The sequence below is a fragment of the Strongylocentrotus purpuratus genome, unplaced genomic scaffold (genome assembly GCF_000002235.5).
Source record: "Strongylocentrotus purpuratus isolate Spur 01 unplaced genomic scaffold, Spur_5.0 spur5_scaffold_20, whole genome shotgun sequence".
NCBI lineage: Eukaryota > Metazoa > Echinodermata > Echinoidea > Camarodonta > Strongylocentrotidae > Strongylocentrotus > Strongylocentrotus purpuratus.
In genome coordinates, this window is record NW_022145606.1 from 23,100,887 (window position 1) to 23,172,975 (window position 72,089).

The 72,089-nt window shown below is 36.7% G+C and overlaps 4 protein-coding genes across 4 annotated transcripts in view; 1 reads left to right on the forward strand and 3 right to left on the reverse strand.

Moving 5' to 3' along the window:
• Nucleotides 1-4,129, reverse strand: part of LOC105436535 — a 5,717-nt gene extending 1,588 nt beyond the window's left edge. Inside the window, exons 1-2 of the mRNA XM_011662160.2 lie at nt 3,998-4,129; nt 1-35 (exon numbers count right to left, since the gene is read on the reverse strand). The exon at nt 1-35 is cut by the window's left edge and continues 1,588 nt beyond it. Of these exons, the coding sequence (XP_011660462.2) occupies nt 1-17 (17 nt within the window). The 5' untranslated portion in view covers nt 18-35; nt 3,998-4,129. The remainder of the gene's footprint in view (nt 36-3,997) is intronic.
• Nucleotides 4,130-10,670: 6,541 nt separating this feature from the next.
• On the forward strand, nt 10,671-25,268 carry LOC105436536 (UDP-D-xylose:L-fucose alpha-1,3-D-xylosyltransferase 1-like). The gene is made up of 2 exons (XM_030993762.1): nt 10,671-11,049; nt 24,370-25,268. Exons 1-2 carry the CDS (start codon nt 10,671-10,673, stop codon nt 25,266-25,268), a joined length of 1,278 nt encoding a protein of 425 aa, XP_030849622.1.
• A 2,762-nt stretch (nt 25,269-28,030) lies between these two features.
• Nucleotides 28,031-54,734, reverse strand: LOC579315 (arylsulfatase J). The gene is made up of 7 exons (XM_030993056.1): nt 54,234-54,734; nt 37,169-37,355; nt 35,615-35,817; nt 34,067-34,274; nt 32,007-32,259; nt 30,764-30,909; nt 28,031-30,262 (listed from the first exon to the last, which is right to left on the reverse strand). The coding sequence occupies exons 1-7, from the start codon at nt 54,507-54,509 to the stop codon at nt 29,991-29,993; spliced, it is 1,545 nt and encodes a 514-aa protein (XP_030848916.1). The 5' UTR covers nt 54,510-54,734; the 3' UTR covers nt 28,031-29,990.
• Nucleotides 54,735-62,505: 7,771 nt separating this feature from the next.
• LOC589185 (arylsulfatase J) overlaps nt 62,506-72,089 on the reverse strand; it is a 19,475-nt gene continuing 9,891 nt past the window's right edge. The window contains exons 2-7 of the mRNA XM_011669156.2: nt 71,172-71,358; nt 69,630-69,832; nt 68,249-68,456; nt 66,158-66,410; nt 65,282-65,427; nt 62,506-64,729 (exon numbers count right to left, since the gene is read on the reverse strand). Coding sequence (XP_011667458.2) covers nt 64,458-64,729; nt 65,282-65,427; nt 66,158-66,410; nt 68,249-68,456; nt 69,630-69,832; nt 71,172-71,358 — 1,269 coding nt within the window. The 3' untranslated portion in view covers nt 62,506-64,457. The remainder of the gene's footprint in view (nt 64,730-65,281; nt 65,428-66,157; nt 66,411-68,248; nt 68,457-69,629; nt 69,833-71,171; nt 71,359-72,089) is intronic.

A 72,089-nucleotide genomic window follows, 5' to 3' on the forward strand; every position in this document is an offset into this window, starting at 1 on the left:
CTGAAGTTAGCCGCCATCTTTATCAGAAAATCGACCTGTAGAACGCAGCCCAAGTAAAATAATGATAATATCAATAATGATAATAATAATGGTGATAATAATAATAAAAGTAATAATAATAATGACAAAAAAAAATAACAATGATAATTATAATAATAATGATTAAAAAGAATAACAATGATAATTACAGTGGTAATGTTAATAACAGTACAACTACTATAGGTTTTCCCGCCCAACTTCTTAAACTTCGCATCCAAATTAACGTAACGTTCATTCAAGTTCGTGCAAAATTGAATGACTATGTAGATCAACATTCAAGAAGCTAATAGCGTCATTCAATTTGATTTAGTAGCAGTGGCGTACGCAGGATTTTTTCAAGGGGGGGGGGGGGGTTAAAATCGGGCCACAAATTTCGCAACGACTCAGCCAGACGCTGAATAAGCGGGGGGTAAGAGGACACTTTTTTTTTTTTTTTGTCTCGTAATTTAAGAAAATTGACATTTTGTTCCGTTGGGGGGGGGGGGGTCATCTTTTTTAGGTCAGCCATTGGCAATTTTTTTTATATATTTTTTTTTTAATTATAAAAAAATACCAAAACAAAAATGAAAGGGGGGGGGGGGGGGTTCCCAAAAAACATGCACAAAACATATATATAAAACAAACTCAAGGGGGTGAGGGTTTAACCCCAAACCGGCTGCCTGCCTTAGTAACACACGGAGTTTAGAAAACAACTCCGTTTCGTTGACAATCGGCCGTAGACGAAAGACTTCATGCATGGCTGATTGTCAACGAAACGGAGTTAAGTCTTTTGGTAATTCTGTGTTTTTGCTACGGCAGGCAGCCAGTGAAAACGAATTCGTTTGATAAAATTATGGATATGCAAGCACTACTTTAAACATACAGAACTTTGTCATTCCTTGCTCATTGTTCGTGATTGAGGTGTCATATGAAAGGGCAGAAACTCAACTTTCTGGAAATGTGATTTTCTCTTTGAAATTCAGATACCGTCCGCCAAATGAATTTCTGGTTTCCTCTTTTCAAATTCATCTCAATCACTCATGCGTGAAATATACATTATATGAGTTACATCAGATGAAAGAAGAGGATCTCAGCTTTCCAAATATGTGTCATTTATCAATTATAAATGTGACTAATTAATGATAAAACATCGACAATTCTCGGTTTTGTTTTTTCTGGGACGCACTGTATATAAACAGATCCTGGACAGAGGAAGAGTTCAGCTTTAATAGACATGGACATGATGGAAACAAAATACGATGATGAATAATGAAAACGATGTTAAATGAAAAGATGGAAAGATCACCTACTCAATCAAGATTGATCAAAACAAACCATTTTAAAAATAACCTCAAAGACATGTATAATGAAAAATATGAAGATATGAATAAAGAGATGTTTCAACAAAAATAAAGAATGTCGAAAGAAAGAGAAAACATAAAATGCAATATAACTATATCAGACAAAATAATAAGAAGATGGAATAATGCGAAATCACGTCAGAAAAGATCATAGAGAAAAGGAATAAATAAATGAACATGAAATACTCAATATCCGAATAAACATCGAACATCATACTGTGATTATGAGGTCTAGTTTTAATTTGAATGACCCGATTGCGAAAGAGGTTGCCCATAGACGAAAATGAAACCGCAATTCGCCAAAGAATTCTCCTCCCACTCAACTTTGGCGAAATTGAATAACCCTTACGTATTTCCAAATTGACTGAACTGCATGTTTAGAAAATTCGGTGGCTAGAAACGTAATTGAATGCATCAAGTTTAAAAATGAACCAGGGCAGCAACGAGTGGAGAAAATTTGCTCGAACATGAATACACGTTAATGAAATTGATCGCTGCTTTGACGAAATTGGCCGGAAAAACCTATAATAACTATAATACTATTACTACTACCACTACTACTATTACTACCAATACTACTGATAATAGTTGGTTCTGTTGTAGACCACATGTCTGTCAGATTTGACAATTCTGGTTCATTGTGTACTCCACAATATAAACATGGATACAGAGCTATAATATGGAGAGACACGTATAGAGAGAGAGAGAGAGAGAGAGGGGGGTGGGTTACTGAGAAAGATGGAAAGAGAGTGGGGAAAGGAAGACAGTAAACGGGGCTCAGACAGAATAAAAGATTGGCGGGGGTAAGAAGGTAGAGAAGGAGAGAGATAGGGAGAGAGAAATAGAGAGCGGGGGGGGGGGGGGTTATCGATATAATTGACATTTGGCCTTATCCATCAAAGAGAGACACTGTAATAAAAAACTTTCACAGTAGCAAAACTGATTTTGTTTTCTTAATTTGTATCTCTCATGAAAATGCCCCAGCTCATTGTTTTTCTCTCGATCCATACCAAGTAGACCATTTCGTAGTACGCGAGTACCATAGTCTAACCAGGTTCACTGGGAGGTTTGTATCAAGATATTGATAACACTATGAGATAATATCAATGGCTTGTGTAGAAGCTTCCAGTTGGGCCATGATTTTGCAAATGAGTGACAAATATCTCTTTTTTCAAAGGATTCAAAGCGACATACCATCATAGCTGGTGTAACTCAGTCGATAACTAGTCTTGCATATACGTTCATTTTCTGAGCCAGTTTTATTCCTTTGTGCTGTTTTTTTTTAATTTCCGAGGATCATAAACGAGCTGCTTGTCTATTATCGATGGAAAAGGAATGCTTTTGTGTCGGCAACAGAAAGGTAATGGAATTTCAGATTTCAGCTAGAGCATGACAAGTTCTTTGTCACTCACTTCACGGTTTAACTCAAGTGAGCATCCAATCTTTCGTTCACTTAAAGGACCACTCTAACCAAAACAGTCTAAAAAATGAAAAAAAAAGACATGTAGAAAAAGATTTTGACGGAGATTCCGAACATGACAATGATTTTTCTTAGAAATCATCAATAATTCTGGAATATAGCTTTAAAAATGACGACTCAGAACGTTCAGGAAAAAAAAACAGTTTGGGAGTTGTATTGCGCAACTGTTTATGACGTCACTGCAGGAGCCTCTCTGGTAAAAAGGAGGGTGATTTAGGCATTAAATGTCTTTAAAAGGGCACACTATGATATTAATTGGAAAAAAAAAAGACATTTATCGGAAAAAATAATTGATAAACCCAGTACGTTTCATTTATGAGTTACAATAAGATTGTAAGATCCTTAGTTGTATGACAAATCTGACATGCTCGCAATGACGTCAGATGCGTCATCAAGGCCACGTGACCGTATTACTTTTTTTCGAGGGGCGTATCATTTTTGGGTCAATACAGAGATATGCTGAAAAATCAGAGGGTGGAATATTAATAAGTAGAGGTGTATTCTTAAAAGGCTGTGTTAGTTGGGTTAGAGAAGCCCTTTTAAAGAAAATTATTTTGGTGGTTTTGCTATTCATAAGAGTTACACGACAGGCAAGTAGTCTAGTAGTTTAACAACAAAAAACGAGCTGAAGCACACGTTTTGCTAGATTGAGCAGGTATAAAATCAACCAAGGCCATCTGGAATTCTGGACAATAGGTTTGCCAAGTTTAATGTTGACATTGTAGCGCTATTATCCACAGACGAGACGGCTAGACATTAGGGATTTTTAGATTTGCCGAAAGACAACGTGGATTGCTACGATCGACGTCCTTTTAATGCACTGCCTTGAATGGACGTCACACGTATCAGTCCACGCAAATCTAAAAGTCCCTATTGATTCCATAACATGAGCATGTATTCCTGTTGGTGGGTTTTACAATTTTATCAGAAATGACCTTTATATGCCCATTCGCAGATAGTATTTACGAAAAGGCTTATACTCACACTTGTTGCATAATCATTTCATTCTCATTTCAAACTCGTTCGTTTCATAACCGTTTTATAATTTTTTTCCCATTTCCGTGTTTACGTCATATTCTCCACACCCCCATCAAAACAACTCAACTCACTTCCTACACATCGATGTTGCTGTTCTTACCTTCGTATTTTGAAATCCTAAAGATAGTTTACCTCCTCGATTGGCTGTCTTTTGATGTTTTAACTTCGCCCAAAGAAGAAAAATTCGATAATGTAGTGGTGATTTGCACGCACTTTGTGCAAATCAAGATGGCGTCTAATGTCTAAATGTAAATATCATGTGTAAACTAAACCGAACCAGACACGTACTGCGATTGCCTTTACAAATTAAGCCAATACTCTTGTCATGCATGCTTACATGTCGTGCAGAAATAGGCAAGTAGAGTGAACAAATATGTACCATTGTCACATGATGCAGATTTATTGACAGAAGAAAACTCCAGCTGCCCTTAGTAAATATTGATCGACATGAAATATGTGAATAATATTTTAGCGTTACACATAAGGAATGAATTGAAGGCCAGTCAAAGCGGAGAAGTGTGTGTGTGTGTATGGGTGTGTGTCTTTTCTTTTGTTTACATTGGAAGTGCTATAAATATGGTACGTTTTACTGTGTAACGTCTCTCTCTCTCTCTGGTTCTCTCTCTCTAAGTGCCATATCGTTCGAATTTGTCGATCATGCGCTGTTCCACAATCGTGGAAATATTGTGAGAGGATGGGAAAGCGTGTTTTTTTAATTATTAAATAGGTGAGAAGACATGAGCCCCTGAACACTGGCGTACTGATGGGGATGGGGGTATATTGAATTCGTTATCAGTGATTTACGAATGTGGCTGAAATGACATGGTTTTCAGGTATTAATTTTTCTCCATTTTTTTTAAATCGTAACTTTGTATGCGTTTGTTGGAAAATTACAAATTCCCAAATGTACAGACGGGCGACAACATATGCTTATTTAGAAGCCTTCATGTCAGGGCCTGTAGAACGTCGGGGCTAGGGAGCTCGAACCCCCCCCCTCACTTTTTGAAAAAGTATATTCAAGAAAAAAAGAAAAAAGAGAGAGAAAAGAAATGAGTGACATGCCAATGTCCCAAAATGAGGTATCAAAATATGCTCATCTGGTCGTAAATACCTAAAAACCCATGAGCTTTTAGGGGCTCTGCCCCCTTGACCCCACCAAGGGCCCTAACGCGGCCCCTGGATGCTCATCTGACCTTAATTAATTACCTGAACCACCTGAGCTTCCGGGGGCTCTGCCCCCTGGAAGACATCCAGAGCTCTAAGGCGGCCCCCTGGATGCTCATCTGACCGTAATTAACAATGAGGTAGATCGTAGCGAGCGTAAATTGGAATAGGGTCCACGGGCTGAGCCCCAGGAAGCTCATGCTGTTAGGCATTAAATTACGGTCAGAAAAACATATTTAGATACTTTATTTGTGACACTGGCAGGTCGCTAATTGGCGGGGGAGGGGGTCCAGGGGGCACAGCCCCGGAAGCTTAGGGTTTTAGGTATTTAATACTCCACTTTAAAAAACGTTCTGTTGGGGGGCCTGCATGTTACATGTAAGAGTGGTGGTGATGCAGATTTTCTTCTGCCCCCCCCCCCCAAAAAAAGAAAAAAGTTGTTCACCTCCTGCATAAATAAATCTGCACTCATCTATCACAAACTCGCCGTTATTCAGCCATCTTGTTTCATTTATTCCCAATATGTTGACATTCAGCCTCATCATCTCTTGTTTAACGTTTTCCAGCTTGCCGCTCTGATACAGTGTTCTCACATTCCATGTTCCAACTCTGATGATCATGGTATTTCTATTGCGAACAGTAGCTGGCTGACGGTCGGGGTCCCCCTGTCGCCCACGGGAAACCCTACCGGGCGAGGTGCCTTGAGGTAGACGAGCCACCTTCACGCCATTGTCTATTGCTTTAGAGTTGTGGTTCATCACGATTGTTCTTTGAATGATAGTGAAGTGGATTTCCATTGCCTTCTTCACCGCAGTATGTAGCCGTATCTGGGATTATCCAGCACACCAGATTATGAGAGGTTCACCGTTGTCCTAAAAGATTCCAGGATCTTCCGGCGAAACACTCCTACTGCATCGCTGCTGCCCAATGCAGAGCAAGCTGGGCTTATTTAAAGGCGGTCTAAACTCGCCTTCCCAATTCAACGATTTAGGAGATATTCATTTTTGTGTTGGTCCTACTGGTGCCACCCAGTAATACCACCAGCCCCCTGATGCTGAATGGTCCCCCTCTTATTCGCCTTTTACGACATGCAGAGGATACGTGGTGGTATTTTTGACAGGCCCCAGTCCCAGCCCCAGCGTATTATTATGATTATTATTATGATTATGATTATGATTATTATTATTATTATTATTATTATTATTATTATTATTATTATTATTATTATTATTATTATTATTATTATTATTATTATTATTGAAACCCGCACATCAGACGTACATCAGAAAATGATTTCTAAAGTAAGTTCAATTATGACAATAGGGGGTTCTGAAATCATCCTTGAGTTTATTCTTGAAAGTCTTTGCGATCTTATTAACCCGTCGACTACTGAATTATCTAATTCCTATAGACTTATCACAGGGACTACCAGGTTCCAGTAAGCAATGGGTTAATTGACTCCTAGTAGATTTTTACAACAGACTACAGATATTTTGCTTAGGCGCCATCTCTATTTATACCGTTAAATAAGGAAAATTGATACAACACGATTCGAAAAATCAACCTATTAAATGTATTTCAAATAGTCAGGCGTCACCTATAGTTAATGTGCAAACGTGACAATGACTTATTACGTAATCTAAACATGTTGTCTATGGGATTAGGATATACAACAGAAATTGGTATTGGGCCGCTTTTGGAAAGTTTTTACGATCGAGTAAATTGATTAGTTCCAGAGGACTTTTACAACAGACTTTATATATTTTCAGAGGCGCATCTTTAAATTCACCGTTAAAGAAAACAAAAAACTTAGCAAATAATGAAAGTTATTTAAAATTCGTTATATCAAAATCATTTTTTGCACATCTGATATTTTCATGCGAATGTAACAAGATACAATGTTGTTCAAAATATTTATAGAATAAGAAATTAAAAAAATCTTTTCCGTAAAAACATTCATTTAATCGTATGATTAATTTTTTGTAAAATCGAAACAAAAAAAAGTTGTAAATAATTCAATCAAACAAGGAATATTAACTGAAAAATACTTTTGTTAAATAATGGAGCTTACTTTGCCTACCTGATATTTTCATGTTAATGATTTTTTTTTTTATCTACAATGTATATTTTAATTCTTGTTATCCTGAATAAATACATATCAATAAATAGATAAAATAAAATATGATATAATAACTTTCAAATATTTAGTTGAATAAGAAACTTAAAGAATCCTAGAAACCGTAGAAAATTTCATGGAATCTTATGATTTGTAGAATCAATAAAAAATATTTGTAAATTTTTCGAATGAAATAATTACGAAAATGGCCTTTTGTACTCTTGCCGTAATGATTCCATCCTTGCTCCCTCAGTGGTGTCTATGCTGGCTAAAATGAATACTCAATGACGTCATTTGTTTCTATTCGTTTCCGCCCTCGAGTTTTAATATATATTTTGCCCACCTTCTGGGAAAAGGAAATTGGGAGAAATGGCCTTGTGAAAACAATTTGTTATTACTCCTTGAAGGGATTGGGCATCTTTGACTCAGATTATAAACAAAATCGTACGTGGATTTATCCCATGCTGCAATGATAATTATAAACATTTAGGTCAGTGAGGAATCCCATGACGTTTACAAGCTGATCGCCCGTCTGGTTATCAAGATATTCATGATTGGAATTAGAAATTAAAACAAAAAAGTTTATGACACTATAGTCTATTGGGGCAAATGAGTATGTTGAAACCGGTCACTCAATTTTTTAAAACTTTTTTGAAGCACTTCATGATCATTTTGAAGCGCATTTTTTTAGGGCTTCAATATTACACCATATTACAGACACTGATAACACGTACATGGCCATGCATACATCTCAATTTTGTAAAACTAGAAACATTGTTAAACAATGCTTTTAAGACTACTAAAAGGGGTATTATGAAAATTGTATCACATATCCACAGAATTATGTAAATTGTGTTCGAGCAGAAGGTGAAGATATATAGAACTGACCTTACCACTGGCGACATCGCTAAACGAACTCACATCGCGATAATTGTCAGCAATCAAGAGATATATTTTTCAGCTGTGGTATGGGAATCGTTTTTTGAGAGAAAATTGCTATGATTTATTCTGGATTGTTTATCCTGCAGTAGATTGGTTGTTTGAACCAGTGAAATAAAAACAAACGCACCCAAACTCACTGGGCATCATATTAGATAAAAAAAAAACACAACTGGCATTTCCCTCACAGCCTAGCTAGTGACCCTAACCCTAACCTATACCCGAATCTCTTGCTCTTTGCTCATTACTCAGCTTCTATACATGTTATAATCTTATTTTGTAATCTTGAACATTCAGTGTGAATTTCGTTGGATTCTGAGAGAATTTTGTTTCTATATTGACCAGAATTCGAGTTTATCTTTAGGCATCACTTCACACACCAAATCGGGATGTTGAGTTCTTCATTGAAATCGACACCATGCACAGAAGTAGAAAAGCGTTTTTGTCTTCTTTTTCTTCCTCGGCGATTTGAAAGGTAGGTCTGCGTTGTTTATAATATTGTTGCTTCGTTTTTATTTCGTTTGATATTTTATTCAATGAACATTTATTCGTTATTATTACTACAGCCTAGTGTGCCCGAGGACAGTCTGGAAGAAATTCCTATCCGGCAGGTTTTCTTAAATAGTCATTGATTTACAAAATATATATATACGGTACATGTATACAAAATACATGAATACAAACAGTCTCAGAATTTTAAGTTACATTTCAAGTAATTTTAAGTTACACCCGTAGAGTATAAAACACGCTTGCTCGGAAGCTCAGGGGTTATGGGTAATAAATTACGGTCAGATGAGCATATTTTTATACCTTATTTGTGACACTGGCAGGTCACGATTTGGCGTGGGGTCCAGGAGGCGGAGGCTCAGGGGTGTTAGGCAATATATTACGGTCACATGAGCATCCAGGGGCCCGCCTTAGGGCCATTGGTTGGGTTCGGGGGGCCGAGCCCCGGAAGCTCAGGGCTTTATGCAATTAATAACGTCAGATGAGCGTAATTATACCTTATTTGTGACACTTGCAGGTCACTTATTGGCGGGGGTTCCAGGGGGCGGAGCCCCAGAAGCTCACATGTTTTAGGAATTTTATAACGGTCAGACAAGCATGCAGGGCCCCCCTTAGGGCCCTAGGTGGGGTCCAGGGGGCAGAGCCACCGGAAGTCAAGGGGTTTTAGGCATTTAATTACGGTCAGATGAGCATATTTCGATACCTTATTTATGGCACTGGTAGGTGACTAATTGGTGTGGGGTCCAGGGGGCAGAGCCCCCAGGAGATCAGGGGTTTTAGGCATAAAATAACCATCAGATGAGCATCCATGTGCCTGAGTTTGGGCCCTAGGTGAAAACCCCGGAAGCTCAGGGGTTTTCCCCTTTTTCCCTTTTCCCCCTTTTTTCCTTCTCTTTTTTTGCCAGGTGGGGGGGGGGGGGTGGCCCCCCGCCCCCTGGATCCGCCACTGGTATGCAGTAAACATTCCTTTGTTTGTCCCACAGGCACAAACTGAATATAGAAAACGTAGCTTTGCCTACTATGATCCGCTGTTGTATATCAAACTCCCACTCTCTGTTCAGTCGTGCACAACATTACATTTGTTCAAAAAGCAATGCCGTCTTTCTTGGAATTTACTGTAACTCTTTCACCTTCTTTGTTATATCTTAAAAGTGCAATAGGCCTTCTGTACTCTATTCATTCTATAATTATTTTAGTATTTCTATTTACTTTATCGTGGATTTTAGGTTTTCGTGTTTTCTGTTTGTTTAGGTGTTTTGTTTTAGGCACGCTTTTGTTATTGTATTACTTTTTATTTGTCATAATTAATAATACATAATCTATGATTTCAATAGTCTTATGTTTTAAAAATATATGTTTCATTTGATATTTCACATGTATGTACAATTTTTAATTGTTGTATTATATTATATTTTTTTTTTTAAACTTTCATTTTTATGCAGGGCATTCTTGGAAAGCAGATCCACTGGCTTCCAGTGGATCTGAATGAAACTATCCTGTTGAAAGAAATCATGAATAAATAAATAAATAAAACAACAGCAACAAAAATGATAATAAAAATAACAATACTTATTATGATAATTATCATTGTATTCTGTCTCTTTCATTCAGGGCCTGGTCCAACAAAATGGAAACTACTTTAGCGATCAACACAGACGATCTATCGACAGAACTGGTCTACCTGCGAGTATCTTCCTACCTGATCACCGTGTTTCCGATCACAATATTTAACCCCTTCGTGGCACACATTATGAATTTACCGAATACGGATTTCGATCCATCGGAGAAGTTATTATATTCAGTAATTACAATCAACGATATTTTTGGTGGGTGTCTAAGCGCAATTGTAATGTCGCTTATGGATTTATCTTCAATAGTATCGATTCAAAATGAACCTTGTCAATGTGCGATATCGGGGGTTGTAATGTCTTTTATTTTCTCATCGTGGCTCTTGCTCGGATTAAGTTTAAATAAATACATCCAGGTAACCCACCCTCTTCAGTTCAGACGACTCTTAACAACCACACGTGTGGGTTTATACATCATCATGGTCGCGGCCATTTCTCTCCTCGTCGCATCGCTAAGTTTGCCTCTCACAGGATTACCCTTTGCCGATGAGGGCGCTGCTACACTTTGCAGGGGATCTGTAACAAGTCTTACTACGCCCCAAATAAAGATTTTCGCCTCGCTCATAGCCACTCTGGCTTTATCCGCCATCTTCATCGCTATTGTCAATGTCCGTCTGATTTGCATCGCGTTCAGGTCATCGCTAAAGATCACCCCAAACTTGATCCGAGAGGGCGCCCTACAGAGGCGCGTAGATATTAGAGGGTTAAAGAGCATCACCATCACCGTCCTAACGTCCTTCATAGCCACTGCCATCCCGACTCTTGTCGGATACGTTGGGCCAAGACTTGGGATGTCGCGTGGCGTTAACTATCTAACATGGTTTTTAAAAACACTTCAACTCTGCACGTGGTGGTGGAAGATATTTGTTTTTAACGCAACTGATGTCCGCTTTCGGCAATGCTCGAAGAAGGCGCTCCGAAAGCTACGGGAGAATTGGACTTGTAGAGGTATCGTGGTCTAGCGGATACGTCACCAGACTGTGGGTCACATGGTTCGTGGTTCGAGTCCCGCTGCGACACTAATGTCCATTGGCAAAACAATACTCTACATTTGCCACTCTTCACCCAGGTGAAGAAAATGGATATTCGGTAGGAAGAAATTCCTTGAATGCTTCAGCGCCTTATTATGGCAGTTAAGCTACAGCCGGGGTAATGATTTGAAACCTTGTATTAAGCGCAGCAGAGTATAATCATATGTAGTAGCTGCGCTATAAAAATGAAACTATTATTATAATTCTTGCTTGTATCAATAAAGTAGGGTAACAGACTACAGCACCAAAAATTTGAATTTGTGACAAGACACAACAAAACCATTCAAAGGTCGCATGGTGTGATTTTCACTTTGAGGTCGATAATAATATATGGCGACATTTTCAATGGTGTTGTGGTGCCTGCACCCATTTCTGACTTAACCTTTGCGCTTTAAATTTGAGTTTTAATTCAGCTTATATAAAATGAACCGAGGTATTTTTTTACCTTGAAATTTATATTTGCATATTTTGTTTGAAAAACAAATCTGATGTGGTGAATATCACCACTTTATACCCCACATCCGGAACGTGTAACAAGTAGGTAGATACAGCGGACAAATGAGGATAATTGAACAAGTAGCTTCTGCACACATTAAGATATTGTTAAATGTATGGAGGAAAAGAAATCTTATTTTAATAGGAAAAATACAAATTCTAAAAACTTTGCATTGTCAAAATTCAGTTTTTTTTTGTGCGTCAGTTTGACCTGTTCCTGAATATGTGGTGGAAGAATTAGAAAAACTATACATGTATTTTTATGAAACGGAAAAAGGAATTAATACCAAAAAAAAAAAATCGTCATTGATTGCTCCGTATTCAAAAGGGGGCCTGAATTTGATGGAAATTTGTTCAATGTTTAAAGCGCTTTGAATAAACTGGATAGTAAGACTTTTTGAAGAAGAATTTTTTTTAATCACTTTTCGAGAAAATATGGTGGACAATTTTTTACTTTATTGAACCTTTGACAACAAAAATTATTTAAAATTAAGACATCTACCTTTATTTCATAAAGAGTTTTTATATGCTTATTTTGATATTAGAGTTAAGTTCAACTTAGGGTCTTTGTGAAACACCCCCTCGTCCTCATTTGAATACACCTGTGTAAGCATGTACTTGTCTATACGTGTCTATATAATTTATATTCATGTGAAACCATGAAACGCTTACTTTACATGATGCGAATAAATCGAAACCATGCTCCTAGTATAATTCATGTAACGTTGTGAATTAATATAGACATTGTTCTTCTAATCACTTTTAAATTTACATATACACGTATAAAATTATGAATGTATATCTAATAAAAATGTATAGTAATATTATTATGATATCATTATACTTGATTAAAATTCTTGCGATAAAAACATTAAGATAAACGAAAGTTATGAAATATAACATAGCAAATGCAAATCAAGACACAAAATGTCCTTTTACCGTGGACTTGTGATCAGGAAAAACTTTTACTTTCTATTCCAATTTGTTAAGATTGATCTCAATCATTCAAACGCAGAAAGGGTTATTTATAACTTGTCCATGTCTCAATGCTCATGATTCAATTCAATTCATTCATATATTAGTCCAATGTACTACATATCCAAACGTGGAAACAATTATTACGTTACTACAGAGGCTCAAGTAATTACATTGTATTTGTATTACCGATAAAAAACATTAACCAATCATGGATGTAGTATAATAATGTGATATACATAGTATAAATAATAATTTTGTCATTCTACATGTACCTTTTACTGAATTGGCCCAAATTCAAAATGTTCTGCATTTTACCTACGATGTATAATTTGTTTAATCATTGTAGCATTTATTTGATTTCATAATTCCTGGATTTGGTTTCTGTTGTTGTCTCTGTATCTGTTATTGAAGAAAACACCATAACCATACCATACCCATCTGACTATGCATTTTACAACCAAAACATTTAATTCTTTTGAATATAAAAAAATGTATTAATATTCACATATTGTATAAGTTCAATATATAAGATTATTGCAAATATGGTAATAAAATTCAGATTTCTGTATATGTACCAAGCAATTTGCCATAATGTACAAAGATGGTTCAACCCGACACATGCTCTGGCGGCGCTGCTTTAGTTCATCAGGGATGTGGGGTTGGGGTTGTATTTGTTGTTGGGTTTTGAGCTGGGTTTGTGCTTGGTGTTGGGTTGGGTGCGGTGTAGGTTTCTTAACAGGGCTAGGGATCGGGAGTTTGATTAATGTACTGAATTGCCGCTGAGTAATTGTAGCCGGAGCAGGTGGCGTAGAAGCACAATTATATATGATATTTACAAAAGAATTGCAATTTTACTACTATAATGTTACCATGCATAATGTTTATGGGTAATTTTACCTTGTCACTGATGTATACTTTGTAAAAACAAATGCAATTCGGCCCTCGGGCCGCGAATGTTTTTTAATGAAATAAACCATTAATGGTTTAATTCAATCGTCAGAATGACTATATAACTCAGTTATTTGTATGTTATGTATGTATTTTGTCTCATTGTGAGTATTTTTATACTGCATGACTTGTACCAACCAGTAGAAATCGAATTTCCTGATATGGGTAATAAATTATAAACCTATACTTATATATTTTGTCCATATACTTGCTTTCTTGCTAGGTGCCTGCGCTGCATTGTATCTATCAGGCATTGGTGATCAGGGCTGTTCATCTACTTGTATCTCTGGTTCTTTGTAATTTGAAGTTGTTTTTGTTACTAGTCAGCCAAATGAACTTAAAAATCATGTTATGATTATGTAATACCTCATGGTCATGTTCGCACCTTTCAGTTTGTTATTGGAAATGTCTTAGGTTGATTTTTAGAAAAGTAGATGTGGTCGTGTTCACATTATATAATTGTTTTTAAATGTTCTTGATCTTTCGCTCTTTGAATTGTCCTCATGAAAAGAAACTAGAAATGCAATCGTGTCACAACGATGTGCGTGCAATGACGCCGTGTTTCTACGTGTCAAACGAAAGAGCTTCTCTCGGACTATCCAGAGCAATTTGCACGAAGTCTGTAGCTTCTGTGATACTGGAGATAGGTAGGGCGAAAGAAAGGCCTCGACAGTGACCTTGATGGGATGGTAGTGACTATGCCTACGAAGTTTGAAAGAAATTGGGATAGGGGAAAGAACCTAGAAAGGGCTCGCAAGCACTGCGTGCAAAAACCAAGGGGATTTGGTGCATGTTCGTCATTGCAATAAAGATCGTTCTGGGGGCCAAAAGCGTGAACCCGATATGCCCCATAGACAATGCGTGTAATGCATAGGCGGAAAACGTACAGGATCTGTATTTTGACCGGAGTTAAATTGTTTTTTCTCTCTCTCTTTACGTCTCTTTATGGGCCGTATTTGGTATCATTAGAAAGAGAATTTCATGGTTGTTATTGTAAACCACTCTCTGTTTTTCTATGATAATCCTATCGAAACACGTGATGTAAAATAGATTTATAGGACAAAATGGCGTCTTAAATGGCCCCCTTGACCAATTTCGAAAATCCGGCCACGAGGTGCCCTGCGTATTGGAACTCGGCATGTCACTGCAAATTTTCAAGGAAAAAAAAGGACGTTTAAGGGGCGAAAAGCAGTCTGAAAACTCGGCGGAAACTCGGCGGAATTCGTATAGTGACCTATATTCAAATGCGATTTACTCACAATTTTCTGTGTGAACATATACTATACTAATTGTATCATGCAAAAGAGCACTTCATTGCGGTCAGTTTGACACCATTGTTATCTCTGCGCAATGTATTGCACGCATTAAACGCGCTATTACGTAATGCATAGTAAATTCATCATTTTTGGCGATAACTTTGCGACGAGGGCATTACAATTTTTTTAACTTGGCAGACAGTTGTCACGTATATGGATACATATGTCTGCCAAGTTTCATTGATGTAGGTATAAAGATCGCCATTTTAGAGCAAGTTTAAGTTATTTTGGAATTTTCTTGAAAATGGCGAATTTGGAGGGCATTTTTCGCAAAGTCGGTCAGTGTTAGGGTATATAATTTTGTATATGGCTGGAAAGGGCATATCTTCAAGTATCTAAATCCAAAAAAGGGTACGGATTTGCCAAGCCATAATGGAGATACGGCCACAGAAAGAAAGCCAATTCCCAGAACTTTAGAGGGCGCTATTTATGTTTTGCAAAGTTATTGGAGTGTGAAATTTGGCATGGCTATGTGCAATTATGAGATAAAGATACTGTAAGACTTAAATACAAAACGAAATTTATATGAGAAAGTTATGGCAGTTTTAGATTATTTAGGGGTCAATTTTTCAAGAATTTGAGAGATTTTTGACGGAGTCGGTTTCAGATTTGAATTTTGAGTACGAAGATGGCATTTTGAAGGGCAGGTTATACGTCGCAGATTAAAGAACATCTCTTAGACTATCTAGAGGAATTTGTTAGAAGTTTGTAGGATCTAGGATAGTGGAGATAGGAAGGAAGATAGAAAGGCCTTAAAATGGACCAAAAACGGACAAAATGGCGCCTGGACGGTTATGCATGAGTGATTTCGAAAATCAAAGAATGTAGTGACCTTGATGAGATGTTAGAGACCATGCCTATAAAATTTGAAAGGAAAAGGACATGAGGAAAGCACCGAACCAGGAATAACAAACACTACGTGCAAAACGAATGCGATTTCCTGACGATAAGGAAAAGGAGGAAAAGGAGAATATTAATGGGGCAGAATGTGAACGAAAACAAGGCAATGACGAAGGTCGTCATTGCAATTAATTAATTTATGAATTTCATTGAGGGGAACATGATCCCCCCTCCCCTCCCCTCCCCTCCTCCGCTCGCCTACGCCCGGAAATCATTTGAGAAAGTGTCGCAACAAGTTCAAGCTATTTTAGCGGTCAATCGCAGCGCGCGAAAATCATTGACCCGCTTTGCCACTGATCGTCTGATTTGAAAACGGAACTGGTTCGGCCTGAGATCACGTCAGATTTATTGCCCGGTGTGGAAGGTAAGTCCTTGTTTTCCCCTACGTTTTTTGACATGATTGAATTATAAAGTTCGATTTATTTATTGTGACTTCCTGTGAACATTCATTACCGATATTCGTGTTTCATAGATACAACGAATCCATCTATGTGCCAAATCTTGGACGCCTTTTTTTTTTTTTTGGGGGGGGGGGGGGGGGGTAATGAAATGGACCTTGAATTAAGATACATGTTCTCTATTACTTGTTGTCTTCAGCTGTTCAAATCAGCTGCTCAAATGAAAATAAATGAATGAAACAAATACAAAAATTGAAAGAAACTGTTATGCAGTCCATTGACCCCATTGCTGCGTATTGTTCTTGGAGTTTTCAGCAAGATTTAGCCAATTTTTCTTCCTTTATTTTCATTACCAAAAAAAAAAATCATAGATACATCATTTTTCACTAAGCGATCATTTTAAATTTCTTCAAGTCATATTCAAAATATTAACAGAAAGCAAATTTATTGGTAAGCGGCGATAAATATTTGTTGAATTTTTATAGGGGGGGGGGGGAGGGGAAGAAATCATATTGAAGGAAGCTCTTACAAATTCTAAGTGCTAAAATCACATATTGCAACCGTTTGTAATGCCTTGAAAATGTAAGACAGTGCCATGACTTTTGCATGATGATTCTGAAAAACGAGCAATGCTTGGGTCATATAAACCAGAGGATATGGGTATGAGAGAGCGAACCACTCCCTCTAAAAAGTGTAAAAATTTGTTGTGCATCCATTATTTGAAGTAGAAACGCGACCCCCCATGCATGAAAAGGGAGGAAAACGATGAGGACCGACTCCCTCTTGATTTAGGTTGACAGAGATTTATGGTGATCCACAAACTACAAGCACTGTTTTTTAGTGGACACCCCCCCCCCCCCATTTCTTCAGAAATTAAGAATTTCTTGTAAAAATTTTATTAGGCCTATGTGTAAAGTATATTTGTATAGTTACCAAGAAAAATTGATTATGTACATACATTTTTGTCATACCTTCTGTAATAATGTATGTATTTACTTTGTGTATCTTTCTGTTGGAAATGAACTAATATGAATTAAATTAAGGAGTGACGTAACACTCAATTATTGTGTGGACATTTATTTATATTTTACTTGTTTACACACAATTTCGGAATGAAAATTGGAGAATACCTCACCACAGCAAGAGTAAAGGCATTCCAAAATTCTCATCTGTGAAATATTAATATGCCAGTATCCTTCTCAAGGAGTATCAATTTCGCTGCGCTGCGCCATGAACTTTTTAAAAGAAAAAATGGAAAAGTGAAATAAATGCAGGCATGCCCGCATTTTTTGTATACAAGCTGGTCATATGATATTTGAGTGTTAGGTTTTGCATAGTCACTAGCTATGCTAGCTTGTCCAGAAAGGGGAGGAGGGGGGGGGGGGGGGGGTTGAGGCTAAAGCTCCCCTCTAGCGCACACAACACCCCAAAAGAAAGAACCAAAGAAAGAACCCCCAAAATGTTCCTTTAAGAGAGACCAACGATTAAACAAAACAAATGAGAGTCGCACATTGTCCTTCCATACGTGATAGGTCGTGTCGTCAAAGAATATGGTCTAAAGACCCTACTTTTAAAAACCCGCGCCGCATATTTGCTTGGATACCTAATAGTCAATGATAGCAAACAATAATTTAAAGCCCCTCCCCCCCCCTCGTCAAGGGGGGGGGGCGATATTTGTATGTTATTTCATACGAAATAAGACAGTATTACTCCATATGAATCTGTGCAGTAGAGAAATATTTGTAAGGAGAACAACAACACTTCATTTCGCGTTTCAAATGACATTAAGTGTAAGCCTGGCCATTTAATTTCCTGTAACATCCATTAGCTCTATACTATTAACGCCGTTTAGTCATACTCGCTTGATCTCTTCTTGACCTGATTTTAATTAGGTGGTCTGTCTTTGACAGAATTCCTATTGTTTTCGTCACAATTTTCATTCTTTATTTTAATTTCATGTTAATATATTTAAAATCTTGTATATACAATGAAGATAATACAAAACGGAAATGAACTCAAACCAATCTCTGTTAGCTAACCTTTTCTTTTAGGTAACCCTTTACTAGCTCAAGAAAAATAGTTCAATCATTTCACTGTTCATTTCTTCCTCGTTCTCTCTCTCACTCTCTCTCCTAGACCCTCATCCCATCTCATTCTCTTTGTCTTGTTCTCCCCTCTCCCTTTGTCTGAACTCTCACTCACCCTCTCTCTCTCCGTCCCTCTCTTTCAAACTCTCTTTCTATTTATCTTTATCTCCCTTCTCCCAACTTCATTTCCCCTTTCTCTCTCTCTCTCTCTCTCTCTCTCTCTCTTTCTCTCTCTCTCCCTCTCTCTCTCTCTCTCTCTCTCTTTCTTTCTCTCTCTCTACGTCTGTCTTTTCTCGCCAATAGTTGATGATTTACAGCTAATAAGTGACATCGGCGATGGCCCGACAGATCAGCTGCAGGGTAATTATTACACCCCTTATCAATATGTGTTTCGTGTTCAGAATGTGAATTAATGTGGGAAATGTTATTTCTCTCATTTTACTTCTTCTATTATAGCCAACTGAATATCAGGCTTAATTTCCCCTTTAACAGAAATATTGAGAATAATTATACAGTTTTAATTTTAAAGGGTTAATTGAGTTCTGTTTTCAGACCGCAAGTGCCTAATTCAAATAACATGGTTATTGCTTTTATCCTTATGATATTGCTAGTGCCCTTTTAGAACCTAAGATTGATATGAAGCTAATTTTAGACCCCAAAATATGTGAAATTTAGGCAACACGATTATACCAATTCAGCTCCACTTTCAAAATAATATGGTGACCGTTATTAATTATTTAATTAAAAAAAACAATACATAGGCCAGCTGGTTGTGCGTAATTTTTTTTTCTTTGCCTCATCTGAGGATTTATTGATTATATATACATGGTTACATTCAAATGGTTGTGCGTAATATAACCAACACGAAAATGCCAACAAAAAGCCAACATCGGCATTGGCTGAAATACGACCTAAAAGGCGCTATTTCTTTTTTTCAACGGCTTTTTCAAATAATCTAATATATGTGGTGGTACACAAGTATTAGAAATCGTTATATTTATGGATAAGATCAGCCGTCTTTAAACCGATTTTGATCAAACAAAGATGATTTTGTCATTTAAATTGTATGTTCTTTCAAATTATCTCACAAACAAATTATTTTGTGTAGCGCCCTCTGCAACAGAACTCAGCTATCCCTTTAAACAATAAAATTGACCTTGATTTTAAATAAAGGCCTATATATCTTTTAGTAATCTTTTAATTTGGTGTGATAGATGGACTTGGAAGGGTCTGCTCGCTATTCTTAAGGTGACTAGGTAACATTGTTGAAGGTTGATGAAAAACCTGCGTAATTGTTGTGTGAAATGTTACTTATCATGTTCCTTCTACTGTACTTACCCTCTAACATGCAGAAAATCTGGAACAAATTCTCAAACCACAAATATATTTATGGTATTCTACCAGTAAATTCTGCCAACCATTTTTTGAATTTACCCAACCGTTTGTCAATGAAAATAAGACATAAGCGGGTTCTTAATCTTTCAACACTAAAAGTAAACTCATTGCTTTGTGACGATTTACATTCACCTAAAATGTGATTAAATAGTCAATATATAGTTGGGAGAATTAAATCGATCAGATCAGTTTTCCCAATTGTTATAATTAATTATGGTCTGTTTTCACGCAATCTTTCAGATTAGCTTTAACTCTACATCTAGCATTGAAGTCAATACCTTAGCATTATTTTCTCTCATCTGAACAATGTTAAAGGTAAAGAACAGTATTGGAAACGCTTCAATTTCAAAAAATGAAATGGAAGCTCTCATTACCAATCATGTGAAAGAATATGTTTTACATACATGGTGATAAAAAATTTGCAGGGAAACCGCCTACTAATTTATATATTTGGTAAATTTGTTTCTCTCATGGACTGTGAGGGTAGTCCCATATACATCTTTTTGCGTATAGTGCTTGTAACTTTACGAAGGATGGGCCAAATTTCTTATCATTTTGATGATTCCAGAACCTTGCAGATGCTAGATGCTAGATGATCAACCTTTTCTTATCGATTCCACATTTTTTCTTTCACAATGCAATCGCATGACCATAACTTGTCTTTACCTTTAAAGGTACTATGTCCCATTTGCAGGCCAAAACAATACAAAGGTTCCATTCCAACGGCATTTGAAAGATAATAGTAATTTAGAACTTCCCTACAAAAAAGGGGGCTTGAAAATGTCTTTAAGTAGGAAAATAACGACTATTAATTGTCGAATAGACTTAAGAGCTATAGAGCCAGTAAGTAATAGTCTGATTTTCAGACCGTTGTACCGAATGGTTGTACGTTTTATGCTGCGCAAAGATTCAATCAGTTTAATTTTGGCCATTACAAGAAGTGAGTTATTGATGTAGACAAATGCTCATGTACCCTTTACAGCTCATGTTATGTATGTAGTCAATCAATAGTGTCTGACAGTCAAGTCTAGCAAGTAAACGGGTTTCCTTGCATAATAGATTCATAGATAGGACATACATGACATATTCATAATTCCTGCAAAGTTCTACAGAATTCGATGTTGGCTGAAAAAGGGACATAGTATCTTTAACCAGTCACTTGAAGGACCGCTATTCATAAGGACAGCTATTCATATGGACCATTATTCATGAGGACCGCTATTCTTAATTTCAGCAAAGGGTCATTTTTCATAAGGGTCATTATTCGTAAGGACCGCAATGCATAATCGAAGATGAGGGTCGCTATTCATAATATGAAAATAGGGTCGTTGTTCATAATACAAAATCAGGGTCGTTATTCATAGGGTTCCCTATTCACAATACAAGAAGTATTATACGCATACGTATCATCCGTATTGTGAATACCGAGTCTTCATTTGGTATTATTAAAAAGCGTTCCTTATGAGTAGTGACCCCAATATGAATTATGAATAGCGTCCATTTTTCGTATTTATGAGTAATGATCCCGATTTCGTATTATGAATAGTGGTCCTTACGAGTAATGACCCTCATTATGAATTATAGAGAGCGACCCTCATGCCACGTTATGAATAGTGATACTTATGAATAACGGTCCTTATGCTTTTATGAATAGTGACCCCCTTTCCGTTTTATGAATAGCGACCCTCATGCCATGTTATGAATAGCGGTCCTTATGAATGACGGTCCTTATGCTTTTAAAAATAGTGACCCTCTTTCCGTTTTATGAATAGCGACCCTCATGCCACGTTATGAATAGCTTTCCTTATGAATAACGGTCCTTATGCTTTTATGAATAGTGACCCCCTTTCCGTTTAATGAATAGCGACCCTCATGCCATGTTATGAATAGCGGTCCTTATGAATGACGGTCCTTATGCTTTTAAAAATAGTGACCATCTTTCCGTTTTATGAATAGCGACCCTCATGCCACGTTATGAATAGCGGTACTTATGAATAACGTCCTTATGCTTTTAAGAATAGTGACCCTCTTTCCGTTTCATGAATAGCGGTCATTCACGTATAGGAAGTTCCACATTATGAATAGCGGTCCTTACGGATAGTTGTTCTTAAAAATAGCGGTCCTTATGGATAGTTGTTCTTATGATTAGCGGTCATCTGTTGTTCTAATGAATAGCGGTCCTTACGGATAGTTGTTCTTATGAATAGCGGTCGTTATGGATAGTTGTTCTTATGAATAGTGGTCCTTATGGAAAGTTGTTCTAATGAATAGCGGTCCTTACGGATAGTTGTTCTTATGAATAGCGGTCCTTATGGATAGTTGTTCTTATGAATAGCGGTCCTTATGGATAGTTGTTCTAATGAATAGCGGTCCTTATGGATAGTTGTTCTTATGAATAGCGGTCCTTATGGATAGTTGTTCTAATGAATAGCGGTCCTTATGGATAGTTGTTCTTATGAATAGCGGTCCTTATGGATAGTTGTTCTAATGAATAGCGGTCCTTATGGATAGTTGTTCTTATGAATAGCGGTCATCTGTTGTTCTAATGAATAGCGGTCCTTACGGATAGTTGTTCTTATGAATAGCGGTCCTTATGGATAGTTGTTCTTATGAATAGCGGTCCCTATGGATAGTTGTTCTTATGAATAGCCGTCCTTATGGATAGTTGTTCTTATGAATAGCGGTCCTTATGGATAGTTGTTCTAATGAATAGCGGTCCCTATGGATAGTTGTTCTTATGAATAGCCGTCCTTATGAATAGCGAGGGTACCCGGAATTGGGGGCTCATGCACGGGATGACTATATCATTGCTAGTTGCGATATATATATATATATATATATATATATATATACATATATATATATATATATAAATGCTAAATCACTTTTGTTTTCACTCTCCAAAATTTGAAATTTGAAAAATTATTATTGAGAAAAGTAATTTAGTTTTATCTTTGTGTTATATTATTTTAGAAGAGGCAAGTAACAGTACGTATAATTTTTGTTATTTCTGATCATTCTCATTCTAGGATGTGTACTCAATTATCTATGTGAACTGTATCTTGGCACTATAATTTTGTTTTTTGTTATCATTTGTTCTGAAAATGATGAGAATTTCCACCTTGCTTGGATTCCACCTTTAAGTCCCACTGTACTACTTGTAGCTACTTGCGCCCTCTGTATAGTAAACAATGCCTAATCGGTGACCATTGGTCCCTATGATCCTCTTTTTCTTATGTTAATTGAGAGCTTATTCGATGAGATAGCCACCTGTCAGTGACCTTGCTGTGTGGTCTAATCCATTCTGGCCCAGTAGTATTGACGGTCTTTAAAACACTTGGCACCTCCTCTTTCTCCAATGATTCAAGTAACTCTTGGAGATTGCGTTCTCAGATACGCCGCTCCAAAGCTGTGGAATTACCTCCCACTAGACATAAGAAGATCCTCGTATTTGCTGTCTTCAAAGTTTTATTGAAGACGCACTTTTTGAGGTGATATTGTATTGTTTTGTATGTGTGTGTGAGAATGTAAAGTAGCACTGTTAATATAGGAGTTTTTGTTTTCATCATAGCGCATTCAAGTATATTCACATAGCATCTACGCCATATAAGTTGATTCAATTATACATTTTTTTAATAAAAGACAATACTTAAGTTAACATTGGTGTTGTTGTTTAAGTTTGCTTGCTTATTTGTTTGTTTGTTTACCACAGCTTATTTTGCTGCTCCTTTTCTCAATTGCCCTTCTAGGGGTTACGATCAAGGACTTCGTTGCTCTGCCTGTGTGTAAGAAAATTTATCATGGTATAACTATGGTATTTGTAGAGGTGTCGTGGTACAATGGTTCATTCCTCTGAATCCATGTATTGAATAATAAATTATGTATATATATATATATAGAGAGAGAGAGAGAGAGAGAGGGAGAGAGAGAGAGAGATAGATAGAGAGAGAGAGAGAGAGCAAAGACCAGTATTGGAAACGCCCCAATTTCAAAAAATGAAATGGAAGCTCTTATTACCAAACATGTGAAAGAATATCTTTTGACTAATACATGATGATACAAATTTTGCCGGGAAACCGCCTGCTAATTGATATATTTGGTAAATTAGTTTATCTACATGGTCTGTGAGAGATAAACAAACGTGTCGCGCACGTGTGCGTATAGTCCCATATACATCTTTCTGCGTACAGTGCTTGTTACATTACCAAGACTGGGCCAATTTTTAAAAATCATTTTGATGATTCCAGAACCTTGTAGTACACACCAATACTTATATGCTAGATGATCAACCTTTTCTGATCGATTCCACAACGTTTCTTTCACAATGCAATCGCATGACCATAACTGATCTTTACCTTTAATAACACTATAAACAATAACAACAGAAACAACACCAAGAAAACGATGATGATAATAATGATTAAAATATACACGAAACCAACAATTTGGCCAGGTTAGAAAAATTGAAAATATTGAGGTCTAACTGAAAATCCACCTCGTAGATATTGTCGCGTTTGATTTTGTTTCCTTTGTGTATTTTAAATTCTTATTTCGTTTTGTTACTGACCAGCTTATTTTGCTCTTTCTCTTTTCAAAGTTGATATTCTTTCTGTTTGGAACGAGCGATCCGTCATCCGAGTCCCATACAAGCCGAACGCATCCCGATGGACCAGCGAGACCATCCGGAAAGACACGAAGAAGAACGGTACGGAGATCTTCGACCGAGCTCGGCCCTGGACCATTCTCTCCTCTACCAATGCTGCTTATCTTGACTTCTGCGATAACTGGTTGGAGAGTGTGAAGCGATGTGGCATTACACATCATATCACCATATTCACCGAAGACCTTGCGTCATATAATTACCTCAACAAACGAACAGACATCGATATATCGGTACAGCGCCCTCCCGAGACGAAAACCTCAACCAAGTTCCTCGAGTTCGGAACGGACGAATACATCAAGATGATTAACCGAAGGCCGAGGTATATTCGATCTTTTCTCGAACAAGGCATCGATGTTTTATTTTCGGATTTGGATACAGTCTGGTTGGAGAACCCACTCCTGTTTTGTCCAGAGGGTTATGATTTACACGTCGTGGAAGATATGCACAAAGAATACGTTTACATCATCGCTCCTGATTGGTTAGAAATCAACATGGGGTTCGTATACTTTAGCGCCACCAACGCCACACTCGAGGTTATCCGGAAATGGGACGATATGCTTACCCAATACCCGAAAACACCCGACCAGGATCTCCTTAATGCACTTCTAGAGAGGAAGAACGTTCGGGACAAGCTGGAGATCAACGTCATGGATTACCAAAGATTCCCGAATGGCTGGCAGTATTTCAATGACAAATGGCGGAGAAGACATCGGGATGTTCAAACTGTTGTTGTGCATAATGATTATTTACACGGGCATGATCCTAAAATCAAACGATTTAAGCGAATTGGTCTGTGGTATGTTTAAAATGTACCCACTTAAATGGAAATTCTACCCTGATAATAAGTTGGAAGCAGAAATATTATTGAAACATATCTTTGACATTATGAGCAAATCTGATTACAAACAATAAAAGATATACTCTTAGAGGTGCAATCGATCGCATATAAAATGGTAACTCTGTAACGTATATCGCGAGGCATCTTCTCGTTTGCTCTATTCTTAGAACAAAACATGAATTGTATTATAGTCTTATGGAATTTTAGTTATACACGAACTCTAGATAAAAATCATTGTCATGATTGTCACGTTTTACATAACCCCTGTAAGACAAATTTGGTTCTTTCACTAATAAATAAGGAATTTAGCATTTATGAACTTGTACGTAGTCTACATAGCAAATGGTAAAGAATTTTGGGAGATACGTCACAAAGTTGCCATTGTGTGTTTCATTGGTTATAATTTGTCAGTGATAGTGGTTTTTTCCCATTAAATACGAAAGAGTGGAAATCATCTGTTTGACGAGGCATATTAACGACCATTACACAACTCAAGCTTACAAAGCAATCATAAGTGCATAAAGAATTGTTTGTTTATTCATTTGTTGAATTCTATTTTAGTAGGGTAGTTCCTTTAAGGACCAAAAATAGATTTAAAAAATGATAGCCGGCTTTCCAAGGATGCCCTTCAACATTATGAAAAAACATGAAATACATATCAATTAACAAAGAACAAACTCAGTTCAGAATAACGGAATAGTAATATAAAGCGTGTCCCACCAAAACAAAATCATGCGTATATATTCTATTATAATGAATTATTTACTTAATAAGATATACAAGTATGAAAAGCCCCTTTTCTCAGCTATCATTTGTTATCTATAATTTACACATTATTGAATTGAATCAATGGAAAGTTGTGCAACCAATATTTTGTTTGTAAGCGTATACGTGTCCTTGTCCTAAGCTTGATGTTCGTTGTCTCATATGACGTCATCGTGTTCAATTTTCCACTTATCATAAACAACTACTAAATTTATATATTATATTATAGGTAGTGCATGTATTCATGTTTATTTTCTTTATATTTCTTCCATTTCTTCCTTTCTTTTTCTTTCAATTGTGAGTAATACATATACAAGCTTTACTTTTTATTGGATTTCTCAATTTCCTTTAAAATTCGACTTCATGTATAATATTATGCTTATATATTTGTATTCCTAAAATGCTTTGATTTCTTATCGACATTCAATATCGTAAAATTAAAAATAGGTTTAATTTTCTTTGTTTATTGGAAAATTCCATTTGATATTAAATTCATGTGAGCATTTTTTCATGGCTTGATTCAGTTATTAAATTAAAACTATTTGAATTGATTTGGTTTCAATATATCATTCATTTTCTGAAGTGTCATATGAAAGAAAAAATTGTGCATTTTTAAGTGATATGTTTTTCTGTTTCAAAATAATTTCGTTAAGTACCTAGGTATGCTTATTCGATACTACGTAACAAAGATAAATCATTACAGGCCAAGATTGGTAATAAGTAGGAAGAGTGGCTTGGTTTGGACAGAGATGAAATTGAGATGAAATTGAATGGTCTGTTATACACAGTTATACAGTTATACACAGTTAACTCTTATCCTGCCACGGGGCTAATCCCCATTGTGCCCAGCCACAAATCCCCCTAGTGCCAAGTTTATTTTTGAGACTATCGGATCAACGCTATTGTACTATAAATAGCGCGTGTGAAATACTAGACACCGTACAATGGGCATAAACAATAGCTGCTATTACGAATGCTTGCAAACATACAAGAAGCAGCAAAGTAGGTTGTTCGCGTGTACAAAGCATTATAACGGTAAGGTGGATGCAAGCTTATGGCAGGATATGAGTTTAGGTATTTTTGTTTTAGCCCTAAACTCATTTTTATATAAAATTAGAAGAAGGAATAGTCCTTTGTGTTACTTCTGCCAGGAGCTTCCTGAAACCTCAACTCATATATTTTGTAAATGAACATTACTTGCTCCAATATGGAGAAAGCTTGCAGATTATATTGATAATATGACGAAGGAGACAACACTGTACTTTGAGTTCACTCATATATTTGGTATTGATATAGGTGGCAGGCATGATGTATATATTATTATTTTGTTATTCCTGTGCCTCAAATTTTATATTATTCGATGTAAATTTCAAGAGGCAGAATTACATTTCCAGGGTTTACTTTCTTTTGTAAAAATGAAACAGAAAATTGAATACGAATAGCAAAGAAGAAAGCTAAACTGAGCTCCCATTTTAGTAAATGGTCACTTTATTTCGTGTAGAATTTTGTTCCCCTAGCAGTTAATACATTTTCTACTTCCTTATTGTCAATTATGTTATTCTATTGTTAACGTTACTATATTTCAGCGGAGCCTTTCCTTGACGGGTCCAGTCTCGGTTTTCTTTCATGATATATAACCTTCATGCATGTCAGGGTGAGCCTTACATGTAACCGAATACAGTGAGGCATTTGTGTTATGCTGTTTTGTGTTGTGTTCCTGTGTTGTACCGTGTTGTGTATACATAAATTTACTTTATTGATATGTTATTATTGTAAATGTGCTATGTCGTTAAGTTTTATGTTCAATAACAACAAATATATCATTTTGAAAAAGAAAAAACAAATAATGAAGGCATTAACAAATTTTGTATTTTTGACTGGTTGAATGTCATGTATATTGATGCATGTTTTCATCCTTTCTTCATTTAATCTGTTTTTTTGTGGGAGAAACTCACAAAACACATATTTTTTTTTCAAGAGGATTTAAAATTAGAATTTAATTCAACATTTTAATACATGATTAATCTAAGTGAAATATCTTTTGAAGATGAACAAGATTTCACAATCTGCAAATATAACATAAATGGGACCCATATTGTAAATGTGCTATGTCGAAGAAACAAAGTTCTTTCAATTCAATTCAATTCAATTAATTTTGTTTCGCAATATATAAAATCAAAGTATACAAGGTAACAGTAAATTTTAACTACATTTACAGAGGTTATATGCTGGGCTTTCGGCGAAGTTTGCAAAAACCTGTAAAGTTAGATCATCCATAACAGAAATACACACAACAATACATTAAGTAAAATAAGCAAAGTACAAACACTTCAACTATCTATAATACGAGAGAAAGTGAAGTAAAAACAAATATATATATATATATATATATATATATACAAAGAGGGCAAAAGAAAACAATGAAAGGGGGTTCAGATATATAGAATATATGAATAACTGATGATTAATAACTATTTAGTAATAAGATAGTATATTGTTTTCTAAAGGAAGATATGTATTGGGATTTCGTTATTACTTGGGGAATCATATTTTACTGTTTAGGACCTAGATAACGTATTGATTTAGCTTTATAACTAGACTTAACAGACCATAAATGGAAATTGTTGGAAAATCGGGTATTATAATTATGAATTTGACTATATTTTGAGAGGGGTCTGAAATAAACACTTTATGACATAATATTAAATTCAAGAGGAGCCATATTTGTCCAATCACCGTGTCTAAAAAAGAAATGTATAAATCATAGGTTATTTTTTGTTTGCTACGTAAGACATTAATATACTTTACACCTATTTTTTTCTACAAATAATTATGCATCAATTTGTATTATGGATATAACTGTCTTATAGTTTGTAAGGCAAGACCTCCATTCATCTTATTTCTTGTGAATTAGAACAACTTCAGATTAAAAAAAAAATAACCAGGGAATACACGTTCTACCAAATACAAGAGTATTGTAAATTTCATATCAGTATGAGGCACAGTCATTGCATATGTTCATATAAACCTGTCGTAGATTCAAATAATTCTGTCATTAGAAAGAAAGAACAAGTTTCTCATGATTCAAATTCTCTGGTGGAACGCAAATGAACTCAAGAAACATTATTTGAACAGGACACAATCGAGCAATACTTAGATATCTCCAATAATTAAATTTCCCCTCTTATTTCTAGTTTAAACTGAGTGTAGAAGGTACTCATAGTATGTTTTAATCAAACCTTACAATAATTTTGAAAATGAAATAATAGTTACAAATAAAATTCTATTTTACCTCTTCTTTTTAACAGACTCCTCTGTGATGTCTAGGTCAATTAGATTAATTTGGCGCTGTTAATTACATCAAAACTTTGTTATTGATGGTAGACAGGAATAATACTTGTTGTAATATTACTTGTTCTCAGTCCTGTAAGTCGTTGTGTATAAATAGGGGACAGTTACCGCAAGATGCATTAGTTGACCCAGGATTTTTTGGCTCGGGGTGGAGGGAAATTTCGAAAATTCTATGACGAACAAACAAAAAAGTCATGCGGAGTTTGGTGTGCCGTTGTGCTACGAAATTCTAACAAATTAAATAAGCCAATGCTTCATATGTGTCTTCTTCCTGTTTACTTTCCCATTTTATCATTCCCTTTCTCCATCCCTTTTTTCTTCTTCTTCTCATTGTCTGCTTCCCATATTTCCCAATTGTTTGATGGAGTGTGTGTGTGTGTGTGTGTGTGGGGGGGGGGCACGTGTGCTCTTTGCCCTTTGGATCTGGCATTTTCATGCACTGCAGTTTTCAAACAGTTTTCAAGAATGTTATGTATATAATATATATTTATATATATGTCATGGGAGGGGGTCCTAGAAGAACCACTACTATTAGTATCGATCGAAGCAGTTTCAGCTTAAATTTGCTATGGATTTACTTCCATGGCCCCCATGAACCGCCATGCAAAGCCGGATCCGCTTCCAAATCCTCATCCGGATACCGCATTGGAACCGAACCTTTGTAATACTCCTCTAATTTATGTACAAGCTCATCGACCACACCCGGGTACTTTTCTGCAAGATCGGTTTGCTCCAGAGGATCGGCGGTTATGTTGAAGAGCCAGACCTTTTGGTTCGGTTTCTCTGTCGGATATATCGTGTCGAGTCCGGATTCGGGTGGCGGCATCCACTCGTTGAATACGGTTACTATTGTCACAAAGAGAGGTTTGGATAGAGAAAGAATGCCTTTAATGTCGACAACGACGACAACAATTATAAAAACAATGATATAAATAATAATGAAAATTCTGAAAAAGGTACAGATACAAATAATAATACAAAAGTAATGGTGATGATGATAATGTTTACAAAACTAGTAGTAGTACCAGTAGCATAAGTAGTATTAGTAGTGGTAGTAGTAGTAGTGGTAGAAATAGTAGCACAATATTGTAATAGTAAATGTAAAGCAGTATAAGTAGGTGTTGTAGTAGTAATAGTGGTTCCATAGTAGAAGTAGTAGAAGTAGTGGTGTTAGAAGTAGTAGTAGAATTAGTAGTAGTAGTAGTAGTAGTAGTAGTAGTAGTAGTAGTAGACGTAGTAGACGTAGTACTGCTCCTAGTAGTAGTCGTAGGCGCAGTCTGACGAGAGCTCAAGTTTACCTTTGATATTATGAAAATTAGCGAATAACTAAAGGTAATTTTGACTCACCGTCATAGTCTGCGCCCGTCTTTATTTTCCAGTCTCCAACGCGTAGCGCAGCTCTCATTGATGTATCGAATTTCTCGTTCTCAGGTCGCTTCTTTTTCGGGTCGATATTGTGCAAGAGTTCCGTTCGAGGGGACGAAGCTGTACCACTGACAAATTACAAATGCAAAGGTAACAGGTTTTATTAACATATAAGAATTCTCTTGTTTTAAACCATTTGCCCCCCCCCCCCCCTTAATTTTTTAAAAAAATCATACATTTTGTATGTAAGCATAATGCAGCCATTTCCCCGGCCTGTTGTAGGGAAATAAACTAAGCTGTTCAAAGGACACTGGTACAAAAAGGAGGCAATCGCGCTATTCAAAGATTCGTAATTCCGAAAATAAATGAAATTGGGTATATCATTCCTAACATAAAATAAGAGTTTGTTGTTCCGAAAATTAAATCAGGGATATTCGCATTTTCGGACTTATGAACCCGATTTGATTTGTCGGACTAACGATCACCTTACCTCCTTTTGAGAAATAAATGTGGTGAATCTTAACAACAAGGTCAACGGCCAAAGGTCACGGTGATTAGCACCCTTTTCTTAAAGAGACCGTGAATGCATTCATTAAAAATGATGACGATGACAATAAAACAAATAGTAACAAAAGTATAATGAGAAGAAGAATTAAAAGACGCATTTGGAAATAGTTTAAAAGACGTAACTTTGGGCAATTTCACTAGTCTTGTCTGTCGCCTAATGAAATCGGCAAATATGTCTTCGCGTATTGAGTTCATGTTTGTTACATGACCGAACTGCGTGTGACGGCAGGCTTTTCTAAAGGCAAAATAAGCTTTAAAATCCTTGAATTATCAACAGATTGAGAGGTTTCACAACTGCATTGTTTTTCGATCCGAGTTGGCCATTTGTTCAACTTTTCAACACAAAATCTTACCTAGGTACTTTGCTTGCAGAGAGAATGTATTTCATTAAAACAATTTAACATCAACAAAATATCATTGTTAGAAGAACAATATTTGATCAATTTAGTCACAAAGAAACATTTGTCATTGAAGAAAAGAATTGAACAAAATACATGAGTTTTTATTTTTTAAGCTGGAGCTTTTATCGAAAGGGTACATGATAACAGATTCATATAGACCATCCGAAATCCAGTAACTGCTATGAGTTAAAGTAAAATGATTCGCTAGATTTATAAAAAGTTAGAGGGGAAAAAAGAGTGCCTGGTGGCTATGGTACCTGATAGAGCTCCAGACATTGTAGCCGTCTAAGGGTTTGGTTCCATTCAACGCTCCACCTGCAATACCTGCTACAATAGTCGGTAGCCAGTCGCTCACATGCATCAATTCATGATTGACTGTTCCTTTGACTGCATCGGGTAGAAGAGGGCTGTGTACGAACCCTACTCCATGAATCCCTCCTTCCCACATGGATCCTTTGCTTCCCCGTAGTGGCCAATTGTTGCCACCCCTATCAATATGTCCACCGTTATCTGATCAAGAACATAACAGGAAAACTAAATTAAATAGGTGATATGTATAACTAGGTACGTCCACTCCAAATTTTGTTAAGTTTAACCGAAATGGAAATTCTGTTTGCCCAATTGATCGTGAGCCCGGCAGCCACTGAGCAGCGCCAGATGGACGTTGCTATATCCCTTATTGTTGAACGCCAAAACAAGGTAGCAGCAACTCCCGTCTTTTAACGTCTTTTGGTGTGACGCGGCCGGGTTTCGAACCCACGACCTCCCGGTTTTGAGGCGGACGCTCTACTGACTGGGCCAACACACGTACTTAGTGATCAAATTTGCATTCACACACTGCAAAACAATAATAGTAATTTCTACATTATCCGTACCATCCTGCTGAAATTCTCTCTGCCGCAGAGGGCAGTACCGGCCATGGGTATATTTGGCAAAGGCACTTCCGGTTCCCATGCAAATACAATGCCTTGGCTCAAGGACTGGTAACTCCGTTGTAGAAATAATAGTTACAGAACCAACAAAATATAAATAACAAGTTATAATGGTGCCTACGTAGATCTCATCAAACCATCGGGGGAGTTTATGAAACCTGAACGATAAATTAGTAATTTAAAGAATTAGTTGACACCGCTATGGAAGCCGAAAAAACATTGTCTTAGCGTCTTCCCGGGTATATCTGCGCATGTGTTAACTAACCTCTCTATTTTGTGGGAGAAAGGTCGCCATCTTCTGTCGAACATGATATTTGCGGTAGGGTCAATTATTGTTCAGTGATTTTTAAAATCGTTTACTTGTATCATTGATATTTGATGTTTAAGTGTTGACATAAGTTGTAATGTGTATAAATAAAGTTCTGTCAATCTCCGGGAATGGAATTTGAAAATACCTAAACTAATCACTTGATTATCTAAACATATTTGTGGCTTTCACCCAGTAAATGAGATCGATTGATCGATCTCTAATTGAAAAAAAAAGTAAGACAAAATCTTGGAAACGGCGGGACTTGAACCTCCATCTACTGCTAGCCGGGCAGCGACTCTACCACCAGGCCATCACTGGTCCATGGCACAGTTACGATGAACTAGAAACAAATACCCAATCACTTTATGTTCTCAACATTATTTTTTCTTTGTTGTTAAATTGCTGTAATAAATTTTATTGTCTCTTAAAGCAATAGATAGCTACGAAACTACTGGAAAAACTAAACAAATAACAATTTTTGTTTGAGAAACAATTATTTTGAACTTCTAAATTTGTTGCCAATTTAATAGTTTTAAAGCATATTTTACCTTTGTTCTTCTTCTTAAAATGGAATTATGGTCACGCAGCATAGGTAGACACAGTGTACATCTTTGCATGAAAAATGCCCTTTCTACTCATCAGGGAGGTGTTTCACAAGGATCCTAAGTCAAACTTAACTCTAAATTATGGAAAGTCATTTGTAGCCTTAAAATCAAATATATTCAGAAGCAGAAATTCAATTATTTTATACTTTTTATAATTTTCACATCAAGAACATGAAGTGTCCTTGATAATAAAAACTATGAATGATTAGAATCAACATTAAATGCCTTTTGAAAAAACTTTTACAAAATATTTTCATAGATGCTTACGGCTGTCGATGATTGTTAAGTCCAACTAGAGATAATTTCAACTTAGGATCTTTGTGAAACACCCCCTGGTAGTTATTTATGCCTTCGTTTTTAGTTTTTAGTTTTTGGCTCTGAAAAAAAACACGATATTAAGCCAAATCACAAAATACGAAATAAGTATCTGGATAGGGTCAAAAAGTAAATGGAAACGTGCTTTTCTTTACCTGTTGAGAATATTATGATGGTATTATCGTAAAGACCAGCGTCCTTGAGAGCTTGTGTGACATTTCCTATACCTTCATCCATACAAGATACCATACCAGCATAGGTACGTCTGGTTTTGTCGGCTATGTTCTTGTATGGGTCCATGTAGCTGTCAGGTACTTGCAAAGGTGCGTGAACGGCTTGATATGCCAGGTATATGAAGAGTGGCTTTAAGGTACAAATGCAAAAGGAAAAAAAATGAAAATTATGCTCAAATAATCCATACAAATATTTTTCTTGAAAGGTGCCTAAGTTTTGAGATGGGGAGATTTTTCAATCCACCTACAGTAATTACTGTACATGAACAATGGCTTTAAGGTACAAACACTAAACGAAAACAAAAATGAAAAAGAACGAATCAAATTAATGCTCAAATAATCTGTAGAAACATGTTTTCCTGCAAACTAGCTTAGCTCGAAGACATAAAGATGTTCTTATCCTACTAAAGTAAGTCAGATACAGGAAGAGTGCCTTTAAAGATGAAGTTGAGTTGTGGTCATGCGATTGCATTGTGGAAGAAACGGTGTGGAATCGACCAGAAAAGGTTGATCATCTAGCATATAAGAATTTGTGTGTATTGCAAGGATTACACCAAAATCAGAATCACCAAAATGATAAGAAATTTGGCCAAGTCTTGGTAAAGTTACAAACACTGTACACAGAAAGATGTATATAGAACTACACGAACACGTGGTGTATGTTACGATGTTACATGACATATTTAGAATATGAAGGCATTTGAAGAGCCATGCTTTTCAGGGAATATGTCTTATCTGATGTTCTTCCACACTTGCAATAAGAATGATAACGCTCACAAATTATTTTTATCTCTTCCCAGAACTCAACCTTCTCTTTAAGATTTACTTTTAAACAAAGTGTGCCAAACACCTTTCAAAAAGTTTGTGTTAGAAAGCATGTATAAAACCAACTTTTCAAAAAAATCACTTTTAATTTATGGGCTAGGTGAATGAAGAAAATTCAGAAAAACTGCCCATTTCAATACCAGTAAATAAAAAAAATACTGATGCCGACGATGTAAGCTTAAATTTTGAAGAAGAAAAATATGGAAAAAGATAGTTTTTAGGAAACGAGTTCTTGAAATACTGTCCCAGTCCAAATTCAGTCCGTTCTTTGTTTTTATTCTTCAATCACACGCCTTGATCCCACACTCAGCGCGGTCTCTTCACTGACCGCGCGACCCCCCCCCCCCCCCCCCCCCCCCCAATTTCCGTCCATGTACAGAATTGAGAGGAATGGCTAGGTCTACTTACAACGTTGACGGTGTGTTAATGAGGGCGCTTGGCACGGAAACGGTACAGAGGCTGGACTATTAGGGACTTTTAGATTGGCACGACGAGAACGTGGACCGCCACGTGTGACATCCTTTTAAGGTAATGTGACGTCTTTTTTAAGGCACTGCCGGGCACGACCCAGTGCCTGTCACACGCGGCAGTCCACGCTCTCGGCGTGTACATCTAAAAGTCCCTATTATGTCCACGTAAACGTACCTTTGTCTTGTCATGCCTCTCTATGACATCAACTGTTTTATTCGTGAAGAGATGGGTAGAATACTGTCCTTCGTAATCGAAGACCGGTGTCTTGTTCGCGTGTAGGTCGTGTCCTGATAGGGTCTTGGTACTGCCATCGTTGGCATTGTATGCCTCGCAAGAGAGCATGCGCGTGTAATGGTCTTCAGCTCCTATTAGGAACCCTGATCAAAAAGAAAGACGAAAAAAAGGTCGGTGGTGGTGGTTATTAACTGACTGTTTAGAAAGTAATAATGCTTGTAAGTAAGCAACCAGACGGCCGACTGCTTTTGGTCCTCTCCGAGGGACCTGGTAATGAGGATTAATACCTTACCAAAGGGCACTAGCGCATCGCCTTGGTTTGGAACCCGGGTCATTACGAGACCACTGCTCTACCGACTGAGCTATCGCGCCTCAGTGATAAGACAGTGAAACCTTGGGGGGGGGGGGGGGGGGGGGGGAGGGGGACATTTCACAAAACTTGTCATCAGTGACAAATGACAGTTTTTGTTATAAGCTACTAAAATCCTTGCTTCTGATTGGTTACTACATAATTCTATTTGTCACTGATTTGTGTCATTTGTCATTGGAAAAATATTTGGTGAAATGGGTCCCTGTAAATCGATCAAAGGGGGCAGGAAACGTGGTTTTCATAGGCAGGTGGTCTTTACGTACAGGTTCCTGTAGCATAATTTATGCTTATATAATTAATTACTTTCGATGGAAACAGAAAATGTGGTCTTTATAGACAGGTGGTCTGTCTATACAGGTTGCTGCTAAAGCACGTTTGAACATAGCTGTTACTTATCATTATACCATTGCAATAATTGTTAGTGTTATTATTATAATTTAATTATAGTATTACTATTATTGTTTGTTGTATTATTATTGTAAGTATTGTTAACATAATTATTATTATTTTAATCATTAATGTTCTCATGTTGCTATTGTTATTATTAACTATGTTATTTTTATCACAATAATAATCAATACTATAATAGTAGTAATAATAATAATAATAATAATACTAATAACATTCATAGCTATTTTTTCTAAGATTATTACTATCCTCATTATTGGTTTTATTATAATAAATATTATAGCCTATCATTAATATAATTACTGTTATATGTTTTGGGGATAAATTATCAGTAGTATTATCATTATCAATACATGTGCATTTTTGTTGTTATCATCATTTTAGTTAGTAGGAGTCACTATAAACATGACGGACAAAGAAAGAGGACAAAATATACAGCTCCTCATTCTACCCTCAGCAGTTGCTGTGATGGACAAAGAAACGTCCCTTCATTGCTATTATGTAAAAATGTGTAGAACAGGTGTCACATGCATATTCACCTGTTCTACTTATTTTACATAATAGCAGTGAAGGGATGTTCCTTTGTCTACCACAGCAAATGTTAAGGGTAAGATGAGGAACTGTATATTTTGTCCCCTTTCTTTGTCCATCATGACTGTTTATAGTGAGTAGTAGTAGTATATTTATTGTGATTACTCATTAAAATAAGCCCTTACCAAAGAAAGAATCGAAGCCCCTTTCGGTGGGCGTGCAAGCATCCAAGTAGAAGCCGATATGCCATTTACCAACCATGTTGGTGGTGTATCCATTTTCCTTGAGTTTCTGTGGGAGCGTGACTTCATCCACGGGCAGACAGTTCGGCTGGGCATGTCTGATCACGCCGTGTTGGAGACCCGTGTGGATCTAGTAAAGAATACATAAGACATGGAGTGGAGACATTATAGGCGTTGTGGCGTGCGCCTGTAATCCACTGCTTATAATGGAAGTTACAAACTGATTTATTCGAGGACGCAGGTACTAGACGCGTCTTTCGGATGGTGACGTTTAAAGGTCCGTCCCCAGACGTAAATAATATGGACTTGTAGATTTGCATGGACTGATACGTGTGACGTCCATTCAAGGCAATGCATTAAAAGGACGTCGATCGTAGCATAGACCTATTGTCTTCGTGCGAATCTAAAAGTCCCTAATGATGTATGATTGATACACGTCTGTAAAAACCCAATACACACACACCACATAAAGAAACTATGTCCCTCATCACCGTGGACAATACCGTGTAAGTAAATAAAATGTTTACACCTAGAAAATTGCTAACTATAAAAAAAAATTTAAAAAAATCTATGAACAGTATATATTTTATGAAAGAGTGTTTTATCCCAACTCGTTCAGTATCAATTTTTGTGTGGTATGTGTTCATGCTTGGTTGAACAGGAGGTATTGTTTGTGAGAGTGCAAAAGTCGACTTGCGCAAAAGTTGCTTATGTGATATAGTTATTTGAAAAGCTCGGTTCCTAAAATGTTTCCGTTTTTCATTACTGATTGAAGGGTGTCTCATGACTCCGCGTTGAATACCTTTGCAACGTTTCGAATTTCGCATCTTTAGCACGCGTAAAGCTTGTTATTGACAAGATGAGCTCTGATTGGCTGTATGCAAATGAGTTCATACTGGGGATCCGGAGCTGCAGTGGGGAAAAAAATAAGCGGGCGGGCGTTGTGGAGCTGAGTTGGCTGCTCCCATCGACACGATGGGAAGACGTCAGGCATCTCCTCAACCAATTTATCTGTAATTTCATCATATGCAGGGTCACCACTTGGGATAAAACGAGACATTAATTTTCCGTGCTAGGTCATTACCCAGTAGCAAAGTGACGCCCTTAACAGGTAGACTAGGCACAATTCCCTCGACCACAGGACCATTATTACATCTAATGGAGCACATAGAAGCAATCTACATAGGTTATAGCATATAAGCGTTTAGTAGTATGCGATATTTGTTAAGATTATAACTGTTAATATATACTGCTATACTGCAATCTCTTGAAATCATAGAGATGGTTTAAATATGGATTTAATATTGCAAAGATTATAAGTTGTAATTAGATAGTATAAGAATACAAGGTATTATCTCATTCACATAAGGAAATAGCTTAAATATCCACTTGTTGCCATGACAAATGTAAAAATAATAACTAACACAGGTGTCCTTCTGCATCTTGAGTTATCCTCTATTATTTCAAAATTCCTACAGTTGTATTCATAATCATATTGAATGTGTCTTTCATTTGGAAACAAACTGGCCCATGTATTGTTATTTTTGATTAAATAATTAATTAACGGTCACTGTGTTTTTTTGAAAGTGGAGCTCAATGGGTATGCTTGTATTTGCTAAATTTCACACATTTTGGGTCTAAAATTACCTTCATAGCAATTATAGGTTCTAAAAGGGCACTAGAAATGTCATAGATAAGAATAAAAGCAATAACCATGCACTTTGAAGGCATTTGCGGTCTGAAAACAGAACTCAACTATCCCTTTAAATATCCACTTGTGGCCAAGACAAATGTAAAAATAATAACTATAACAGATAAGTGACCTTCTGCATCTTAAGTTATCCTCTACATAGTTATTATATATATATCAACATAAGATCTGGTTGATTGAGCGACTCGCCGTCTCGTCTGTGGTGAATAGCGCTATAATGTCAATATTAAACTTGGTATACCTATTGTCTAGAATTCCAGACGGCCTTGGTTTTTGTTTGTAATACCTGCTCGATGTATCAAAATGTGTTCCTTAACTCGTTATTATTTGTCGTTATACTACCAGCCTGTCTTATGAATGGCAAAACCACCAAAGAAATTTCAAAGGAATGAAAAATGAGATGCTCACTTGAGTTCAACCGTGAAGAGAGTGACAGAGCATTTATTCTTGCTCTGAAATCTGACATTCCATTATCTTTGTGTTGCTGACACAGAAGTATCCTGTGTGCACCGATCATAGAAAAACAGCACGTGTATAGTCTTGTGCAGACGGAGAAAAGTTACCTTAGAGTAAAGGTCGTATTAAAGGTAATACAAAGTTTTGGTATGTGGTCAAGAATTTGGTTCAAATGAACATATTGGAAGCATATACGATCCGACAATATTCAGTGATCGTCGTCGCGGTTGAAATCAAGTCTAGAGTTATGAAATTGAAAATAATAACTCTTTATGTTGTATAGCCCCCTCTCAAGGTCAAGATATCAATTAAGCTGTAATAAATGTTTCTTGACTAAAATCTACCAATAAGCTATTCCCATTTGGAAATTATATATCACAACTACATATTCTGGGATTTTCATGATGGCACCTCCATTAAACGGCCGTTTTTGTAAGAAAAATATCACTATTATGACGCGGAGACATGTAGAGAAACTATATCCTCCATCTTTGTGAACAATATTTAAAGAGCTCATTCCCAAAATGTTGTTTTGTTTCCTACAAAGATTGTTATACTTATTCGTCTGCATCAATATTTTCATATTCTTGGTAATGAAACCAATATATAAAAAGAATGTTGATAATATCCATAGGAAGTAGGCAATTAAACTAATGAGGCCATGAAATAAATCTGGCGAAAACCCCCATTTCAGGATAGGTCCACGAGAAGCTACATTTCCAACTGACCAATTAGAGGGCAGCGTGACATGTGATCACGCCCTGAGCTTCATTATTCCACGCCGTCAGAGGGCGGTTTACTGCAATGTGGGCGTAACCAAGCGCACTTCTGGAAGAATTTGTTATCAATGCAAGAAATAAAACTATAACAAAAAGTAATTGGTAATTGGTATCATTCAGTTCAAGATTAATTAATTAATTGTTGACAGCTCCAATTATATAATTTTATGAAACAACAACAACAAAACGATAACAAAATCGTACACGAGTCACTCATCAGGGAAAGGTTTTCTAATGTACACATTATACAGGGTCGTCATTGATTCTTAATCTTTTTCAGAGATTTATTTATAAACTTATTAATACATCTATGTTTTCATTGTATATGTATGAATATATTAATTAATTTATCTTTTTATTCACAATGATTATAATACAAATATGTTTATTTACATAGCGCTCTCACAATTTTTTTTACAGCGCTGTACATGGTATGAAGGAGGGAGCATAGGTATTAAAGTAAATACGCTTCTTAAAGGTGCCTAGCTAGTATGGATGGTGTAAGGATGTACCGAAGTAGTTGATTCCAGAAATCATATGATTGAAAAGCATTATCATCTGTCACTGTGGATGTTCTAGGTATGGAAAGATGATTGATGCCTGTTGATGAGAAAAAGCCAGACTAGATTGTGGAGACATTTGTCAGTTATAGCCAGGATTTTGAATATATATTTTTTAATTGGATTGCATGGTGTTGTTTACGAGCTTTGCAGCACGGTTCTGAACACGCTGAAGCCATTGGACCTGCGATGCCCATATTACTCACAGAAGTGAGCTTGCATAGTCTAGGCGGGACAAGGTAACAACTGTGCAAGAATGTTCGCATGCCTTCTTTGTAATGTACGGTCTGTGTCCAAAAATGACTTTGAATATTTGTTTGTATCATGTAATAAGTCGGAATTTAGGATTCATGTAGCTGTTCTGTAACTGGAACTATTGGACAAGACGAAACAATTGGTCCAGGTCTTTCCAGCTTTAGGGGCAGAAGTAGAAAATACCCAGCTAAGGATTTATATTAATCAGTGAATTCTATAAATCTTCTCTTTGAGTCTCATATATGTGTAATTCGTTGGATATGTTTTCTTATAACCCTTGTGTAGAATAGTTTACGTTAATAAAGGTTTATTCAACCTAATGATTTGTCTGAAATGTCTTCTGTTTGAAAGGTTACCAAATTCTTAGTAGCAGTACCAACATTTAAATGCAATATCAAAAAATCCTAGTCGCAATGTGTTGCTCGATTCCCACATTGTGACAGACTGATGAAACAGTATGTTAGACAGATGCTAGTGTATGGCCTAGGACAGGGGTTCTTTAACCATTTTCTTGACGGTCCAAAAATGATTTCCATGAAAGCTAAAAGGGCCGAAGCAATCGACAACTTAGCTTACTTAATCAATTATTTCCGTACATAAAAGTTTGTGATATTATATATATACGCCTATTTACAAGTACCTTAATTTCAAGAGTTAAAACAGTCAAAAGTAAAAGTTCTGGTGTGCATGTCGGATATGTTCAAAATTAGTATAAAAATGTGCAAGGATATTAGGACAATCAATTTCATTTAAAATATTTTATATCTTGGACCATTTTAGTCATTTTGATCGATGGATATCGCTTTGCTACGCGAGCCGAAAATTGGCCTGTCGCGGCTAGCTGGCGGGGGCGCTGTTAATTGCGAGTACACCGTTAGGTTTATATGGTTGACGTCTATATGACGTCTGAAAACAGTTCTTTGAATGGAATTGTTCATTCCTAATACCCTTATTCAACTCAGATCAAGCCATTTACCCATTCTTATATGAGGAGATTTGCTCACCAATCACGGTGTGCACTAGTCGTACATGTACTGTTTTTGTAATACTGTAATAGAGACACTGTTTATACACCTGCACGCCAGGGGGGCGTTTCACAAAACTTGTCATAAGTGACAAATGACAGTTTTTGTTTTAAGCTACTGAAATCCTTGCTTCTGATTGGTTATCAGCAGATTTGTTACTGATTTTATTCATTTGTCATTGAAAAAAGGCTTTGTGAACCGGGTCCCATATATATTGGTATGAAAGTACACCCAACGGTGGCATGTACGTCTAGCGAAGAAGAAGAATGTTGCGTATTTTACAAAGAGAGAACCGTAATATTGATGGAAGACAAGAGAGAATTTCTCCAAATCTATGCACTGAAACTCAGTTTGATAAACAAGTCAAAGTACATTTATTAATTCTCTACTTTAAGCGGAGGGGCAAAGCCAGAAAAGAGAGGTTTGCCTGCCACTACCGCACAAACTAAGCACACCTTGTTTATTCGAAAGATGTTATCATAATACATAATATTTCAGAGGAGTCTTTTTTTTACTGGTTTACTAAATCGGAGGGGCGTCCAAAAGCGGCCCTTTTGACGTAGAGGAGTATTTGGTTAATATATTTTGAGGAGACCTTGACCTACCATAAGTTTGGTGTCACATGAAAGAAAAATTTAATTATCTTTAACGATATAACGATTTTGGGATTAATGAACATTGCAAATTTAAGTAAAAAAACACGATTTTTGTGATTTTTTTTCCCGAAAATTAATATTGAATTTCATTAAATAATATTTTCTATATATCAAAATCGGAGAGGTGCATTTTTTCCTCACTTTTTTTTAGAATTTGCCCATGTGGAAGGAAAATATCCTGTGTAAAGAAGACGTTTTTTAAAATTTATTTTCAATAAAAAGGTATAGCAACCCAAATTTTATGGATTCGATTTCCACAACAACAACAGTATTCCCCACATGTGTATTAACTGTATGCATATACATGTCTTAGTGTTTTGTGGACCTAAGCGTGTTTACATAGAGTTTCAAAGATAACTTTTAAGTAAAACCTCTAATCACCATTAATTTGGTGTCAAAAGATGGATAATGAAAATAATCGAAATAATTTTGGGCAGTATCTCGGTATATTGAATGAACAAAAGCGATTAGACATTTAGTAGCGCAGAAAGTTCGAAGGATTTGGAGTGCTGAGTCACTGAGGGTAATTGATAAGTTCTTATTATATAATTAGGGATTTTTCAGGACATGTGGGCGTTGGCAGTTGCACCATATGGAAACGTTTGCTTGTATTTGTCTCATAAAAGAATTCGAGCACGAACTGACTCCATCACGGTGTTGAGTGCTCAGGGGTCACAGGCCACTGGCTTCATTGGGCAGGTAGTTCCATTATGTGAATGGGTAAATTAACTATTACAAAATGAGGGGACACATTACATTGTACAATAGGGACACACATTGTTTTTATTGTGCAGAACATACTCTTTTATTAACTTACTTATTGCATAAAACTATAAAACCAAAATGCATTTTGTATTCTAACAATTGGAGTACAAAGAATAATAACAGGTGAATGAAATGCATAAACACCACAAACACCTGGGGAGGAAGCATTCACAAATTTGAATACATTATAGTTGATAAACGACTCCGATGAAACTATAAAACCAAAATGAAATTTGCGTTCTGGCAATTGGAGTACAAAGAATGATAGCAGGTGAATGAAATGCTTCAACAGCAACACAAACACCTGGGAAGCTAGGAAGCATCCATAAATTTGAATAATTTAGTTGATAAACGACTCCGCATGTGGACGTTTGTTGGAGCAGAAAGCAGTGGATTCTTAACAACCCGAACCCATTTAACAGAATGTCGGAACGTAAATTAAATTTGACGAGGTTGGAAAATGCATCTTTCTACCCTGCGACTTTAATGGTACGATCCAGTAAATCAAAACAGTAAAATGGCTTTTATTTAAAAATTACTCATTAAATAAAACCCAAAACTTCAGTGATGTCAGAAAAAATATGTTATATCTTACTAAAAATTAAAAAAAAGATGTATAAACATTGTGAAAGTGTCGCATTTTACGATAAAAGACACCGATTAAGCAAAGACCACGTCATTAGTGCGCTTGCATCAGGGAATTTAAGGTCAAAAGGTCAATTTAGACGCTGATAAGTTGTTGGTCGAGCATTTTTGTTTCCTTTATTCCGACAAAATTATACAATCAATCAAAATAAGTTTGATACCAGAAGTAAGCTAACGATTAGTATTTTCATTAACCGCTTGCCCCAAAGTCTCTTGACCACAGTGAAACGAGTGAGAGCTTGCGAGAGCGGCCAAAGTGTGATTGAAACTCGCTATTTGCTCTTCTCCAACGCAAAAAGAGACGACATTGTGCTGGATAAATGTATTTTTTCCGACAAAAGTACAGAAAATTCGCATATGGTCGTTTTATATTATACTTTATGAAATGTTACCCGAGTGACTTCCGGGCGCCCCAATGCTGGAAAGAAACGCACATTTTAGAAAACTTCACTTTTTCATGGAAAATGCTTATTTGTTCTATGCACGCAAGTCAGATTGAGCGTATGATACAACGTTTCCATATGCCCCCCCCCCCCACCCCATCCCCGCGTCTCCAGCCCCTTATTATATTATTGCCCATGACCAAGACAAGTAAGTCCATCAACAAACACAAATAAAGTAATGCAGACAGTCCAGACAGTTCAAAGGATTAGGCCAGGAGAGTGCTGAGTGCAATTGATAAGTATACCTCTGTACTCTGTGTGATGTTTTGGGAAAATGTGGGCAAGGGCAGGTGCCCCCTCCCCTCCCACATACAATTAACTTGTGTATGACACCCTCCACCTGTCTGCTTAGTGTCATGGTAAAGACAAATATTTCAACATAATCATAGAAAGATCACTAAAAAATCTTGCTTGTGATAATAGCTGGGATTATATAAACAGCCCACGAGACCAACTATAGGGAGTTTTCACACGGCGACGCACAGTGGGCCAGAATTAATTTCTCATTGAAGAAGGTTAATGAAGTTCCTGGTTAGAGTATCTGAGGGGTTTTCGGACCCATAGAATTCGATGGGAGTATTTTCAAATCCGTGTGACGTCATCAAAATACTATATTCTGATTGGACAAGGCAAATATGCATTGTAACACATAGACAGATTCATATTACACTGACTAGTGGAACTTATAAGGGGTTTCTGGACCTAAGAAACACAATTGGAGCATTTTCAAATTCGTCTGACGTCATTAAAATACTGTTTTCTGATTGGACAAGGCAAATACTTATGTATTAAACACATAGGCAGATTCATTTTCACAGATTAGTGGAACTTATAAGGGGTTTCTTGACCTAAGAAACACAGTTGGAGCATTTTCAAATTTCTATGACGTCATCAAAATACTATTTCTGGTTGGGCAAGGCAAATAATCATTGTAACACATAGACAGATTTATATTACACTGACTAGGGGAACTTTTCAGGGGTCTCTGGACCTAAGACGCACAATTGGAGCATTTTTAAATTTCTCTCCATAAAAGTGTCCGGCATCAACTATTTTAGTCCACTATTGTCGTATTTACAAACTACTTGTTTTCTGTTTATTGTATCGGGTTTCCCTTTCCATATGAATTTAAAGAATGAGACATCGATTGATTTCAGATGGTGTTAGCATTGCGAATTTCAACACATATTTCAAACTTGAATGTTTCTTATACACGCCTTGAGATGCCGCATATAGAAGTTCCTCTGGTTCCCAGTCTTCTAGAAGGTGGTGTGCTTTTTTTTTTAGAACGATCTGAGAGGGCAGGCGCGGATCCAGGATTTTCCAATAGGGGGGGCCGGAAATTCGAAATTCGCGCAGACCATTATTTAAACTTACCAATACTGACAAGGTCATATTAGAAGCACTGTACTTTAATAGTGTACTGGTACCTACAAACGGGCACAATTATTTTGGAAAGGGGACATGCTCACGTCACATCTCTTGTCCGATATCAACATTCCCCGTTTTCAAGTTATGCTCGCGCGCAATTTTTTTGACATTTCCATCAGTGGGGGCTGAAGCCTCTTGCCCCAATATCTATTTCCTGGTTTAATAATTTGGCGAGTGAGCGTAAATTTAAGCTTATGTATGTTGTGAAAAGTGTTAATTGTCACCAAAATATACAAGATAAGATATAACAAATGCATATTGGTAATTTTTAAATTTTCGGGGAAAGAGAGGCTGCAACACCATCCCGCATTAACTGCAGGTGTTTTGAAATCAAATCAGACTCCCCAAAAAAGTATTAACCAAAACGCACGAATCCAGTTTCAAAAATCCAAAAAAATGTCAGCTTCAGAGGGGGGCACATCACCCCTCAGACTCCCTCTAAAAGTATTAACCGAATCGCACGAATCTAGGTAAAAAAAAAAAATCAGCTTCAGAGCTAGAGAGGAACCCCCCCCCCCCACACACACACACACCCCCTGTGCGTGCAAGCGTGAAATTAACGCTGGCGCTAATGCGTAAGCAGGGGCGGCGGAGCTATTTCCAAAGTGGAAAGCACCAACAAAAAAGGGCACCTACAGAGCGAAATCTCAAGGCGAAATTATACATTTTTTTAGACATTGGTATATACCCTTTCATTGTGATCCCATTATCAGGGACGATTTCAATATTTGTTTTTCTTTATATATCATACAAGTTATTGCTTAAGCATCACACTTTCGGCTGAGTGTGATTGTCTGAATATTCATTTGCGAGCGAGCAAAGCGAGCGAGAAAAAAATGTAAGATCTGTGAGGTCGCAGAGTGAAAAATTACATCTTATAAAGAGGAAAAAACCAAATCATGATGGGGTTATAAGCATCACGGAAGACTGAAAAAACATTTGTTTTAAAGTGACATAATTGTATCATCTATAAATGCGAGCGAGCAAGCAAGCTTTAGGGGAAATTACTCTTAGTCGCTTTAAATTAGTGCAAGACTAATGATGAGCAGGTTAGGGGGCACGTGCCCCCCCCCCCCCCGTGCCTACGTGCCGGATGATGAGAGGTTAAGGGGACACATATCGAAAGGGATAAAGACACTTATTAGAAAAGAAAAGGAGCATGTGTCAAGGTACAAAGAGTAATTATCAAGGTTTAAACTGGGCACTTCTTACACCTGAAAGGAGGCACTCACCAGAAATGAGATTGGGCACTTATGAGTATGGGAAATGGGCATTTGTCGACGGAAAAGGGGCATCCATCAGAAATTGATTTATCAGAGGTGAAAAGGGGCATTTATGAAAAGGGGATAGGTCCCTTAATAGAAAGGGAAAGGGGCACGATTCAAAATAAAAGGGCAGTTAGCAAAGGTGAAAATGGGCACCCATCATAGATGAAAAGAGTACCTATCAGGAGGGGAAGGGGTACTTTTCAAAGTAAAACGAGCATCTCTCTGATTTGAATAGGGGCAATTATCGGAGGTGAAGAGCGCACTGAAGTGAAAAGAATTAACTTCTCATATATGAAAATGGTCATTTACCAGAGATGAAAAGGGACACTTTTTATTTATGAAGGGCCTCATTTTTCTAAATAGCCCTTATCAGATAGGAAAGGGGGCACATGTGTTGATGAAATGTGCGCTTATCCGAGTTAAAAAGGGGAAGGGGCACTTCTTTACAAAGTAAAAGTGGCCCTTTGGGGAGGGGGTACTTGAAGAGTGGGGCGAACTTTGCCCCCTACCCCTGCCACCCGCCCCATCATCATCGCTTGTAGTTCACTTATGCACCCCTTCCTCCTAATTCGTTGTTACCGTCACTGCCATTTACGTATGGCCGGCCGGCGTATTTTTATTTACACGCTAGCGAGGGGAATTTCTCGATTAATTCCAATGAAACCGCTTTACATCCAGGAGAAAGTTTTCTTAACTTTTTCTTGAAACACTTGAACGGTTATGGAAACTGTTTGTGTTTCTAATCTCCAAATATTAATATTATTCTGCATCAAATATAAAACATTGATTTCTACTGTGATATGTAAAGGCACGAACTTACGTTAATACATACACATAATTTGTTTGTAACCAAGAAGGTGCACCATGGTAATACATTTTAACAAACACATCAACATGTTACCTAGACAACTCATCACCATAGCCATTGTAAAACCATATATTAATGATACATGTAAAATATAGATTGAAGCAATTCTCGTCGATTGGCTGTATCCTGAGTGTGATTTATATAATGGATTTTGAGTAACATTTGCATCTACCTGTAGTTGAAGAATAGATACAAAGGCAGTGTATAACATCAATTAAGTTGGAGTTCAATTGGAAGGAAGTAACGAGGAATATTAAAGCAATGGAGACTGGGAGATGAGGAAAGCAGGAAGTTAGAAATTGAGAGATTACTCGCGTGATAGCCTTGCATTAATGAATCCTTTATATAATGTTGTCTTGAGAGAAAGTAGACGATTTTTTTTTAATTGGAGATTAGTGCAAGTATTAGATATATTGGAAATAGAATTAATGAGAAATTTATTTTTTATCGAGATCAATACATGGGGGGGGGGGGGCACCATCAAAATAGGGCACTTTCTGGAATATAAGGTGCACCTACAAAGGGAAACATCAAAATGTAAATCTACCATAATTATTAAGACATTGATAGACGTACGCGCAACGCATGTCACACACAGAAAAATGAGAAGAAAAGAAAGAATTACTTTTTTTTTAAAAAGAAGATAGAGGAAAAGGAGAGAGACAGAGAGAGGGAGAGAAAGAAAGAAAGAAAGAAAGAAAGAAAAAAGGAAGAACATGAAACTTAACTTTACTTTTAGGCCTACATATTACATTTCCGACTGAGTTGGCTCGACATGTGCTTAAGTAGTCTGCGGACGAAAGTACAACAATACGAAAACAGAAGTTATATGAAATTGTCTTTAAGAGAGAAAGAGAGGTTAAATTCTAAAATGAAATGAAAGGGGGTATGTGACTCTCAAGGAGGAAATTACAATTTCTATCGCTCATGACGACTATTTGGAATTTCCTAATTTTTTTTAAAGTTCAAGAACTTCCTGGTGCTCCGCCCCATGCAAGACTCCCGGCAACAGCGAATTATTTACACAATTTCTTGCTGTCTGCTGCCTCGAGATCACTGGAGCGAAGAAAGGTAACATTATAGCAAGAATCCCTATTCAGTGAAGGATTTATCCCTTTTATTATTAAAGACTCCCGACAAAGGCTCTCCCCTGCAAAATTGGAGAGAGTTTTATGTAGTTTAAGCTTCTAACAACCACGCCCGTGGACTTTTTATTATTTACACAAAGGTAAAAGTGTATAGCAAGAATCCCTATTCAGTGAAGGATTCATCCTTTTTTATGCAGATGCTTCTTCTACCATTCTTGACCAGAAGTGCGTTTCAAACTCAATGATATGGGCATCATCCCATTGAATGTTGTGTCCAGTGTTACGGGTTTGTTTTGCTACTTGCTGCCTAATCTGAGGGCTCTGTTGTGCTCTTTAAAAAGAGGACACAATAGGGGCGGCGCAATTTAAATATCAAGGAATGTATTAGAGTTTATTTCTAAAATGAAATGAAAGGGCTATTTGACTTTCAAGAGCGATAAAAACTCTAATCCATCCCTTGAAATTTAAATTGCACTGCCCCCATTCAGTGTGCCATTTTCAAAGAGCACAAAAAGGCTTCAGATTGAAGATTCCATCTCATAAAATTGTGTATAAGAGAGAAAGAGAGTTTATTTCGAGAGAAAAAATGAAATGAAAGGGCTATTTGACAAGAGCCCTTTCATTTCATTTTAGAAATAACCTCTCTTCCTCTCTTATAGACAATTTTCTCTCTTGAAAGTCAATAACCCTTTCATTTCATTTTAGAAATAACCTCTTTTTTTCTCCTAAAGACAATTTTTTTCTTGAAAAGGCTCTACCAGACCCCTCAAGCTCTGCCACGTTGTATGGATCCATTAGAAAGCAAAATAAGCCCACTCAATAATTGATACATATTAAAACGTCATAGCGATTCATCCAAATAAGAAATCCACGTAAGAGGCATTTTGAATGTTTTAAGAAAATTCTTTCAAATTCCAGGATATTGGGTGTTCTTTTTCAGGAAACTCTATTTAAACGAGTGGAAGCACTGGCGGTTCTGTTTTTTTTTAAACTGTAACAATTCTCCTTGGATCAGATATAGACCAAAAACAAGCCTCATTATCTTCAGTATACAAGTGTCATTTCGGACCTTACAGCTTTCATAGAAATCGCTTCTGGACCGTCAAAGAAAAAGTTTGAGAACCCCTGGTCTACGCATTATACACATCAGGACCAACTTGACAACTTGACAAAAATTTGAGGGGGGTTCGACCCCCCCCCCCCCCTCTGCCTTATCCATCGTTACCGTCACTACCATTTGAGTAGGGCCGGCCCCCTCCTTTATAACGACTCCCAAGCCATCAAGAATGACCCCATAATTTATAGATTACCATTCTGCCGTTCTTTGGAGGGGCCGGGCGCGGCCTTTTCAGAAGTGTTTCTACACTAACCTTTTCATGCACTCCGGCTTAACATAAACAAGCATGCTAAGATTGTTTTGAAAAGAAGCATAATTTCGACTCAGTTTCGCATAACCTAAAAATAAGAATACGGCCAGTCACCCCCCCCCCCCTCCCCCTTAATGCATCCGCCTTCACGCACCCCCTTCCCCTTGTCTTTCCCTTATTCGTCGTTACTGTCACTAATTTTTAGTGCCATTTCGTTGTCTTGCTTTCTCACCGGCTCCTCTCTTCTTTTTCTTTCCTCTTTTTTGAACTCTCTCTCTTTTCTTTACTTTTTGTTCTCTTTTCTTTTATCTTCTCCTTTCCCCCCCTTTTTTCCCTTCTTTTTTTCTTCCTCATTTTTCCTTCTCAAGTTTTTTGCTTCGCCAATAGGGGGGGCCGCGGCCGTTTCGGCCCACCCCTGGATCCGCCACTGGAGGGTGTCCCAATTCTTAGGTGGACGTCCCACATTGGATGCGCCCTGTGACGTGCCTGGCAAGTCTGAAGTTGGTTCTGTTTCTGTCCCAGTATCTGTGCTGTTTTGCTGTGCAAGAAATGTTTCTACTTCAGTATTGAATGTCAATGTCTGATTAAGCCAGTCCTCGTTTTCTTTCATGAAATATTCCTGGTAACGACCACACTTGTTCCATTTCTCTCGCATACGATACAGAAAGCGTCCAATAGTCTTTGACAAACTCTTGATTAGTTTTTGTGGGATGTTTGACTTGTTACCCACACTATGATATGCACATAATGCATCAATGGATGTTTCGGATGCCAGTTTGATGTCTGAAATGAAGCCAGCTGAATGCACAGCATGAAAAAGCTGTCTTCTTAATACCGCCATCGTTTATTTCAATCCAAGTTCTCCTAGAATGATACCATATGTTATTGCAAATTGCATCAACGTGTGGAAGCAATATACACTACGCTATACGCTCTACACTGACGTAACCGTTGGCATGGTTACGCGGACGAGCGTTGAATAGTACAAATGTGTACCGATTATGCCTAATAATAGTAATCGAAGGACGTGGGGGAGGAAAAGCACCTACACATGCAGTGTTGCAAATTCTGGCAAAAAGAAATACCATACATGAAAAGCTTAGGTTTGGGCAGACATTTTGAGATTAACATCACTGCGGGAATCGGCCGGAATCCTAATAAATATGCTACTTTTATATAAAAATTGCAATTTTTTCCTTTTTTCGTGAAATTTAATGCTCATTTTCCCCAAAATGAAGCTTCCATAAATGTGGTCATTGTATTTTCTAATTGGGTTACCAATAGGCAAGAAGTGCACGCAGTATCAAGTTGATTGCTTTTCCCTTCATAAATTCTCAACACCTATTGCAAAGTCGCTTCTTTTATCATTTTTGGAGAAACATATAGATTTTCCCATGTTCGCAGGGGTATATGACACTTTTAAAACTCGCTAAATATTAAAATATGGGTGGAAAAATATTCTTTTGAATGTTTTCTTCCCAAAGCGATTAAAAAAAATATAAAAATTCACATTCGCCAATTTTGAATTTTGGCACACTTTGAGGCGATTCTGGCCCACTGTGCGACGCAAGTGCTGAATACGGGGTGTTTAAATGAGCTATGACCGTTTCTGTACTGGCTACCCTCGCGATCTTTTAATTGTCAGAATGCCCATTAAACTGACATGCCGGTTTTGTGAATCCTCAAGTATTTTTTTTCACAAGACTATGCAGAATGCCGAAGCGTTAATGTGATGTAAATTCTTTTCAATACATGTGGATATCAAGCTTGAGCCAAAAAGTGTTTTCTTTTGTTATTAGTGAAGAATTATAGAAAACATGTGCATGTATGTAGAAATGAATAGATTTTACATAATTATCATCACGTATTAGTCAAAACATGTTATTTCACATTTAGATTGGTAATAAGAGCTTCCATATCGTTTTGGGGGGAGGGGGGGGGGGTTCCAAAAGCAGTCTATACCGTTAAAAGAGAAAGAGAGGTTATTTCTAAAATGAAATGAAAGGGGCTATTTGACTTTCAAGAAGAAAAATAAAATTTATATCGGGCGTGTCTGTTATTGATGAATGAAGTTTTAACAACCACTCCTGTGGACTTTTTTTGTTACCGTTACGCAATTTCTTGCAGTCTGCTGCCTCGAAGTCATCGGGGCAAAGAAATTTAACAATGTATAGCAAGAGTATCTATTCAGTAAAGGATAAATCCTTTTTTTTTTCTAGATGATAACTCACCATTAATGTGGGCATCATCTCATTGAAAGTTTTGTGCAGTATTGAGGGCGTCTCTGCTATTGATCAATGATATGGAATGCTGAATTGGAGGGCTTATTGTGCTCTTTGAAAGGAGCTGCCTCGAGATCGCTGGAGCAAGGAAAGGACAACCCGATGTTGTATACAATTGGCCCTAGGAGAGAGTGTGAGTTTCCATAGCTCAAGACGGTCATCCAAAATAAGCCCACTAAATAATTCATATACATATATGTATATTTAAACGTCATAGCAATTTATCCGAATAGAAAATCCACGTAAGAGGTATTTTGAAAGTTTTAAGAAAATTCCTTCAAATTCTAGAAAATTGGGTGCACCGGCGACTCTGTTTTTTTAATATATAACTGTAACGATTCTCCTTTGATCACATATAGACATAAAACAAGCCTTATTATCTTCAGTATGCAAGTGTCATTACTGTAAAATTTAGCAGTAGATTCTATAAGTCTGAAACAAAACTGAGTAATGCTCGAATCCTCGATCTCAGCTTTCCAGCAATCATATTGTACGTAGTTTTACTTACGTTAAAGGAAACGATTGACCTTAAAAACTGTCAGGCGAATGGCACCTCATGTTTTGGACCTTACAGCTTTCATAGAAATCACATCTGCACCGTCAAAGAAAATGTTTGAGAACCCCTGTGCTATAGCATCACGTTAACATTTTGGATAGTGGCTGATGCCAACAAAGTTTGCTGACAAGATTATGTAGAAAACTAAAAAGGTCTGTCTAGATATAATCCTGTTCTTGTCTGGTTTTCGATCTTTCGAGAAAGCTGTACAATTTTAGTTTCTTTAAGACATATAGTGGATATGAATTTTAAAAAAAGAAATAAATTTACCTCATTGAAATGGCATCCACAGATATAGTAAGTTCATTTTGAAAGTGAGGTTTTGCTAGTGTGATCGGATAACGTCCAAATTTAAAAAGAAAGGCAAGTTAAGGCATTTTCATAATGTCGCTCGTTTCTGCTCAGGCGAATCCAATGTGAATACTTAAATATATATCAAAACAATATAGGTTTGTGAACTTTTCCTTTTTCAGAACCACAAGAAGCCCTTAGTTATATATTCATAAATGAAAAATGGGAAACTCGTTCCCCACGCCCACCCCTTTGGAGCAATACCCCGGATTTTTCATTAAATGTATATGAGGTTTCGGTGTTCATGATTATTTTCCCCAGAAAAAAAATGAACCTTTAAAAATAAGAGTATCCTAGGCCACGTAACCAATCGGGTTGATAAAAAGGCAATACTGCCTTGCATAAGCTTTATTTCATTTCACGTTATGCCGATTATGATGCGTTTGTGATTATGTAAGTATGATTTGTATCATTGTATCTTTGGATGTAAACCATGTTTACCTAATAAATCCACTGATGAGGCAAAGAAGAAGAAAAAAGATTAATTATTCCTGGTTTTTACCTGGTATCTTCCTGACATGAGCTGGCTCCTCGTTGGAGAGCAGATCGGTTGGACGTAGTAGTTCTCTAGCTTAACACCCTCGCCTGCGAGCCTGTCCAGGTTCGGCGTCAGTATCGCAGACCCTTGCGATCGACCATGGTAGCCGACGTCGTTGAATCCGTAATCGTCAGCGAGAATGAACACGACATTGGGTAATTGTTCCGCGTACGAGGACCCAGATGTGACCAACGTCAGGTATACAATCACGACAAACTCACCGAGGTGCCGAACAGCCATGTTTTTGTTGTTGCAATGATTGAACTTATTAAACTAGTATCGCATGTTTGGTTCTAGATGAAGGCGGAAATCTATAAGCTGTCTTTACACTGGAACCAAAAATCGATCCTTATTACATTTGTCAAAAGTTGACTTCATTCGTCAAAAGTACTTAAATCGCCAAAATTCGAAATATCCACCTCTGGAGTGTTTTTGTGTATAACGCCGGCGGTTTGTTTCCGTATAAATGTCTCAAAACGTTGGTGAATACATTATATACAGGTCTTTTGTTTGTCACCCGATTTTCCTCTTCTCGCTTCCATGCGATCACGTGACATGCAGAGCAGCGACAAGTCGCGCATGAGCAGAACCCACCAAGAATCGAAGTGAGCAAACACGGAAGATTTATTACGGGTATTCCTGAGTGTAAATAGTGGTACAAAAAAAAAAACGAAAAAAAAAAAAAAAAAAACGAAAATGTTTCTGTGGTGAACTAGTTCGTACACAGTGTTATGTACACAGACAGATGGATATGGGAATAGACGAACATGTGGCATAAAATCCGTCCCGATTTGTTTGCTCTTACATGCCATATTTGGAATATAAAGGCATTTGAAGGGCAAGTCATTCTTTTCAGGGAACATGTTTTATCTGATGTTCTTCCACAGTTGCATAACAATAATAATTATTTTTCACCTCTTCCCATAACTCAACCTTCTCTTCAAGGATAATTGTATACAACAGCGGGTTGTCTTGGAAACCCCTTGTATGATAACTAATGGGGTCCAGGGGTCCGCCTTAGGGCTCCTAGATAGACATCGTGAACGATACAAAAATCTAATCCATCCCTTGAAATTTAATTTTAAATCGCACTGCCTCCATTATGTGCTCCTTTCAAAGAGCACAAAAAGCCCTCCGATTTAACATTCCATCTCATTCAGCAATAGCAGACATGCCCGATAGAAATTTTAATTTTCTCCTTGAAAGTCAAATAGTCCCTTTCATTTCATTTAAGAAATAACCTCCTTTTCTCTTTTAAAGGTATAGACCAGTTTTGGAAACGCACCCTCTCAAAAAGCGAATTGGATGCTCTAATTACCAATCAAGTGAAAGAAAATGTTTTGTCTAATACGAGACGATATGTAAAAAAAAAAAATCATTTCTATTTACATGTATATGTGCTTTCCTCAATACTGTCAAATTTAATGGGCATTCTGACAATTTTTCTGAGAGTTCAAGAGACCTACATTGTAAGTCTCGTGGGCTGTTTATATAATCCCAGCTAAATCAAAAGCAGGATTTCTTTAGTGATCTTTCTTTGATTATGTTGACATATTTGCCTTTACTATGACAAGATTTTACTAAGCGGACATATGGAGGGGGAGGGTTTCAAATAATACTTAATTGTGTGTGTGTGCGGGGGGGGGGGGAGGAACACTGCCATGCCCACATTTTCTAAAACATCAGTGCAGCACGAGCTTGTTTTGAGTAATGCGAGTATATTGCGAGTGTAAGTGAGTTCACCTCGAGCTACAACGAATCAGTGATTTTTTTTTGGGGGGGGGGGAAGGGGGTGGGGGGAAGGGGGGTGGGGGCAAATGCTACGTTTGAAAAGGGACATTTTCCTTTTTAAGCACTTCCTCTTCCCCTTCTAATACGTGCTTTTTGTCGGCTCTGATATGTGCGTCTATTTTGACGCGTGTCCCCTTGTCATTAATTACTATTTCCTTCTGGTAAATGCCCCTTCCCCCCTCCCTTTTTTTTAATAACAGCCCCTTCCACTTTTCATAAATACTCCTTTTCAACTCTGATAAATGCCCCTATTAAAATCTGATAGGTGCCCCCTTACCTTCGACAGATGTCCCTTTTCCTTTGTCATAAGTACCTTTTTCATCTCTGGTGAGTGCCCTGTTTCAGGTTCGAGGTTTGTTATGACATGTGTCCCTTTTCTTTTTGAAAAGTCCCCTTTTCCTTTTTCAATAACATACGCCCCTATAGAGTGAGTTAGAGCAAATTTTTCCTAGATTGTCCCCAAAGCTCGCTCGCATTTATAATTGGTATAATTGTGTTAATTATGAAATATATTTTCAGTTTTTCATGATTGAATTGTGCTTAAAACCAATCAGGATTTTTTTCTTCTCATTCTCAAACAGTATATTGCACCATGTAAAGAGTGAAACAAATATTGAAATCATCCCTGACAATGCAATCACAATCATAACAATTTAGGGGTATATAGGCATACCAATGTCTAAATATGGTAGATTTACATTTCGATGTTTCCCTTTGTAGGTGTCCCTTATATTCCAGAAAATATTTTAATGGTGCCCCCCCCCCATTTTGGAAAATGCTCCACCGCGCTTGTTTGTGCTTAATCTTTCTTTAAATTTAGCTTTGATTCAACTCTTACTCCCGATCGTGTATCGTCGAGTCAAAATAATGAAAGATCCTTGATTATTTAAGTGAGGTATATAATTAACAATATTAAACGATATTTGGTTTTTGAACCTGGCAGCCCATAGACTGAATTACATGACAAAAATGATTTTATTTGCACATCAATGTTGTAACAATTATCATACAGTGTGAGAACGTGATGTTTTCAAGATGATTTTGTTAATATTTCACTGTATACATGGCTCAAAACTCTGGCTTACTTGTTATTCCTAGGGTTAAAACAAAGTAGGGGGGGGGGGACCTTCGCTCATGCTGGGCCTTCATTATGGTATACTCTTCCTCAATGGATAACAAAAAAAGCAGTTCTGGTGAAGTGTTAACAAATAATCTTAAGAAATATCTGTTTAATTTAGTCTATAATTGATTACCACTACATGTCCTTACCTTTTCTATTGCACTTTTGTATAATGTTTATCATGTATTTCATCTTTCGCACAAGCTGCGCCTTGAGCATTTGATTGTCAAGTGGATTTGACGCCATACAAATCTGATGAATTATTATTATTATTATTAGAACATCAACAAATAAAAACAATACGGCAATCACAATAATTAAGTCAGTATTCTTAAAACAGGATCAAGCTATGTTCACATATTGCACTGAGAGATATAGCAAAAAAGGAGAGTAGAAGGAAAATGGGAGAAAAGGAGAGTTAGAGAAGAGGAAATCGAGAGGAGGATAGTAGAAAGAACGAAGTAAAATGTAAGAAACAGGTAACCCTGAGAGTATTAGAAGGGGTGGGGGAGAAAGAGGGAGAGAGAGAATTAGAGGAAGTATAATTACTGTGTATGCAAAATTACAGTTCATATAGTACCACATTTAATGTAACTCATACAGATTAAAACAGTTAAAATACAATAAATGAAGTTATACTTTTAAGGAAATGGGAATGCGCATGCGGAAATTGTGAGTAATGCGTAAAACTATCAAAATATCACACTAAAGATTTAAACATACTATATTTCAAAACCAGACTTTGAACATGTAAATTCAATCAGAAAAGGGAGGAGTCGAAATGAAAAAAGGGAAGAAAAAGGCAAGGGATAGAGAGAGAAGAATGAGAGAGAGAGGGGGATGGGAGGGGGATAAGGAGTAGGTATAGAGTAGGTATATAGGTATATATAGGCGTATGCGAGAGAGAGAGATAAAGAGTTATGAGGGAGGGAAAGAGCGAGAGAGAGGAAGAGAGAGAGAGAGAGAGGGGGGGGGGGGGGAGGGGGAGGGGGAGGGACGTCATGTGGAAAAACAAAGTTGAAAACAAGTTTTTCATAATTAAAACCACTTCAACCATTTGAACACAACACAAGATTCGGAGCAGTTACATATATTAAACAAAAATATTGGTATTTATTTTGCAATTTGCTGTTGAATATGAGAGCAGAAATTAGCGCAACAAGCGTGAACATACACACACATGTACACACAACACCCATCGACAAAACAATTGCAGTACATTATCATCATCAGTACAGTACATTACGTACTTATAGGTTAAAAATACAGTCCAGGCTCTCTGCGAGCGGTTTCATTGGAATTATTCGAGAAATTCCCCTCGCTAGCGTGAAGAAAAAAATACACGTACCGCTTAGGCATTGTTGGCTATATAGAGGGCGCAAGTAGCTACAAGTAGTGCAGTCTCGTTCTAAGCCTATGAAAGCTCATAACCTAAGAGTAGTGCTTGTGTTCATTTTTATTTTTTTTAATTTCTTCCTTTCTTTGTTTCCCTTTTTGAGTATTACAAGCTCTGTTTTTAAGTAAATTTGTCAATTTCCTTTAAAATTCGACTCAATTTATGATAATATTATGCCTATATATTAATGTATCCTTAAATGCTTTAATCACTTATCGACATTTAATATTGTAAAGTTAAAATTGGTTTCTTTCTCTGTGTTTTATTGCAAATTTCATTTGGTATTTAATTAATGTAAGCACTTTGTTCATGTTGTTATTCAGTTATGGAATTAGAACTATTCAAAATTGATTTGATTTGAATATATCATTCATTTTCTGAGATGTCAGAAGAATAAATTATGAATGTTTAAGTGATGTTTTTCTTTTATTTTAAATTAATTACGGTACTACCCTAAAACCCTACTCAAATTTAGAATTTGTGCGTGAAAAAGGAAATTTGGAATGCACCGTTATTGTTTTAACTCAATCGTGCATGAATTATGAATGATAATGTATGCATTACAATGAGAGAAAAGAAGAAGGGCTTTCCATCCATGTATATCCCAACAGGTACATTATTCATTAGAATTGTAAATTCATGCCTTGAAAGCCGGTTTGGTGTTTCTTTCTTGGATATGCTTGTATATATATATCATGAGATTGGAAGAAAAACAAACTAAAAATGTTGCCAAGCGGACACAAGTTGAAAATATGGAGGTCTAACTGAAAATCAAGCCATGAAAGTAGCTGAAACCAGTGCATGCAGACGACTTGTTAAATATGACGTTAAAAAATCAAGCATAAAAGGCAAGATTACTTAAGAAAAATCTATACAAAAAATAGTGAAACATCTTTACATTACGAGAGAATAAATAGCCCCTGCAATGTCCATGAGAAATTCATCACAAATCTATATTGAAATACAATTTTATTCAAAATAACTCATAAAAACGAACTTTTAAACGGTTGATATATATATATATATATACACCTAAATGATAAGAATGGCAACAAACATAATAAACATTACAGTAGGAATGAACATAGAATAAATAACGGTACATTCTTAACTTAAAATTAATTACATGTTGGGGGGGGGGGGGGGGTTAAGAAAGTCCTAACGCCTTTTTCGGGATAATCCCCAAGCGAGATTGGGATAAGATAATATTAATCTAGGAGCTATACGATTAATTAGGCCAAATTAGGTAACATTACAATGAAAACAACAACTACAACACAAGCACTAAGAAGCAACAACATCCCCAAAATCTAATTATTTGGGACACGTCCAAGTTGCCATATATAAACATTATTTTGAGATTGAGAGAACAGCTCCAGTTTTAAAAGCATATTAAAGGGAGTGTATCATGGCAAATACTAGTGAACGTCATCTACGTCTTCTTTTGCACGTAAACGAATGGACTTCATTAGGGATTTTTAGATTTGCACAACGACAACGTGGATTCCTACGATCGACGTCCTTTTAATGCACTGCCTTGAATGGACGTTACACGTATCAGTCCACGCAAATCTAAAAGTCCCTATTAACTGGGTCAGCGCAAACTAGCGTTCACGAAACAGACCGAAGTTCTCCTCACGCTTCGGGTTCGCGTATGTTGCACGCACGTGAATGCTGCGGTCGCGTCGTCCGTAGTCGTATTATACCTGATTGGCCCCGGGTAGGGCCACGGGAAAGACACATAGTCTCGTCATGACACACTCCCTTTAAGCAGCTAAGTTTTCATGAATGAATGAGAGTGGTTGTAATATGGTGAAAGGGTTGTAATATGGTGAAAACTTTTAAAAACTTGGTTGTAGAATTTGATATCCTAATGAGTGACCAGCGCAAGTATGATTCCCTGATGAATGCGTTATACTTAGATTGGTTTATTAATCATCAAGATGTTCATGGGAATATTTTTGATAAGATTGTCTTTGAGTTGCTGAGGAAGTTGAAAGTGCCTAGGTATGCTTTTTCGATACTACGTAGCAAAGATAAACCATTACAGGCAAAGATTGGTAATAAGTGGAAAGAGTGGCTTGGTTTGGATAGAGATGAAATTGAAGGGTCTGTTTTACACAAAAATAATTTCAAATGCACTATAGAAACTCAGTTAAGGTCTTTTTATTTTAAAATATTTCATAATGCCATAGCCCTAAACTCATTTTTATATAAAATTGGAAGAAGGGATAGTCCTTTGTGTTACTTCTGCCAGGAGCTTCCTGAAACCTTGATTCATATATTTTGTAAATGCACAGCAGTTGCTCCAATATGGAAAAAGCATAAAGATTATATTGATAATATGACGAAGGAGACAACACTGTACTTGGGTTCGCTCATATATTTAGTATTGATATCGGTGGCAGGCATGATGTATGTATTCATTTCTTTTATTCCTGTACCTCAATTTTTATATCATTCGATGTAAATTTCAAGAGGTAGAATTACATTTCCAGGGTTTCCTTTCTTTTGTAAAAATGAAACAGAAAATTGAATGTGAATAGGAGAGAAGAAAGGTAAACTGAGCTCCCATTTTAGTAAATGGTCACTTTATTTCTTGTAGATTTTTTTTCCCCTAGCATTTCATGAATTTTCTACTTCCTTATTGTCAATTATGTTATTCTATTGTTAATGTTACTGTATTTCAGTGGAGCCTCTCCGTGACGGATCCGGTCTCGGTTTTCTTACATGAAATATAACCTTGATGCATGTCAGGATGAGCCTTACGTTTAACTGGCTAGAGTGAGGCATTTGTGTTGTGCCGTTTTATGTTGTGTTGTCCTGTTATGTGCCGTGTTATGTATACATCAATTTACTTTATTGATATATATTGAAGAAAAAAAAAGTTTTCATGAATGCAGCCATTAACACATTTTGTTTTTTTGACTGTATGGCTGAATGTCATGGATATTGATGTATGTATTTATTCTTTCTTCACTTGTTTTTGTGGGAGAAATTCACAAAGCACGGTATTTCTTTAATTTTGTACCATATTTTTGTTTCAAGAGGATTTAAAAATAGAATTTAATTTAACATTTTAATACATGATTAATCTAAGTGATATCTCTTCTGAAGATGAACACGATTTCACAATCTGCAAATATAACAGAAATAAGTAGTTGGCTTACATATTCAGGTCATTAAAGGTAATACAAAATTTTGGGAAATTTTGAAAATTGGTGGATAGTGATTCTTTACAATTTGTTGAATATATGGGGATGCCCCTGTGGATGTATTATAAGCACTAGAAAATTTAGCCCCTAAAACAATTCTACTTTCGAGAAAAATCGAATATAAAAATGTACCGGTGCTCCCTGGGTAAATTTTGATAAATTTCACATAGCGCCTTCGGCCGTACAATGGTAGCTGCAACCATGACAATCTCAGAATATGTAGTTGTGATATATAGTTATCATACGGGAATAGTTAATCAGTCGATTTTAGTCAAGAAAAATTGTTTATAGCTTAATTAATATCTAGACCTTTAGAGGGAGCTATACAACATTAAGAGTTTACTATTTACAATTTCATAATTTTAGACTCGATTTCAACCGCGACAACGATCACTGAATATTGTAGGATCGCATATGCTTCAAATATGTTCATTTGGACCTAATTCGTGACCCCATACCAAAACTTTGTATTACCTTTAATGAAAAGAAGGAACTACAGCGGCCTCACTTCTGATCCTTGGACAACTCCTATATTAATATCACACATCTTTCATTTATAATTGCGTACAAAATACAAACTGATTGCTGTCACTGAAGTAATTTTTATGCCATGTTAGCGTTATCCCGTGGATACCATGACGATAAATATCGTAATTTTTTTTATGGTTAATACAATTGAACGCTTTATATAATAACCAAGTTCTTTCAATTCAATTCAATTCAATTCAATTAATTTTATTTCGCAATATATAAAATCAAAGTATACAAGGTAACAGTAAATTTGAATACATTTACAAAGGTTATATGCGGGGCTTTCCGTGAAGGTTGCAAAAACCTGTAAAATTGGATCATCAATAATAGAAATACAAAATATTAAAAGCACACAACAAAACATTAAGTAAAATAAGCAAAGTAAAAACACTTCAACTGTCTTTAATACGAGAGAAAGTGAAGTAAAAACAAATATATATATAAAGGGGGGAAAAGAAATACAAAACATTATTAGCACACAACAATAAATTAAGTAAAATAAGCAAAGTACAGACACTTTAACTATCTATAATACGTGAGAAAGTGAAATAGAAGAAAACAATATATATATATAAAGGGGGCAATAAAAAACAACAATGAAAGGGGTTCAGATAAAACAAAATGAACAACTGTGATGATTAATAACTATTTAGTAATAAGATTTTATATTGTTTTCTAAAGGAAGATGTGAATTGTGATTTCGTTATTACTTGGGGAATCATATTCCACTGTTTAGGACCTAGATAACTTTTTGATTTAGCTTTATAACTAGACTTAACAGACCATAAATGGAATTTGTTGCAAAATCGGGTATTATAATTTTGAATTTGACTATTATATTGAAAGAGGTCTGAAATAAACATTTGGTATCTTAATTTTAAATTTAAGAGGAGCCATATTTGTCGAATTACCGTGTTTAAAATCGAAATGTAGAAACCATTAATATATTTTACACCAATTTTTTTCTACAAATAATTCTGCATTAATTTGTATTATATATATATAACTGTCTTCTAGTTTGTAAGGCAATACCTCCATTCATCTCATTTCTTGTGAATTGGAACAACTTCAGATTTTTTTTTTTTAGTTCAGGAAACACACGTTCTTCCAAATACAAGAGTATTGTAAATTTCATATCAGTATGAGTGTACAATCATTGCATATGTTCAAACAAACCTGTCGTAGATTCAAATAATTCTGTCATTAGAAAGAAAGAACAAGTTTCTCATGATTTAAATTCTCTGGTGGAACATAAATGAACTCAAGAAACTTTGTTTGAACAGGGAACAAGCTAGCAATACTTAGATATCTCCAATAATTAAATTTCCCCTCTTATTTCTAGTTTAAACTGAGTGTAGAAAGTACTCATAGTATGTTCTAATCAAACCTTACAATAATTTTGAAAATGAAATAATAGTTATAAATGAAATTCCATTTTTAACTCTTCTTTTTAACAGACTCTTCCGTGATGTCTAGGTCAATTAGATTAATTTGGCGTTGTTAACCCATTGTTTACTGGAACCTGGTGGTCCCTGTGTTAAGTCTATGGGAATTAGAGAATTCAGTAGTCAACAGGTTAATAACAACTAACTTTGTTATTTGTTATAGACAGGGATACTTGTTGTAATGTAATATTACTTGTTGTCGGTCTTGTTAGCCGATGTGTTTAAATAGTGGGGTAGTTACCGCAAGATGCATTAGTTGACCTAAGATTTCCTGGCACGGGGCGGAGGGAAATTTCGAAATGTCATCTGGATTTTGGAGTGCCATTTTGCTACGAAATTATCTGACAAATCAATTAAATAAGCCCTTGCTTCATATTTGTCTTCTTCCTGTTTACTTTCCCATTTTATCTGTCCTTTTCTGTGCATTCCTTTTCTCCATCCCCATATTTTTTGTTTTCTTCTTCTCATTGTCTGCTTACCATATTTCCCAATTGTTTGGTGAAGTGTGTGTGTGTGTGTGTGGGGGGGGGGGGGCACGTGTCCCATTTGCCCCCTTTATCTGGCATTTGCATGCAGTGTAAATTTTTAAGAATGTTATGTATCTAATTATATATATATATATATCAGGAGAGGGGGTCCTAAAAGAACCACTATCGATTGAAGCAGTTTCAGCCTAAATTTGCTATGGATTTACTTCCATGGCCCCCATGAACCACCACGCAAAGCCGGATCCGCTTCCAAATCCTCATCCGGATACCGCATGGGAACCGAACCTTCGTAATACTCCTCTAATTTCTGTACAAGCTCGTTGACCACATCCGGATACTTTTCTGAAAGATCGGTTTGCTCCAGAGGGTCGGCGGTTATGTTGAAGAGCCATACCTTTTGGTTCGGTTTCTCTGTCGGATATATCGTGTCGAGTCCGGATTCGGGTGGTGGCATCCACTTGTTGTGTGTCGTTACTATTGTCACAAAGAGAGGTTTGGATAGAGAAAAGAATGTTTGTAATGTCGACAACGACGACAACAACAATTATAAAAACAAGGATATAGATAAAAATGATGATTCTCAAAAGGTACAGATACAAATAATAATACAAAAGTAATGATGATGATGATGATGATGTCTCCAAAACTACTAGTAGTAGCAGTAGTAGAAGTAGTAGTAGTATTAGTAGAAATAGTAGCACAATGTTGTAATAGTAAATGTACAGCAGTATAAGTAGTAGTAGTAGTAGTAGTAGAAATAGTAGCACAATGTTGTGATAGTAAATGTTAAGCAGTATAAGTAGTTGTTGTAGTAGTAGTAATAGTGGTTCCGTAGTAGAAGTAGTAGAAGTATTGGTGTTGGAAGTAGGATAGTAGTAGTAGTAGTAGTAGTAGTAGTAGTAGTAGTCGCATTATCATTATTAGTACTGCTCTTAGTAGTAGCCGTAGGCGCAGTCTGACGAGAGCTCAAGTTTACCTTTAATATTACGAAAATGTTCGAATAACTTTAAGATAATTTTGACTCACCGTCATAGTCTGCGCCCGTCTTTATTTTCCAGTCTCCAACGCGTAGCGCAGCTCTTATTGATGTATCAAATTTCTCGTTTGCAGGTCGCTTTTTCTTCAGGTCGATATTGTGCAAGATTTCTGTTCGAGGGGACGAAGCTGTACCACTGAAAAATTACAAATGCAAAAGTAACATATTTTATTCACATATAAGAATTCCCTTGTCTTAAACCCTTTGCTCTTTCTTTTTCTTTTTTCCCTTTTTTAAACAATTCATACATTTTGTATGTAAGCATAATGCAGACATTTCCTCGGCCTGTTGTAGAGAAATAAACTAAGCTGTTCAAAGGACACTGTTACAAAAGAGAGGAAGTTGCGTTTTTCAAAGAATCGTAATTCCGAAAAAAAATGAAATGGGGTTTATCATTCCTAAAATAGAATAAGAGTTTGTTGTTCCGAAAATTCAACCAGGGATGTTCACAATTTTCGGACTTATGAACCCGATTTAATTTGTCGGAATTACGAACCTTACCTCCTTTTGAGAAATACTAATGTGGTGAATCTTAACAAGGTCAACGGCCAAAGGTCACGGTGATTAGCACCCTTTTCTTAAAGAGACCGTGAATGCATTCATTAATAATGATGACGATGATAATAAAACAAATAGTAACACAAATGTAATGAGAAGAAGAATTAAAATACGCATTTGGAACTAGTTGAAGAAAAGAATTGAACAAAATACTTTTTTTTTTTTAACTGGAGCTTTTATCGAAAGAGTACATGATAACAGATTCATATAGACCATCAGAAATCCAGTAACTGCTATGAGTTAAAGTAAAATGATTCGCTAGATTCACAAAAAAGTAGAGGGAAAAAGAGTGCCTGATGGCTAGGTACCTGATAGAGTTCCACACATCGAAGCCGTCCAAGGGTTTGGTTCCATTCAACGCTCCACCTGCAATACCTGCTACAATAGTCGGTAGCCAGTCGCTCACATGCATCAAGTCATGATTGACCGTTCCTTTGACTGATGTTGGTAGAAGCGGACTGTGTACGAACCCTACTCCATGAATCCCTCCTTCCCACATGTTTCCTTTGCTTCCCCGTAGTGGCCAATTGTTGGCACCGCTTTGGATTGGACCACCGTTATCTGATCAAGAACATAACAGGAAAACTAAATTAAATAGGTGATATGTATAGCTAGGTACGTAATAATAATAATAATAATAATAATCTTTTAAAGTCCACTCCAAATTAGTTAAACCGAAATGGAAATTCTTTTTGCCCAATTGATCGTGAGCCCGGCAGCCACTGAGCAGCGCCAGATGGCCGTTGCTATATCCCTTATTGTTGAACGCCAAACAAGGTAGCAGCAACTCCCGTCTTTTAACGTCTTTTGGTGTGACGCGGCCGGGGTTCGAACCCACGACCTCCCGGTTTTGAGGCGGACGCTCTACTGACTGGGCCAACACACCTAATTAGTGATGTGCATTCACACACTGCAAAACAATAATATTCATTTCTACATTATCCGTACTATCCTGCTGAAATTCTCTCTCTGCCGCAGAGGGCAGTACCGGCCATGAGTATATTTGGCAAAGGCACTTCCGGTTCCCATGCAAATACAATGCCTTGGCTCATGGACTGGCAACTCCGTTGTAGAAATAATAGTTACGGAACCAATAAAATATAAATAACAAGTTATGATGGTGCCTACATATATCTCATCAAACCATCGGGGGAGTTTATGAAACCTGAACGATAAATTAGTAAATTAAAGAATTAGTTGACACCGCTATGGAAGCCGAAAAAACATTGTCTTAGCGTCTTCCCGGGTATATCTGTGCATGTGTTAACTAACCTCTCTATTTTGTGGGAGAAAGGTCGTCATCTACTGTCGAACATGATATTTGCGGTAGGGTCAATTATTGTTCAGCGATTTTGTAAAAATCGTTTACTTGTATCTTTGATATTTGATGTTTAAGTGTTGACATTAGTTGTAATGTGTATAAATAAAGTTCTGTCAATCTCCGAGAATGGAATTTGAAAATGCCTAAACTAATCACTTGATTATTCAAACATATTTGTGGCTTTCACCCAGTAAATGAGATCGATTGATCGATCTGTAATTGAAAAAGAAGTCAGAATTTTTTTTGGAAACGGCGGGACTTGAACCTCCATCTACTGCTAGCCGGGCAGCGACTCTACCACCAGGCCATCACTGGTCCACGGCACAGTTACGATGAACTAGTCTAGAAACAAATACCCAATCATTTGATGTTCTTAACATTATTTTTCCTTTGTTGTTAAATTGCTGTAATAAAGTGTACTGTCTCTTTAAGCAATAGATAGCTACGAACCTACTGGAAAAACTAAACAAATAACAATTTTTGTTTGAGAAACAATTATTTTGAACTTCTAGATTTGTTGCCAATTTAAGAGTTTTAAAGCATATTTTCCTTTTGTTCTTCGTCTTAAAATGAAATTATGGTCACGCAGCATAGATAGACAAGGTGTACATCTTTAAATGAAAACATGCCCTTTCTACTCATCAGGGAGGTGTTTCAAAAAGATCCAAAGTCAAACCTAACTCTAAGTTGGACTTAAATATTATGGAAAGCCATTTGTAGCCTTGAAATAATATATATTCAGAAGCAAAAATTCAATTATTTTATACTTTTTATATATAATTTCCCCATCAAGAACATGAAATCTCCTTGATGATAGAAAACACGAATGATTTGAATCAACATTTTATGCCTTTTAAAATAACTTTTACAAAATATGTTCATAGATGCTAACGGCTGTACATAATTGTTAAGTCCAACTCAGAGATAATTTCAACTTAGGATCTTTGTGAAACACCCCCTTTTTAGTTGTTGTTGTTTGGGCTCTGAAGAAAAAAACGATATTGAGCCAAATCACAAAATACGAAATAAGTATCTGGATAGGGTCAAAAAGTAAATGGAAATACGTGCATTTCTTCACCTGTTGAGAATATTATGATGGTATTATCGTAAAGACCAGCGTCCTTGAGAGCTCTTGTGACGTTTCCTATACCTTCATCCATACAAGATACCATACCAGCATAGGTACGTCTGTTTTCGTCGGCGATGTTCTTGTATGGGTCCATGTATCTGTCAGGTACTTGCAAAGGTAGGTGTACAGCTTGATATGCCAGGTACATGAAGAGTGGCTTTAAGGTACAAATAGAAGAGAGGGAAAAAGGACAAAAGAAAGAATAACTATAATGCTAAATTAATCCATAGAAATATGTTTCTTGAAAGGTGCCTAAGTTCTGAGATGGGGAGACTTTTCTACCACCTACAGTAATTACTGTACATGAACAATGGCTTTAAGGTAAAAACACTAAACGAGAAAAAAATGAAAAAGAACGAATCAAATTAATGCTCAAATAATCCGTAGAAACATGTTCTCCTGCAAACTAGCTTAGCTCGAAGACATAAAGATTTTCTTATCCTACTAAAGTAAGTCAGATACAGGAAGAGTGCCTTATTAAGATGAAGTTGAGTTCTGGTCGTGCGATTGCATTGTGAAAGAAACGGTGTGGAATCGACCAGAAAAGGTTGATCATCTAGCATATAAGAATTTGTGTGTATTGCAAGGTTCTGGAATCACCAAAATGATAAGAACTTTGGCCAAGTCTTGGTAAAGTTACAAACACTGTACACAGAAAGATGAATATAGGACTACACGAACACGTGGCGTATGTTACGATGTTACATGACATATTTAGAATAGGAAGGCATTTGAAGAGCCATGCTTTTCAGGGAATATGTCTTATCTGATGTTCTTCCACACTTGCATACTAAGAATGATAACGCTCACAAATTATTTGTCATCTCTTCCCAGAACTCAACCTTCTCTTTAAGATTTACTTTTAAATAGAGTGTGCCAAACACCTTTCAAAAAGTTTGTGTTAGAAAGCATGTATAAAACCAACTTTAACAAAAAATCACTCTTAATTTATGGGCTAGGAGAATGAAGAAAATTCAGAAAAACTGCCCTTCATTCTCCTAGCCCATAAATTAAGAGTGATTTTTTGTTAAAGTTGGTTTTAAATGAAAATACTGAAGCAGACGAGTAAGCTTAAATTTTGAAGAAGAAAAAAATGGAAAAAGATAGTTTTTAGGAAACGAGTTCTTGAAATACTGTCCTATTCCAGATTCAGTCCGTTCTTTGTTTTTATAACGTGGACCGCCACGTGTGACATCCTTTTAAGGTAATGTGACGTCTTTTTTAAGGCACTGCCGGGCACGACCCAGTGCCTTAACACAATGTCACACGCGGCAGTCCACGCTCTCGGCGTGTAAATCTAAAAGTCCCGATTATGTCCACGTAAACGTACCTTTGTCTTGTCATGCCTCTCTATGGCATCAATTGTTTTATTCGTGAAGAGATGGGTGGAATACTGTCCTTCGTAATCGAAGACCGGTGTCTTGTTCGCGTGTAGGTCGTGTCCTGATAGGGTCTTGGTACTGCCATCGTCTGCATTGTAGACCTCGCAGTGGCCCGAGTGCGTGTAGTGGTCCTCACCTCCTACCAGGAACCCTGATCAAAAAGAAAGAAGAAAAAAAAAGGTCGATGGTGGTGGTTATTTAACTGACTGTTAAGAAAGTATAAATGCTTGTAAGTAAGCAACCAGACGGCCGACTGCTTTAGGTCCTCTCCGAGGGACCTGGTAATGAGGATTAATACCTTACCAAAGGGCACTAGCGCATCGCCTTGGTTTCGAACCCGGGTCACCGGATTACGAGACCACTGCTCTGCCGACTGAGCTATCGCGCCTCAGTGATAAGACAGTGAAACCTGGGGGGGGGGGGGGGGCATTTCAGAAAACTTGTCATCCGTGACAAATGACAGTTTTTGTTATAAGCTACTGAAATCCTTGCTGCTGATTTGTTACCAACAGATTTGTCACTGATTTGTGTCATTTGTCATTGGAAAAATGCTTTGTGAAACGGGTCCCTGTATATAAAAACCGCTCAAGGGAGACACGAAATGTGGTCTTTATAGGCAGGTGGTCAGTGGTCTTTATGTACAGGTTCTTTTAGCATAATTTATGTTTATATAATTAATTACTTTCGATGGAAACAGAAAATGTGGTCTTTATAGACAGGTGGTCTGTCTATACAGGTTGATGCTAAAGCACGTTTGACTCTAGCTGTTACTTATCATTATACCATTGCAATTTGTTTTAGTGTTATTATTATAATTTAATTATAGTATTACTATTATTGTTTGTTGTATTGTTATTGTAAGTATTGTTAGCATAATTATTATTATTTCAATCATTAATGTTCTCATGTTGCTATTGTTATTATCAGCCATGTTATTTTTATCACAATAATAATCAACACTATAATAGTAGTAATACTAATAATAATACTAATAACAATCATAGCTATTATTTCTAAGATTATTACTATCCTCATTATTGGTTTTATTATTATAAATATTATAGCCTATCATTAATATTATTACTGTTATTTGTTTTGGGGATAAATTATCAGTAGTATTATCATTATCAATACATGTGCATTTCTGTTGTAATCATCATTTTAGTAGTAGTCACTATGAACATGGCGGACAAAGAAAGAAGACAATTAAAGTATACAGTTCCTCATTCTACCCTCAGCAATTGCTGTGATGGACAAAGGAACATCCCTTCATTGCTATTATGTAAAGATGTGTAGAACAAGTGTCACATGCATATTCATCTGTTCTACTTAGTTTACATAATAGCAGTGGAGGGATGTTCCTTTGTCTACCACACGTGGAGGGTAGAATGAGGAACTGTGTATTTTGTCCTCTTTCTTTGTCCATCATGTTCATAGTGAGTAGTATAGTAGTATATTTATTCTGATTACTAATTTAGATAAGCCCTTACCAAAGAAAGAATCGAAGCCCCTTTCGGTGGGCGTGCAAGCATCCAAGTAGAAGCCGATATGCCATTTACCGACCATGTTGGTGGCGTATCCACTTTCCTTAAGTTTCTGCGGGAGCGTGACTTCATCCAACGGGAGGCAGTTCGGCTGGGCATGTCTGATCACGCCGTGTTGGAGACCCGTGTGGATCTAGTAGAGAATATATAAGACATGGAGACATTATAGGCGTTGTGGCGTGCGCCTGTAATCCACTGCTAACGAATACGCAGGTTCGAAACTGAGTCACGTCTTTTGGATGGTGACGTTTAAAGGTCGGTCCCCAGAGGTAAATAATCATATCTGATTGATACACGTCTGTAAAAACCCAATACACACACACACACCACATGAAGAAACTATGTCCCTCATCATCGTGGACAATACCGTGTGAGCATGGACCTATTACGGATGGAAATTCAACGTGATTCTTCCTTTGATCCAATGATAGTCGCCGCCTTTTGATTATGTGCATCTTAATGAGAACATTCAGCTGTTTTAACTATAACGACTGCGTAAGCATTTTCGGTCATTGACAAAGGAGCAGTTTCCCTCTCTTGGGTTTTGTTTGGATGGTGTGCTATGTAAGAGTGTGTCTTAAATGAAAGCATCCCCAATGGGGAGCAGCAAAGTTGAAAAGCAGACGATTTTGGTGATATAAAATGTATTATTACTGATTCGCACACTTTCGCACATCCCCATGACCTTATAAAACAATTAGAAGGCCATGATCTTTATAAGCCCTGTGCGTTGTAACTCTGGAATATTATGGGGAAAACGGGATTTTAAATCACAAACAATCCAAACAAAACCTATCTGGTAATATCAACATGTTTTTCAAAAATAGAACACAGTACACGGAACAACAATTTCCAATTATTAAC

Coding starts and splice junctions, on each gene's coding strand:
- LOC105436536 (XM_030993762.1), top strand. CDS start 10,671: ATGGTCGCGGCCATTTCTCTCCTCGTCGCATCGCTAAGTTTGCCTCTC. Junction 11,050..24,369: donor GCCAAGACTTGGGATGTCGC/GTGGCGTTAACT, acceptor GTTACTGACCAG/CTTATTTTGCTCTTTCTCTT.
- LOC579315 (XM_030993056.1), bottom strand. CDS start 54,509: ATGGCTGTTCGGCACCTCGGTGAGTTTGTCGTGATTGTATACCTGACG. Junction 35,818..37,168: donor GGGCTTCGATTCTTTCTTTG/GTAAGGGCTTAT, acceptor CTTTTTGATCAG/GGTTCCTAATAGGAGCTGAA. Junction 30,910..32,006: donor AATGTCTGGAGCTCTATCAG/GTACCATAGCCA, acceptor GTAATTTGTCAG/TGGTACAGCTTCGTCCCCTC.